Genomic DNA, 72089 nt, shown 5'->3' on the forward strand with positions numbered 1-72089 from the left:
GTATTCTGATTTGAGTGATTCCTTCTGACAGCTGTGACGTACTCTTCCAAGGCTTTTTGGCTGATTGAAATTATCTGAAGAAAGACTGTCTCAGAATGTTTCGCACAATCTGTTGTTTGCTAATGTTTAAAAGTTAAGTGGGGAAAGATGGCAGCTACACCAAACCAAAAGCAAATCCTACAAGTGGCTATGAGAGCAATTTCCAATGTTCTTTTGGCAATATTGAAAGACAGATCAATATTTGTCCTTCTCCAAGCTGTTGTTTTACATTGTAGATTTTGAGCTATAGGGAGAGACTGAATAGACTGGGCTTATTTTACCTGGAGCATCAGAAGCTGAGGGTAACTTTATAGAGGTTTGTAAAATCATGAAGGACATGGATAGCGTGAATTGTCAAGGTCTTTCCCACAGCGTAGGGGAGTCCAAAACTAGAGGGCATAGGTAAAGTGATAGGAGAAAGATTCATGAGGGACCTAAGGGGCAACTCTTTCATGCAGATAGTGGTGCGTGTGTGGAATAAGTTGCCAGAGGAAGTGAAGGAGGCTGGTACAATTACAACATTTAAATGGCATCTGGATGGGTTTATGAATAAAAAGGATTTAGAGGGATATGGGCCATAGAGAGTCATAGAGATGTACAGCATGGAAACAGACCCTTCGGTCCAATCCATCCATGCCGGCCAGATATCCCAACCCAATCTAGTCCCACCTGCCAGCACCCGGCCCATATCCCTCCAAACCCTTCCTATTCATATACCCATCCAAATGCCTCTTAAATGTTGCAATTGTACCAACCTCCTCCATTTCCTCTGGCAGCTCATTCCATACGCATACCACCTTCTGTGTTAAAAGGTTGCCCTGTAGGTCTCTTTTATATCTTTCCCCTCTCACCCTCAACCTATGCCCTCTAGTTCTGGACTCCCTTACCCCAGGGAAAAGACTTTGCCTATTTACCCTATCCATGCCCCTCATAATTTTGTAAACCTCTATAAGGTCACCCTTCAGCCTCCGACCCTCCAGGGAAAACAGCCCCAGCCTGTTCAGCCTCTTCCTATAGCTGAAATCTTCCAACCCTGGCAACATCCTTGTAAATCTTTTCTGAACCCTTTCAAGTTTCACAACATCTTTCCAATAGGAGGAGAACAGGATTGCATGCAATATTCCAATAGTGGCCTAACCAATGTCCCGTACAGCTGCAACATGACCTCCCAACTCCTGTATTCAGTACTCTGACCAAGAAAGGAAAACATACCAAATGCCTTCTTCACTATCCTATCTACCTGCGACTCCACTTTCAAGGAGCTATGAACCTGCACTCCAAGGTCTCTTTGTTCAGCAACACTCCCTAGGACCTTACCATTAAGTGTATAAGTCCTGCTAAGATTTGCTTTCCCAAAATGCAGCACCTCACATTTATCTGAATTAAACTCCATCTGCCACTTCTCAGCCCATTGGTCCATCTGGTCCAGATCCTGTTGTAATCTGAGGTAACCCTCTTCACTGTCCATGGATGAGTTGGATCAAAGGATCTATTGCAAGCTGTACATCTCTTTGACTCTATGCCTCTATGGAGGACGTAAGAGAAATTTCATTCTGCTTGGACATTTTAGAAGGAAGCAGTAAGTGTGTACCTGCTATCAACCTTCCATAGCTGAACAGATCAACAACATGGGTGTGAAAGATTCTTCTCTGCTGGCAGCTATCTCTGATATTAGAAATGCAGGATCCTGATGGTTTTGAAAGTGATGGTGAATTGACAGCACGTTCACAGATCAATGTATCTGTTACTATTCACCATTACCAAAGAGAACTGGATTATCTATATGGATACTAGAGATAAATAGCAGGATGGAAGCTGGCACTTGCAATGAGATACTCCGTCTAAGCATCTTTCAACATGTAAAGAGAATTCAGGTTAGACTCAATACTCATTTGAGTTGATTGTTCCACAGAAGTCTACAAATTTGAGAATCGCCTCGTTTGTTGAGTCTAGTACTCCATCACCAGGCTCAATTGCCACTGCCTCTATCACCAACATAGTATGGCTGTGGCATAGCTTAGTGCATAAAATCTATAGTAAATGCAGGCAAACCTCAAGGATAGTTTGATGACATCTCCCTTGCAATCTCCACGACTGAATTGAACAAGCGCAGAACAAGAGCATCCCCATCAACTGCAAGGTATCTCTCCACTTCTCACCTTCTACCAAGTCACACACCAGTTCGATACTTAGAGGATTCGGACACAGAAATGTCAAAGAAATAGCATGATTCTGAGAATACCATTAACATAAGTAAAGTCTGCAGCATTCAAGGAGAATGCCAACCACCCCCATTATTGATTCCAATGGAAATAAATGTCATCTACAAACTAGTTAATCTCAGTTGGATCTTTCCTGGCTCCATTGTGTATATTTAGAAGTGTGACTGAGAGCGGGAGTGTCATGAACCCTGAACACATTAATGTGTTATTAAACATCCCTTTACCCTTACAGGTCGATGCATTTGTCCCTAATCTAATTTTGCAGGTCATCTCATTCACAGTTGCTATGGATTTACAGTAAACGCCACTGCATGATAAATATGAAGTTCATAAATATATTGTTTTTTTCACAGTAGTGCTATGAAATCTGACCACCTTAAATGACTGGCTCAAACCTAATCATCAAATCAGCGTTATTCGTCGTGGAATGAATTATTAAAGGATGCATATGATTTTGACTCTTCTGCCATTGGTGGCCTCCATGAATTCTACATCACATTGTAATTGCTGTACCATTTGCAGTAATTGCAACTGAGTTGTTAAACAGTGTGCTGTAGGCTGCATAGAGGATAGCCATACCCTGCAGTAAGATTAAACGCAATAAGACATTAAGGACTTTATTTGCTGTCATTAAGCTTAACAGTCAATGTCATGGCTTTTCAGCATGCGTATATCCCTGAGGTGCATTGGCTCTGCATGTTTATCAGGTAACTGGAAGGTTGATGGTTCAAAACCACTTGGGGTGAAGAGCTCATTTTTTGGAGGGAGTTGTTGGCCGAATGGTAGTATTATGACACTATTAATCCAGAGATCTAGATATTGTTCTGGGGACCTGAGTTCAAATCCCACCATGGCAGGTGGTGAAGTTTGAATTCAATAAAAATCTAGAATTAAGAGTCTAATAATGATCATGAATCAATTGTCAACAGAAAAAAATCTGATTAACTAATGCCCTAAGGGAAGGAAACTGCCATAATTACCTGGTCTAAATGACACGTGACTCCAGATCCACAGCAATGTGGTTGACTCTTAACTGCTCTCGGGGCAATAAATGCTGGCCTAGTTAGCAAATAAAAAAACAAATGAACATTTACAGACATTGACTGGAATGTTACATGCCCGACAGAAGGAGGGAGATTGCTCTGTTGCCAATTGAATCTCATGTGTGTTTTACTTGCAGTAGGAAAGACATGGCTGGCCTATTGACACATGGACCTATTTGAAGCCATTTATTTAATGGCTATTTAAGCACCTCTTTCCACTAGCACTGGAATTCTACCTGTGGCGGGGAGGCTCTAACCTAGTGTTGAGCAGGATGGGGATGGGGATGGGGATGGGGAAGTTGGGTGCAGTGTGCCTAATGTTCAATTTCCTTGTGCTCCCCCCCTCCCCCAGACTAATTCCTTACCACCATTTGCCTGCACCTTACCCTGCAGTCCCACTTGCTGAGGTCTGACTGTCTAGCTTCCTATCATTAAGGAGATGGTGGCATGGTGGTAATGATTAGACTCCCTACAGTGTGGGAACAGGCCATTTGGCCCAACCAGTCCACACCGACCCTCCGAAGAGTAACCCACCCAGACCCATTCCCCTTCTGACTCATGCACCTCACACTATAGGCAATTTAGCAAGGCCAATTCACCTAACCTACACATCTTTGGACTGTGGGAGGAAACTGGAGCACCCGGAGGAAACCCACACAGACACAGGGAGAATGTGCAAACTCCACACAGACAGTCACACAAGGCTGAGATCGAACATGGACCCTGGTGCTGTGAGGCAGCAGTGCTAACCACTGAGCCATCGTGCCACCCTGGACTTGTAATCAAGAGGCTTAGGTAAGTGAGCTGGGGAAACAGGTCCCACTGCTGCAGCTTGTGAAACTCAATTTTGATTGATAAATCTTGAACATAAAGCCATTCTCAATGATGGTGTCTGCGGTTACCAGATCTGGCCCATATGTGACTCCAGACCCACTGTAATGTCATTGACTCTTAACTGTCCTTTGAAGTAGTCTCACAAAATGTTCAGTTCAAAAGCAAATAAATACTGGCCTTACCAGCAACGCAATTCCAAATAAAAGTAAATTTTTATAAAGGTTTGGTTAAAGGAGCATTGGTGGGTTGCTCTAGATGATGACACTGCTCTCTCTGGTCAGCAATGGTACGAATACTGAATGTTTAAGGTGGTTGAAAGTCAACTTGGTTACTTTGAACAAGACATCGTTGAGCTTCTTGGACCTTGTTCTCTATCACCATAGCGATGGGCTTTTTATTACAACATGCTATCAATCGTGTCAATCTGAAATACACAATAACATAGAAAATCTTAACTTATTAGCTAATTTAGTATCATTTTAATAGAAGAAAAAATGGCTCAGACAGGTTTCCTTTTTGATTAGACAACCTCATCTTCTCGTTTTCTCAACAGTAAACTCTCGATCACATTGTTTCCAGAAATAAACTTTGAACCTATTAGTCTAATTCATTCTATCAGCAATTGTCATATACGAGCTGATTAGAAATTCTGTGCCTGTGTGTCTTCTCCTCACTTCACCTGATGAAGGGGCAGCGCTCTGAAAGCTTGTGATTTTAAATAAACCTGTTGGACTGTAACCTGGTGTCATGTGACTTCTGACTTTGTAATTGTCATGTCCTTCAAAAATCGGTCATCCTTTGGATGAGAAGTTCCATCTGACCTTCATCTTACTCCAAATCCCTGACTTTCAAACTTTATTCTCTGATGTTTAAAGCTTTCACCTTGAAAGACAATTCACCAGGATCAGCTTTAAATCTTGCATAGCATACATTGAGATTTTTTGGCTTTGCAAACCTGATATCAGGATTTGGAGATGCCAGTGTTGGAGTGGGGTGTACAAAGTTAAAAATCACACAACACCAGGTTATAGTCCAACAGGTTTATTTGGAAGCTCTAGCTTTCAGAGCACTGCTCCTTCGTCAGGTGGTTGTGGAGTATAAGATTGTAAGACACAGAATTTATAGCAAAAGTTTACAGTGTGATGTAACCAAAATTCTATGTTGAAAAAGACTGGATTGTTTGTTAAGTCTCTCATCTTTTAGAATGACCAAGATGGTTTCAGTTCTTTCATATGTAAATCACCAAACTTTTTTAAAAGTTACACTCTCAAGTGAACTTCAGTTGGTGTCATGTTGACCCAGATAGTGTATTGAAGGTGTGAGCTTCCCTGTGTGAGGCTGTCTGTGCCACAATGGTCAGACTGATTCTAATCTAAAAAATGGATTTACAGAATCTTACATGGATTCATGCAGTTTTTGAGCAAAGTAAAATGTAATTCTGCAAATACAGGTTCACCCCACAAAATTATATGTGTATATGTACATGTGAGTATGTGTGTGTGTGGGTGGGGGTGAGGGGGCTATGGATGTCTGTGACAGAGCGTGTGTGTGTTTTTGAGTGTGTGTGTGTGTGTGTGTGTGTGTGTGTGTGTGTGTGTGTGTGTGTGTGTGTGTGTGTGTGTGTGTGTAGGAGTGTTTATGGGTACATGTCTGTGTGTGTGTATAGTGCAATGGGGCCACCTGTAGCGTGACATGAACCCAAGGTCCCAGTTGTGGCCATCCTCATGGGCACCGAACTTCGCTATCAGCCTCTGCTTGGCCACCTTTAGTTGTTGCCTTTCCCGAAGTCCACCCCGGAGGATGATCACCTAAAGGTCCGAGGTCAAATGTCTTGGATCGCTGAAGTGTTCTCCGACTAGGAGGGAGCCCTCCTATCTGTTGATTGTTGCGCGGTGCCCATTCATCCATTGCTGTAGCCTCTGCTTGGTTTCCCCAATGTACCATGCCTCAGGGCATCCTTGCTTGCAGCGTATGAGATAAACAACGTTGGCTGAGTCGCATGAGTACCTGCCACATACAGGGTCGGAGATGTCCCCACGCGTAATGGTGGTATCCATGTTGACATTCTGACACGTCTTGCAGCGTCTACCGTGATAAGGTTGCATGGTATCGTCCTGAGAGCCAGGCAGTTTGCTACAAACAATGATCTGTTTGAGGCTTGCCGGTTGTTTAAAGGTGAGCAGTAGAGGTGTGGGGAAGGTATTGGCGAGGTGCTCATCCTCGTTGATAATGTGTTGCAGGCTGCGTAGAACATGGCATAGTTTTTTGGCTCCTGGGAAGCACTGGACAACGAAGAGTACCCTGTCAGTTGCAACACGTGTTTGTCTTCTGAGGAGGTCATTATGGTTCCTCGCTGTGGCACATCAGAACTGGCAGTCGATGAGTTGAGCATCGTTCCCCGTTCTTACGAGGGCATCCTTGAGTGCTTTCAGGTGCCCATCATGTTCCTCCTCATTTGAACAGATCCTGTGTATGCGTAGAGCTTGTCCATAGGGGATGGCTGTTTTAATATGTTTTGGGTGGAAGCTGGAAAAGTGTAGCATTGTGAGGTTGTCTGTGGGTTTGCAGTAGAGTGAGGTGCTGAGGTGCCCATCCTTGACGGAGATGCATGTGTCCAAGAATGAGACAGATAGTAGAGAGTAGTCCATAGTGAGTTTGATGGTGGGATGAAACTCGTATTTGATAATGGGATGATATCAGTTTGATTTGATTTAATTTATTATTGTCACATGCACCTAGGCACAGTGAAAAGTTTTGTTTTGCCTGCAGTACAGGCAGCTCATATTGTACAAAGTTCCTCCGGTGATAGAACAGGAGAGGAATGCAAAGTTACTGCTGCAAAGACTGCACACAAAAAGCAATGATTTGGAGATGCCGGTGTTGGACTGGGGTGTACAAAGTTAAAAATCACACACCAGGTTGTAGTCCAACAGGTTTAATTGGAAGCACACTAGCTTTCGGAGCGACGCTCCTTCATCAGGTGATAGTGGAGGGCTCGATCGTAACACACTGACTGCCGGCTTAAAGTGGAGAGGATCTCCAAGAGGATTGCACATATCGACACAGACATCAAGTTTCTACAGGCTATAAATTCTGTGTTACGATCGAGCCCTCCACTATCACCTGATGGAGTGTCGCTCCGAAAGCTAGTGTACTTCCCATTAAACCTGTTGGACTATAACCTGGTGTTGTGTGATTTTTAACTTTGTACACAAAAAGCAAGATCAATATTACACTTGAAATTTGAAAGGTCCACTCAGAAGTCTAATAACAGCAGGGAAGAAGCCGTTCTTGAATCTATTTAAGCTTTTGCATCTTCTGCTTGATGGAAGAGGTTAGAAGAGATTATAACTGGGGTGGAAAGGGTTCTTTGATGGTGTTGGCTGCCTTTCTGAGATAGCAAGAAGTATAAATGGAGTCAATGGATGGAATGCTAGTTTGTGTGATGGACCGGGCTGTGTTCACAGCTCTCTGTAGTTTCTTACAGTCCTGGGCAGAGCCGTTGCCAAACCACACTGTGATACATCCAGATAGAATGCTTTCTATGGTGCAATTATAAAAGTTGGTGAGAGTCCTTATGGCTGTGTCTAACATCCTTAGCCTCCTAAGGAAGAAGATGTATCCATGTGTCTTCATTACTGTCACATCAGCTTAGGTAATCCAGGATAGAATGTTGGTGATTGTCACTCCTAGGAACTTGACGTTGTCAACCACATTCACCTCAGCTCCATTGATGTCGATAGGGGCATGCCCTCCTCCTTGCCTCCTGAAATCAATGACCAGTTCTTTAGATTTGATAATGAAGGAAAGATTGTTATCTGGCTGATATCATGTAGGTTTCTGCCAAAGCAACGGGAGTGCAGTGGGAGAAAACTCAAGAAAAGAGCTGATGTTTGCTTTCCCAGAACCTACAATTTGGTAAACCTGAGATTCTATTTTTCTCAAAGTGAGCTCAGCATCCTTAACTTTCCCATGTCAGTAAAACCCCTGATGCCCGGAATTATTCTCATTGCTCAGTTCTGTAGTTGCAAGTGGTGCTGCAAAGTGGAGTACATTCAGTATTCACAACAGCATGTACTTTGCAGTATAAAAGAGCACGTGGTCTGGGTTGGTTTTCCCAGGCCACTGAGCACTGATTTACTGGTGAAGCAATGATGAGGCAAAGGGTTTTGAATTTATCCACTGGCGGGCTTCAGCTAAGCTTTTAAGACTTCAGATTATGAATTTACGAGGATTTATCCTCTGATTTTGCAATTTTTTAAAAAATGAAAAGAAGTAATCAACGTCCTGAAGTAAAGGGCTCTGTACCAAAAACGTATGAATTAATCTTTGTGAATTGGCCAGGCCTTTTTTACAGTTCTAATGTGAGCACCGTGCAGTGCTTTCAACAATTTCCATTATTTCAATGGGAACTCAATGACCAGTTTTGGCACCTTTACGTGTCCTGGATATTAAAAAGACACAGTACTCAAGTACTTCCCTTGTGTACAAATAGTATCCAGTTCAGAAGATGGAAACACCAAGCTCCACATTCAGTCGTTTAAAATCACTTTCTTTTCAGCTTGTGTCAAGTAGGTAATTTACTCCAAAATTTGAAAAACATATCTTCAGAAAACAGCTAAGGACATTTCTTCCTGATATAGTTGAGTTCATGTAGAGCTTCCAGCCCTGTTATGTATTGTTTAAAAACTATCTGCTTTGTATTCAGTGATGTCTGATTTACAAACCAAAAATTCTATCTCTTTAAAGGGCAGTTCATGGCCAGGTGAAAGGAGAGATTTCAAAGCAAAATACTGCAGATACTGGGGATCTGAAAAAACAAACAGAAAGGGCTGGTAAACCTCAGCAGCTCTAGAGGATATAGATTTACTGAAATTTAAATAATTTAGTTCACTGATTCATGCTGGTCAGGTCTTCTCAAAGTTGGCTTGAATTCAATATTTTGTGTATGTTGACAGCAATATCGGGCCAGATACTAGATAAAACAGTAACTCTTAAAGAGATGAGAAGAAATTAAAGGGACTGAGCATTTAAAGGTATGTCAGCACACTGACTTTCTACAAAGACAAAATTCTGAAGGATAAGGTTAATCAACACTTGGAAAGGCAGGGAATGATCAGAGATAGTCAGCACAAATTTGTTAAAGAGAAGTCCAGTTTGAGTAATTTAACTGAGCTTCTTGAAAAGGTGGCTAAATATATTGATGAGAGTAATGCAGCTGATGTGGGTTACATGGACTTCAGTTAGGCCTTTGACAAGGTCTTACACAGAAAGTGTGTTTAAAAGGCAAGAGCCCTTGGGATCAAAGGCAAGTTGGCAAACTGGATCCAAAATGGGCTTACAAACAGGAGGCAGAGGGTGAGAGAGGAAAGTTGTTTTTATAATTGGAAGCCCATGACCAATTGGTGCTGGGACCCTTGCGATTTGTTATTTACATTGACTACTTGGATACGAATGTAGAAAGTATAATTAGTAATAATTAGCATATGACATGAAAATTGATGGTATTGTTGATATTGAGGAGGATAGTCTCGGGCTACAGTCTGATATTAATCTAATGCTAAATTGGGCAGAGCAATGGTAGATGGAATTTAAACCTGATAAGTGTAAATTGATGTATTTCGGGAGGTCCAGTCCAGGAAGGATTGAATGGCAAGTCCCTAGGGAGTACTGAGGAACGAAGAGACCTCAATTTACAAGTCAATAGATCCCTGAAGGTGTCAGCACAGGTAGACAGAGTGGTAATGAAGGCTGTCATGAGTCAGGGTGTAGAATTGATAAACAAGGAAGTTTTGTTACAACTTTATAAACATTAGCTATGCCATAGATGGAGCATCATGTGTAGTTCTGGATGCCACACTATCGGAAGGATGTGATTGCATGGAGATGGTGCAGAGGAGATTCACCAGAATGTTGCATAGGAATGGAAAGTCTCAGTTATGAGAAGAGACAAGATAGGCTGAGTTTGTTTACCTTGAAGCAGAGGAAGCTGAAGGGGATGTGATTGACATATACAAAATTATGAGGGGGATGGACAAAGTAGGTCGTAAGAATCTCTTTCCCACAGTGGATATGTCAAAGATCAGAAGGCACAAGGTAAATGAGGAGCGAGTGAGTTAGAGGAGGTCTGAAAGAAAAAACATTTACTCAGAGGGTGGTAGAAATATGGAACTACAACTGCGAGAGGGGAATGTGTCAATGCAGGACTGAGGGTGTTGTACATAAATGCACACAGTATACAAAATAAGGTAATTGAGCTTCTCCTGCTGTTTGTATTTGGTGGGTTTCACAGAGGAGGGATCAGGGCTGCCAACTAAATACCAAGTATACATATTCTATTGAAGTGACAGCACATGAACAGAGGGGATGGGGTTGCTTCATTATTAAGAAATTAAATTAAATCAACAGCAAGAACTGATATATATTCGGAAGGTGTCGAATCTGTGTGAATAGGGTTGAGGAAATGCAAAGGAGAAAAGACCCCATTCTGAGGAAGGGTCACTGGACTTTGGATGATATCTGACCTGCTGAGATTTTCCAGCAGTTTCTGTTTTGGTTTTATTGCAGAGCCTGATGTGAGTTATGTACAGGCCTCTCAGTAGTAGTCAGGATATGAGGGAGAAAATTAATCAGGAGGTAGAAAAGGTATGTGAGAAATACACTATTACAATAATCACGGGGACTCCAATTTGCAAGTGGACTGGGAAAATCAGGCCAGTAGTGTATCTCAAGAAAAGGAATTAATGGAATCTCAACAAGATGTATTTTGGAGCAGCTTGTGGTCGACCCCACTTGGGAACAGGCATTTCTGGATTTGGTATTGTGTATTGAGGGAGACTATATTAGGGAGCTTAAGGCAAAGAAATCCCGAGGGGCAGTGACCAACATATGATAGAATTTACCCTGCAGTTTAAGAGGAAGAAGCTGGAATTAGATGAACAGTATTACAATTGAGTAAAGGTAACTACAAAGGGATGAAGGGAGGTACTGGCCAGAGTTATAGAGTCATAGAGTCATAGAGATATACAACATGAAAACAGACCCTTTGGGCCAACCTGTCCATGCTGACCAGATATCCCAACCAAATCTAGTCCCACCTGCCAGCACCCGGCCCATATCCCTCCAAACCCTTCCTACTCAAATGCCTCATAAATGTTGCAATTGTACCAGCCTCCATCACTTCCTCTGGCAGCTCATTCCATACATGTACCACCCTCTGTGTAAAAAAGTTGCCCCTTAGGTCTCTTTTATATCTTTCCCCTCACACCCTAAATCTATGCCCTCTAGTTCTGGAGTAAAAAGTGAGGTCTGCAGATGCTGGAGATCAGAGCTGAAAATGTGTTGCTGGTTAAAGCACAGCAGGTCAGGCAGCATCCAAGGAACAGGAAATTCGATGTTTCGGGCCAGAGCCCTTCATCAGGAATTACGCATTCCTGATGAAGGGCTCTGGCCCAAAACGTCGAATTTCCTGTTCCTTGGATGCTGCCTGACCTGCTGTGCTTTAACCAGCAACACATTTTCGCCTCTAGTTCTGGACTCCTCCACCCCAGAGAAAAGACTTTGCCTATTTACCCTATTCATGCCCCTCATAATTTTGTAAAACCCTATAAGGTCACCCCTCAGCCTCCGATGCTCCAGGGAAAACAGCCCCAGCCTGTTCAGCCTCTCCCTATAGCTGAAATCCTCCAATTGTGGCAACATCTTTGTAAATCTTTTCTGAACCCTTTCAAGTTTCACAATATCTTTCCGATAGGAAGGAGACCAGAAATGCACGCAATATTCCAACAGTGGCCTAACCAATGTCCTGTACAGCCACAACATGACCTCCCAACTCCTGTATTCAATACTCTGACCAAGAAAGGAAAGCATACCAAACACCTTCTTCACTATCCTATCTACTGCGACTCCACTTTCAAGGAGCTATGAACCTGCACTCCAAGGTCTCTTTGTTCAGCAGCACTCCCTAGGACCTTACTATTAAGTGAATAAGTCTTGCTAAGATTTGCTTTCCCAAAATGCAGCATCTCACATTTATCTGAATTAAACTCCATCTGCCACTTCTCAGCCCATTTGCCTATCTGCTCAAGATCCTGTTGTAATCTGAGGTAACCTTTTTCGCTGTCCATGGATGGGTTGGATTAAAGGATCTATTGCAAGTTGTACATCTCTCTGACTCTATGCTCCTATGAAGGACATAAGAGAAATTTCATTCTGCTTGGACATTTTAGAAGGAAGTGTGCACCCGCTATCAACCTTCCATAGCTGAACAGCCCCAGCCTGTTCAGCCTCTCCCTATAGCTAAAATCCTCCAAGCCTGGCAACATCCTTGTAAATCTTTTCTGAACCCTTTCAAGTTTCACAACATCTTTCCGATAGGAAGGAGACCAGAATTGCATGCAATATTCCAACAGTGCCCTAACCAATGTCCTGTACAGCTGCAATATGACCTCCCATCTCCTGTACTCAATACTCTGACCAATAAAGGAAAGCATACCAAACGCCACCTTCACTATCCTATCTACCTGCAGGGAACCTGATAGGGAAGAGGGTGGAGCAACAATGGCAGGAGTTTCTGAGGGTAATTTAGGAGACACAGCAGAAATTCATCCCAAGGAAGAAGAAACATCCTGAGGGGAGGATGAGGCAACCATGGCTGACAAGGGAAGTCAGGGACAGTATACAAACAAAGAATGTGGTGATAATTAGTTGGAAATCAAAGGGGTGGGAAAGTTTAAAAAAAACAGCAGACGATAACTATAAAAGCAATATGGGGAAAAAAGACAAAAATATGACAATAAGCTAGTTACTAATATAAAAGAAGATTGCAAGAGTACTTTTAGATACATGAAAGGTAAAAAAAAAGGCAAGAGTGGACATTGGACCGCTCCAAAATGAGGCTGGAGAAATAGTAATGGGGAACAAAAAAATGGTGGTAGAAATCAATGGATAATTTGTTTTCACACCAGCAGCACACCAGAACTTCAATAGGGAACACAGATAAATGCAGTGGCTATCACAAAAGACAAGGTATTAAGGAAACTGAAAGGTCTGAAGGTGGATAAATCACCCAGACCAGATGGACTACATCCCAGCATTCTAACAGAGATAACTAAGGAGATTGTAGAGGCATCAATGATAATCTTTCAGGAATCACTCGAGTTGGGGAGGGTGTCAGAGGACTGGAAAATGGCGAATGTAATACTCCTGTTTAAGAAGGAAGAGAGGTAGAAGACAGGAAACTATAGGCCCATTAACCTGATCTCAGTCATCAGTAAGCTTTTAGAGTCCATTATTGAGAATGAGATTGTGGAATACTTGGAAGTGCATAATAAAATTGGGGCAGAGTCAGCACAACATCTTCAAGGAGAGATCATGCCTGACAAATCTGTTAAAATTGTTTGAGGAGGCAATGAGCAAGTGAGACAAAGGCGAGCCAGTGGACATGATCTATTTGGATTTCCAGAAGGTCTTTTTCTAGGTGCCGCACTGGAGGCTGCTAGGAAAGCTAAGAGTCCATGGTGTTAGGAAAAAGATACTGGCATAGACAGAGGTTTGGCTGACTGGTAGAAGGCAGAGAATAGGGACAAGGGGGCCTTTTCAGGATGGCAACTAATGACTGAGGAGTTCTGCAAGGATCTGTGTTGGGACCACAGCAATTCACATTATACATTACCGTTCTAGATGGAGTAACTGAGGGCATTGTTGCTGATGACACAGATGATGCCAGATGACACAAAGGTGGGGGGGGGAGGCACAGGTAGGGCAGGGGAAATGGGATGGTTGCAGAATGATTTGGTCAATGTCAGAAAGTGTGAGGCTACTTTGGAGGAAGAACTGAGGTATCGATGATTTTCTAAATGGGAAAAGGCTTCAGACATCTGAAGCATAAAGAGACTAGAGGGTCCAAGACTCCCTTAAGGTTAACATGCAGATTCAGTTGGCAGTTTGGAAAGCAAATGCAGACAGGCCTAGAAGATACAAACAAAAATGTACAGCTGAGGCTGTACGATCCTCTAGTCAGACTGGATTTGGAACATTGTGTATAGTTTCAGCCCTGTATCAAAGGAAGAATGTGCTGGTGTTGGAGGGGTCCAGGTAAGGTTTACGAGAATGGTTCCAGGGATGAAGGGCTTGTCATATGAGGAGTGGTTGAGGACTCTGGGTTTATACTTGATGGATATTAGAAGGATGAGGAGGGATTGGCTTAAAACTTACTCAATACTGAGAGGCCGAGGTCGAGTGAGCGTGAAGAAGATCTTGCTACAAATAGGAGAGACCAGGACCTGAGGGCACAGACTCAGAGTGAAGTGATGACCCTTTAGAACTGAGATGAGGGGAAATTTCTTCAGTCAGAGGATGAAGCTGTGGAACTTATTGCCACGGAGGGCTGTGAAGGCCAAGCCATTGAGTACATTTAAGATAGAGATAAATAGGTTCTTGCTTAGTAAGTGGATCAAGGGTTACAGGAAGAAGGCAGGGAATGGGATTGAGAAACATATCAGCCACAATCGAATGGTGGAACAGACTCAATGGGCCGAATGGCCTAATTGCTCCTGTGTCTTATGGTCTTAGGGAACTTGCTGCCTCAAAGGGTGATGGAGGCATGCACTCACAGAGATGTAGAGTTGCACAACAGGCCCTTAAGTTCAACTCATCCATGCCAACTTATCCCATTTGCCAGCATTTGAATCATAGCATCTTACCATGTGGAAACAGGCCATTCAGCCCATAAAGGCCACACTGACCCTCCAAAGAGCATCCCACCCAGATCCAGCCTATCTCTAAAACCCTGCATTTCCCATAGCTAATCCATCTAGCATGCTTATCTCTGGACACTATGGGCAATTTAGCATGGCCAATCCATTTAAACTGCACACCTTTGGACTGTGGGAGGAAACCAGAGCACCCAGAGGAAACCCACACAGATACAGGGAGAATGTGCAAACTCCACACAGACTGAGGAGTCACCCAACGGTGGAATCGAACCTAGGTCGCTGGCACTGTGAAGCAGCAGTACTGCCTCGATGAAGACCGCTTTTGTTAACTGTACCTCAGAATTGAATCTTGCGTTCAGTCAGATCATGGCTCACCAATATCTTCATTGCATTTATCCGTCTCCACTAACAAAGAGTTATCAGTCTGACATAATAAAACCTCGAATTACTCAGCATTTGCAAGGACTTTCAAGGCTCCACTAGGAAAAAGGTCAGAATTTCCCAGGGAAACTCTTCATGTGGAACCAGCAATCACTGGTTATAACAAAGACAAATGTGTTGCTGAACTTGCCCATGGATGGTATTCTGGCAGTTACATCAATATGAATCATGCTTGCTGGTGACCTCAGCTATTGATCCTGCGCACGTCATGGGCTGGTCAGCATGGGCACAGTGTTAAAGGACCCTTTTACGTGTCTGCCTGCTCCTGGAGCAACATACAGCAATGTGTAGCTTGGGGACTGAATCAAAGAGGGATAACATGGGGTTCTATACCAAAAGCAGCAGTCTGTGACCCCCAGCTGTCATGTGCGAAGGCGATCGTTTTAAATTGTGGTGCAGCCACTTCTGCAGGGGTCGATTATAGAGACTTTTTGCAGCACTGGACTTCTGACCTGGAACAAGGTAAGCAATGATCAGAAGTTGTTGCTGTTCATATGTCAATGGACCTGAATTCAGGTATGGAGAAAGAGAACTGATCTGAGGAAAAAGTAGAAGCAGCAACTTTGAGGGCTCCCTTGCAAAAATATCTGGAATTACATGTTCAACAACTGCAAGCAAGGTCCTACCTTGCAACAGTGAACAAACTTCAAAGATACTTTATATGTGATGCATATTGGGCTATTCTGAAAATCATCAAAGGTTTGTTGTAAATGCAGGTCTTTTGTTTCACTTTCCAATTTGCCAGTTCCAAATAATTCAGTAACTTCCTTACAGTCCAAAATGCAGGAAATCACAAGGACTGGCCAAATCTCCAAATTAGCTGCACAATCCCTATCAGTTTTCTGATGGCAGTGCTTATATTACATAACCTTTGCAAGGCTCTGTACTATCCTCATGTGCAGCCTGCAACTTTCCGATGCATGTACACTACATGTGAGGGCCCCTCTGTGCAGTAGGGACCCAGCTGTCCATGGCATCTGCAAAATTCAGCTCATTGAGAAATCTCCAAACCTTTGCTAGGTCAGAGATCTGTTGTTTATCATAACAGTGTCCAATGATGAGGTTTATGGTGACTACATTGGTTACAGTTACCAGCTGCAAATGTGTTGCTGGTCAAAGCACAGCAGGCCAGGCAGCATCTCAGGAATAGAGAATTCGACGTTTCGAGCATAAGCCCTTCATCAGGAATAAGAGAGAGAGAGCCAAGCAGGCTAAGATAAAAGGTAGGGAGGAGGGACTAGGGGGAGGGGCGATGGAGGTGGGATAGGTGGAAGGAGGTCAAGGTGAGGGTGATAGGCCGGAGTGGGGTGGGGGAAGAGGATTGCAGGTTAGGAGGGCGGTGCTGAGTTGAGGGAACCGACTGAGACAAGGTGGGGGGAGGGGAAATGAGGAAGCTGGAGAAATCTGAATTCATACCTTGTGGTTGGAGGGTTCCCAGGCGGAAGATGAGGCGCTCCTCCTCCAGCCGTCGTGTAGTTGTGTTCTGCCGGTGGAGGAGTCCAAGGACCTGCATGTCCTCGGTGGAGTGGGAGGGGGAGTTAAAGTGTTGAGCCACGGGGTGATTGGGTTGGTTGGTTCGGGCAGCCCGGAGGTGTTCTCTGAAGCGTTCCGCAAGTAAGCGGCCTGTCTCACCAATATAGAGGAGGCCACATCGGGTGCAGCGGATGCAATATATGATGTGTGTGGAGGTACAGGTGAACTTGTGGCGGATATGGAAGGATCCCTTGGGGCCTTGGAGGGAAGTGAGTGTGGAGGTGTGGGCGCAAGTTTTACATTTCCTGCGGTTGCAGGGGAAGGTGCCGGGGGTGGAGGTTGGGTTGGTGGGGGGTGTGGATCTGACAAGGGAGTCACAAAGGGAGTGGTCCTTGCGGAACGCTGATAGGGGAGGGGAGGGAAATATCCCTTTGTGACTCCCTTGTCAGATCCACACCCCCCACCAACCCAACCTCCACCCCCGGCACCTTCCCCTGCAACCGCAGGAAATGTAAAACTTGCGCCCACACCTCCACACTCACTTCCCTCCAAGGCCCCAAGGGATCCTTCCATATCCGCCACAAGTTCACCTGTACCTCCACACACATCATCTATTGCATCCGCTGCACCCGATGTGGCCTCCTCTGTATTGGTGAGACAGGCCGCTTACTTGCGGAACGCTTCAGAGAACACCTCCGGGCCGCCCGAACCAACCAACCCAATCACCCCGTGGCTCAACACTTTAACTCTCCCTCCCACTCCACCGAGGACATGCAGGTCCTTGGACTCCTCCACCGGCAGAACACAACTACACGACGGCTGGAGGAGGAGCGCCTCATCTTCCGCCTGGGAACCCTCCAACCACAAGGTATGAATTCAGATTTCTCCAGCTTCCTCATTTCCCCTCCCCCCACCTTGTCTCAGTCGGTTCCCTCAACTCAGCACCGCCCTCCTAACCTGCAATCCTCTTCCTGACCTCTCTACCCCCACCCCACTCCGGCCTATCACCCTCACCTTGACCTCCTTCCACCTATCCCACCTCCATCGCCCCTCCCCCTAGTCCCTCCTCCCTACCTTTTATCTTAGCCTGCTTGGCTCTCTCTCTCTTATTCCTGATGAAGGGCTTATGCTCGAAACGTCGAATTCTCTATTCCTGAGATGCTGCCTGGCCTGCTGTGCTTTGACCAGCAACACATTTGCAGCTGTGATCTCTAGCATCTGCAGACCTCATTTTTTACAGTTACCAGCTAACAAGTCTCAAGAAGTAACGAATCCCGAATATGCTGATTGATCTATGCGAAGCCAAGTCGCTATTGGACAGCCCTCTACTCAACTTTCCCTTGAGGAAATGAGACTGAATGTGGATTGCTGTATGTAGTCAGCCAGCATTTTCCCTTCAGCGACAGGAAATGTTACAAGGTTAAGCCCCACTAACAAGAGGTTTCACTGTTGGAATGGAGGGAAAGGAGATGTAAGAAAAAGGGAAAAAAATTGGATGGGAAAATAATCTCTCTTTCCTAATTGCTCATTAGGAACTGTCCCTTTGTACTTTCCCTTTAGAATCCCTTTTCATTCTGAGGGCACTAGACATTGTCATTGTGTTTGAGACAGCAAAGGAGCAGGAAGGACATAAAAAGAATCAACTTATTTAATTTAGACACCAATGAAAGCAGTTGGAATTCCCTGTTTGGTTTATTTTGACGATGAAGAACAAACATAAAGGAAGTGTAGGATCCGGTACACACCTGGGAAGAGGAAGTTAAAGCCACTGATTACTTTTGACAGACTTAAAACTCCCAACAACACTTGATGGATGTATGTTAAAGAAGTTCAAGAGGGGGAGAGTGGCATGGGTGAATTTGTTTACCACATATCCACTCATTGTCCCCATTCACATTCACATGTCAAGCTCATTAAACGGCATTCTCTTGTTGCTGCTGGCCTTCACATTTCACAAGGGTTTTAAAAAAAAATTTTAATTACCTCACCGCAACCTAAACACGGCGACGCTTCATCAAATGCAAACTCCAGCTAGTGACTGAGTCTGATTAAACTAATTAACCTGATTGGTTTGTTCAATCCCATGCTTACATTTAATTGGCCCAGCTAAAGCAGAATGGTGTAATCCGCAGCAAGTAATGTGAGAACCTGGAGACCTACATTGCTCTGGTGACACTGCTTAAGAAACCAGCCCTTTTTTCATGTTCTCAGCCAAACAGACAATATTTAATAGGGATGCCAATCTGGGCTACGGGGCTGAGGCCATTATTAAACTTGAGGTACTTGGAAGGAGCTTGAAGCGTTAATTAAAACCACTGACAGTAAAATTCTTTCAGCGCCAGACATAAGGTTCCCCTCTACATTTGACCTGGGCGATGGGGTTCTATATTATTATTGTCTCAAAGCACATTTCCATAAAGTGTTGCTAGGTGATAGGGCTGAAATAATTCGCTTAAAATGATTACTGTTTGTTATAGGTGCAACGATTCTTTTTGTCGTCTTTGAGAGTGGAGATTTTTATTGGAAGAATGATGGGGTTGGGAGCGGGGGTTCTTCGATATTGACCTTTCTAACCAAGCAGAAAACATTTAGACAGTCTTCCAGCATTCCCAATCACTGCTGCTTGAATATTCCTTATCAAGAAGTCTCAGTGTTTGTGCTCAGGTTTAGTGTTTAGTTTAGCTCATACGATCTTGCAGCATTAAAGGAGGCCATTCGGCCCGTAGTAGGTGCGCTGGCTCTTTGAAAGAGCCATCCAATTAGTCCCACTCTCCTTTTCTTTCCCCTTAGCCCTACAATTTTCCCCCACTTCAACTAGTCATTCAATTCCCTTTTGAAAGTGACTATTGTATCTGCTTCCTCCATCCTTTCAGGCAGCTCATAATAACTGACTGAGTATAAGCAAGTTCTCACCTCAGCTCCAGCTCCTTTGCCAATTACCTTAAGGCTATTTCCACTGGTTACTAACCAGGTTCAAGTCCAAAAGAGTGTGAGCTTTCTCTCAGATTGATGAATGTTGGCCTCAGTCAGTTCACTAGATATCAAATGAGCTGGCTAATGCACTCAGCTCTGATTTACCATAAGAATGTGTCGTCTTGCTTACGGGCTTTGTATGAATTTGGCACAAATATGCTGCTTTGCAATGCAGTCAGACTAATTCCTTTGTGTGCCAGTGAGAATCCCATTCATTTTCTTCACAACTGTCCACAGACATTCTGTATTGGTTTCACAGAGAATTGTAGGGTGGAAATAAAAATAAATTTAATTCCATGCATATTGAGGTAAACAATGACAGGGTTTAAAAAAATGTTATATCTGTATGAAGAGACTAGATGTGATCATTCCTAGATCAGGCATTTCATGAGTTTGAGTTTATATAATGCCTTCCATCAAATTGAGACATTCCTAAAGCATTTGCTATTCCCAGTAAAGGCATTCATATTCATAACTTTAATGTGGACCGCTTTAAACTTTGATTTTTCAGGAACAGCCTTTTCTTTTAAAAATAGACATCAAAAGGCTGCTCCGATATTTGTCAAAGCTAAGGTGACTTCTGCCATTTCTGCAATCGAGGCCATCTTACATCTTCAAGAAGTTCCAAATTGATTGACTATAGGTGCGGGCCTTCATACTGAGGCATGGACTTTAGTAAGGTGTTTGATAAGGTGTCTCACTGCAGGCTGGTACCCAAGGTAGAGTCTCGTGGAATCTGGGGTGAGTTGGCTAGATGGATGCTGAACTGATTAGGACACAGAAGACAGACAGTAGCAGCGGAAGGCTGCTTTTCAGAATGGAGATCATTAACTAGTGGTGTTCTGCAGGGATCAGTACTGGGACCTTTGGTGTTTGTACAGGTGCACAATCCTTTATCCAAAATGCTTGGAACCAGCTGGTTTTCAGAATTCAGAAATTTTTGAACTTCAGAATAAGTGACAGTTTGATGGTGACATTTTAAAATATCTTACCGAACAGCAGCCTCACTGTGAGTAACGAACCCTGAGACAGAATTGAGGTCTGCCAGTGCTGGATCACCCTCCCTACCATGTCACATCTGAGTGACACGCATCAAGTGGGTGTCAACTTGGGTTAACTGTTTGTACACCAAACAACCTTATTAATGAGATGAAAACTTCACAAACAAAACTCCAGATTTCGGAGATTTTCAGATTTTGTGATTTCAGATAAAGAGTTGCCTACCTGTAATACATATAATTGATCTAGAGGAAAATGTAGGTGATCTGATTAGTAAGTTTGCAGATGACACCAAAATTGGTGGAGTTGCAGACAGTAAGGGAGATTGTCAAAGTATCCAGCTGGATATGGATAGATTGCAGTTTTGGGTAGAATTATGACAGATAGAGTTTAATCTGGACAAATGCGAGGTGATGTATTTTATAAGGTCAAATTCAGGTGTGAGTTATATAATAAATGGCAGAACCCTTAGAAGCATTGACAAACAGAGGGATCTGCGCATACAGGTCCACAAATCCCTGAACATGGACGGTTAAGGTAGTCAAGAAGTCATATAGCACACTTGTCTTCATTGGCCGGGATATTGAATATAAAAAATGGCAAGTTATGTTACAGAGGTCTATAAAATTAGAAGAGGCATAGATAGAGTGGATAGGTCATCCATAAGAGGGCATAGGTTCAATGTGAGAGGGGAAAGATTAGGGAAGAAATGCAGGGAGCATTTTTCGCAGAGAATGCGATGGGTGCTGGGAGCGCACTGCCAGTGGAGGTGGTGGAAGCAGGCACCGTTTAAGGGATATCTTGACAGACACATGAGTGGGAGGCAAACGGAGAGATAGATACTGCTCATGGGCAATAAGTCACAGGTCTAAATAAGAAATAAAATCAGCACAGGCTTCCTGTGCTGTATTGTATTATATTGTGTAATTGCGTTGAATTATAAGACAAAAGCTGCCAATGGAATTCATATCTTCTATTGTTTGTGGACATACCAAAACTCAAAATCTATGGCACCTAGGCTTACAGTCTGTGAGCTCACAACCTAATAATATGAATTGTAGAAAAATCGTAAGTGTCACCATTCTCTGTTGCATAACAATGACTTCTAACTTTAAGAAAAAAAAGAACTGTGGATGCTGGAGATCAGAAACAGCAAAACAGAAATTGCTGGCAAAACTCAGCAGGTCTAGCAGCATCATGGGAAGAAAGCAGAGTTCATGATGTGATTCCAGTGACTCTTCATCAGAACCTAACTTTAATTCTTCTGGGTGGACAACAGACTTCTTGATATTCTGACTAAAATAAGCAGTAAAAAGCAGAGGTTATTACTCAAAGGACATGGGAAACAAATGTAAATAACAATTTCGGAGGCTGTTATAAACTGGAGACTGCAATTACCTACGGTTCTTCGTTTTCTAGTTCTCTAGTACAGAACCTTGACTCCCCAGCAAGAAGATTCCAAGTAACTTATGCTGCAAATTGTTGAAAATGTACCCCTTGGAAGGAATCCCACAATAAACATGACAACATCCTAGTCTTCAATAGTGAAAATCATTTGTCCTGAACCAACAAGCCACAGGGGCATATGATAGCCTGGGAGTTCATCCATTTTTACCTGTTTCCACTGATTCTTTTGACCTATGTAAGACTAGATTCCAAGGACGACTTACACAAGCCCTGACCATGAGGAGAGCTACTTGGACAGCACGGTGGCATTTGGGTGGCACGGTGGCACAGTGGTTACCCCTGCTGCCTCACAGCGCTAGGGACCCAGGTTCAATTCCCACCTCAGGCGACTGACTGTGTGGAGTTTGCACATCCTCCCCGTGTCTGCGTGGGTTTCCTCCGGGTGCTCCGGTTTCCTCCCACAGTCCAAAAATGTGCAGGTTAGGTGAATTGGCCATGCTAACTTGCCCGTAGTGTTAGGTGAAGGGGTAATTATAGGGGAATAGGTCTGGGTGGGTTGCGCTTCGGCGGGTCGGTGTGGACTTGTTGGGCCAAAAAGCCTGTTTCCACACTGTAAGTAATCTAATCTAACCATCCCACTCTGATGGTTATCAAATGTTCAGCACCTGAGCAGCTAGTTTACAAACGGCAGAAAACCAAGGTAAAGGCTGCATTTTACTCAGGCAGCACCAATTCCTGAGTTCCTGGCCCAATTTTCACCAGAAAGCAATCAGGTTTCAGACTAGTTAGGGTCTAAAGCCTGAATGCTCCATTCTCAATCTAGCAAGATTTCCTCACACCTGCAATTTTCATGGTTTCAGGCCAACCCTCCAAGGCACCCAGAGCTATAGCCTCTTCAATGTGCTGTTGGAATACCCTCGATGAGTGAAACTTCGGAAAATTCGGTATCCCAACCCAATCTAGTCCCACTTGCCAGCACCCGGCCCATATCCCTCCAAACCCTTCCTATTCATATACCCATCCAAATGCCTCTTAAATGTTGCAATTATACCAGCCTCCACCACTTCCTCTGGCAGCTCATTCCATACACGTACCACCCTCTGCGTGAAAAAGCTGCCCCTCTTTATATCTTTCCATTCTAACCCTAAACCTATGCCCTCTAGTTCTGGACTCCTCCCACCCCAGGGGAGTCTATTTATCTATCCATGCTCCTCATAATTTTGTAAACCTCTATAAGGTCACCCCTCAGCTTCCGTGCTCCAGGGAAAACAACCCCAGTGTGTTCAGCCTCTCCCTTTAGTTCAAATCCTCCAACCCTGACAACATCCTTGTAAATCTTTTCTGAACCCTTTCAAGTTTCACAACATCTTTCTGATAGGAAGGAGACCAGAATTGCATGCAATATTAACAGTTAGTGCCATCCTCGCACGCTGCTCCTTATAAAGACTTGATTCCATTCTCTCAGTTTCTCCATCTCCATCGTATATGTTCCGATGAGGCAAACTTCAACAAGGGAGCCTATGAAATGGTCACCTTCTTCATCAACCTGGGATTCCCCCGCACCATCATCGACAGGGCCCTCAGCTGGGTCTGACCCATTTCTTGCACTTCTGTCCTCACCGACTCTCTTCCCTTCTGCAACAGCAACAGGGTTCTCCTTGTCCTTACCTACCATCCAAATCCAGAAGATCACCAACTGTGATTTGTACCACCTCCAGTGAAATACCACCACCAGACACACATTCCCCTCTGCCTCCTTGTCCACCTTCTGCAGAGACCGTTCCCTCCGGGACACCCTCGGTCCACTCTTCTTTCATTCCCAAAACCAACCCCTCCACAGCCCCACGGCACCTTACCCTGCAACCGCTGAAGATGTAATACCTGCCCATTTATCTCCTCTCTCCTCAGTATCCAAGGCCTCAAACGTACCTTCCAGGTGAAGCAGCACTTTACCTGCACTTCTCACAAGCTAGTCTACTGCATTTGGTGCTCACAATGTGGTCTCCTCCACATTAGGGAAACAAAGCATAGACTGGGTGAATGCTTCACAGAATATCTACATTCTGCCCACAAAAAGACCCTGAGCTTCCAGTTGCCTGCCACCTTAACACACCACCCTGTTCCCTGGCCAACATCTCTGTCTCAGGTCTGCTGCAGTGCTCCAGCAAAGCTCAGCACAAACTGGAAGAACAGCACCTCATTTTCCACTTGGGGACCCTACAGCACTCTGGACTCAATATTGAGTTCAATAATTTTAGGTCCTGAACTTTTCCACATCCTGATCCTCCCCCACCCGACATACCGGGACTTGTTAGCACATAGTCTGCTATTACACACTACCACAATTAGATACTAACAATCTCCATGAACAGCTATTCACCCTCCCAGCCAGATTGTTACTCACTCTTTTGTTGTCCAACTGTTCTTCTCTCTCTTTGGGCTGTAGCCATACTTACTGTTTACTCCTTATCCTCTCCCTAACCTGAACTTCTGACATTTTCTTAGCTACCATCAGTTCTGAGGAAAGGTTACCAGACCAGAAATGCAACTCTGATTTCTCTTCACCAATGCTGTCAGACCTGCTGAGCTTTTCCGGCAACTTCTGTTTTTGTTTCTGATTTAACAGCACCTGCAGTTTTTTTTTGGTTTTTAATTAACATTTCACAATATGACCATTCTTGAGAACACCGTCAGGGTGCGGGCCATCATTACTCCTTGTTACTTGGGGAACATTTCAAGATTCCTGAAACCAGAGGTGCATCAGAGAGAAATGTTGTCATGTAGTGATGAACAATCTCCTGGTTTAAAACAAGTTGTATGGTCCCACATCACCCACAAATGGGTCCTTCATCCATACCTTCAAATCTACAAGAGGTTTGCTGGCATTGGTGGGAATATCCACCGCACTCTTGAATTTTAATCCCATTTTAACCAATGGCTCATCAACATGACACATGCAAAACTTGGGATCTTCCTCCACCCATGGTTCCACCTCTGATGCTGACGAGAATAAGCTATGTTGAGCTGATGCGTTATTTCCACAGGATGCACAATCTTATGTTCTTTATCCCAACCTTGTAACACACTTAGCATGCACCAAACAATATTCATTGCTGTGCTGCTTTGAATGGTACAATTTGAATGGTGACAGTAACCAAGGATAATAAAAGCTTGTCTCCATAATTTTGACCATTCACACAGTTAACTTTGCAATTTTCTCCATCTGTTTTCTGCCACCAATCTTTGCCCATTCTCCTGTAAACTTCAACCTACGTTCCCCATCTCTCCTACTCATGCTTCGCATCCATCCAAACTCTTCTTCTGGACATTTATCTCCACATCAGCGCCCTTGTTAAATGATATTAATTCTTTCCTTTCTGAGACACACCCATCTTTCTTTCTGAGCTACTATCATCGACTCCCAACTTAAAACATGAGACCAACCCATCTGCCCACCTTCATTGTCTTTTCATGTCATCTAGGCTTTCTTCCTCAAAATTCTCTGCTTGGATTATTCCCGTATGTCTGATGGCAGATTAAAACAGCCAAAATCGTAAGCTAGTTATTTTGAATGTGAATTCGGTCTCTCATTGATATCTAGACATTTACGAAGTGTTCAGTGTAGTCACCCATCCTCACTAAATTCTTACTTACTTTATAACTCTGCCAAGGACAGCCTCTCCAACAACTATTCCCTCCTCAACAATCTACGGTGAACCAAAAATACGAATAAAACAAAACAATGTGGTATTGGTTGTGCCGGTGGGAAGCTGGGGGAAGAGGGAACTGGTTCAAAGGTAGAAGACAGAGGGTAGTGGCGGAGGATTGTTTTCAGACTGGAGGCCTGTGACCAGTGAAGTGCCACAAGGATCAGTGCTGGGTCCACTACTTTTCATCATTTATATAAATGATTTGGATGCGATCTAAAGATGTATAGTAGTACATTTGCAGATGGCACCAAAATTGAAGGTGTAGTGAATAGGGAAGAAGGTTACCTCAGATTACAATGGAATTTTGACCAGATGGGCCAATGGACTGAGGAGCGGCAGATGGAGCTTAATTTAGATAAATGTAACATGCTGCATTTTGGGAAAGCAAATTTTAGCAGGACTTTTACACTTAATGATAGGGTCCTAGCAAGTGTTGCTGAACCAAAAGACCTTGGAGTGCAGGTTCATAGCTCCTTGAAAGTAGAGTCGCAGATAGATAGGATAGTGAAGAAAACGTTTGGTATACTTTCCTTTATTGGTCAGAGTATTGAGTACAGGAATTTGGAGGTCATGCTGTGGCTGTACAGGACATTGGTTAGGCCACTTTTGGAATGTTGCGCGCAATTCTGGTCTCCTTCCTATCAGAAGGATGTTGTGAAACTTGAAAGGGTTCAGAAAAGATTTACAAGGATGTTGCCAGGGTTGGAAGATTTGAGCTGTAGGAAGAGGTGAATAAGCTGGGGCTGTTTTCCCTGGAGCATCGGAGGCTGAGGGGTGACCTTACAGAAGTTTATAAAATCATGAGGGGCATGGATAGGATAAATAGACAAAGTTTTTTCCCTGGCGTGGGGAGTACAGAACTAGAGGGCATAGGTTTAGGGTGAGAGGGGAAAGATATAAAAGAGACCTAAGGGGCAACATTTTCACGCAGAGGATGGAACATGTATTGAATGAGCTCCTAGAGGAAGTGATGGAGGATAGTACAATTACAACATTTAAAAGGCATCTGGATGGGTATATGACTAAGAAGGGTTTGGAGGGATATGGGCTGGGTGCTGGCAGGTGGGACTAGATTGGGTGGGGATATCTGGTTGTCATGGACAAGTTGGACTGAAGGGTCTGTTTCAGTGCTCTACATCTCTATGACTCTATTAGAGGGTGAGTAAGACCATTTCCAGTGAGGCTTAGCAAAATGACATTTGGTTTTCTTCATAATTATCTTCAGTCTTAGGACTTAGCTGAGCTCTTTCTTAGCCTTGAAGGCATCAGCCTAAACCAAGCCAAGGTGGCATGTGCAACTAAAATCCTCACAACAGAAACAAGGAACAGTACTTACTTCAGGCCAAGTAAATAAATTGTTATCTCATGATCATTGGAGGAGAGCGAGAGGCAGATGCCAAGGTTTGTTTAAAATTACAAAACCTTCTGTTTCAGTCAAATAATAAATCTGTTTTCATTTCCCTCAAATAATTGTGAGACTTAATTCAATAAATTGTTAGTTGCATCATGACAATTTTTCGATGATACCTCCTAGCGAAAGACACTATAAATTACGTGTGCTGCATAATTTCCAGGTCAGCTATGGACTTGGCTTCAAGGAATCAGCTGATTTATATTGGAGTCTGCATTGTATAAAGATGAAAATCTCTGAACTTGCATCCAAGTCTGTCTCCAATTCTTGAATCAGGGCCAACATTGAGAAAGAGACAGGATTGTCTCCAGAACTGAGATATTTTGCATGAATTGTTTCTGAAACTTGTATAGGATTGAGTGGGACGTAAAGTTGCTTCTAAAGTAAAAGCAGAACACTGCAGATGCTGGCAATCTAGCATAAAAGTTAAAAGTGCATCAAAAAGTCAGCAGAGTGGAGGGAGAAACAAAGTTAACATGAAGCAAAGTCCAATTGACTCTTCGTTGGAACTTTAAACCAGGTGATCTGTGGATTACCAGGCTTATCTAAATTAATTCGCTTTTCTTGTAGCTGGATCCATATTACAAATGGTTTCTAGATACTCTTGGCAGGTGAGGACTGGAAGCCATATAAGTGCAAACCATTTGACATTTATTTGCTTTTGCACTGTTTACAGAGATATGGTTCAACAAGAGTCCATTAGAATCTTCATCCCAGCTTACTGTGATCTGATATATGAGGGTGGCACGGTGGCTCAGTGGTTAGCACCGCTATCTCACAGCACCAAGAACCTGGTGGGTTTGATTCCACCCTCAGGTGGCTGTCTGGGTGGAATTTGCAAATTCTCCCTATGTCTGTGCTGGTGTCCTCTGATGCTCAGGTTTCCTCCCACAGTCTAAAGATATACAGGTTAGATGGATCAACCATGTCAAATTATCCAGGGCACAGGCTAGTTAGGTTAGCCATGGGAAATGCAGGGTTATAGGGATTGGATGGGATGCTCTTCGGAGGGTTGGTGTGGACTGAATGGCCTGCTTCCACACTGTAGGGATTCTATGATATTTTTGATATTGCATGATTTGGATGAAGAAGCAGCGCTCTGAAAGCTCATGCTAAGCTTTTAGACTATAACCTGGTGTTATGTGATTTTTAACTTTGATATTGTAGGGTAGCTGTTAGTATAACAGCCATCAACACATAAAGCTTTACCCCCACCAGCAAATCCTCCTTCCATTCCGTTACTACTCACATGTTCATCCATTCTTTGCCCCACCTCCAAAGACTCTTTCACCAAAGGCATCAATCTCCAGCATTGTTTGCTGTTCAGTTTGAGTATCAGTATTGTAGGTGTTCTATATTATTTTCCTTTGACTACAAAACACTCGCAGACTGGGATACCAAGTTCTCACAGCAGCTGGTATCTGGGCTGTGCTGCTGAAAACAACTTGAAGACAAAAGCAGTGAAGATTCTTCAAAGAAGGAATGATTCAAAAACCAAATTTTCAGGTCCTGAATCATGAAACCCCAGTAAAGAGGAAGACGACAAACTGGAATTCTTATTCTTATGCTTTTCCTTCTCTTCCTACGACAGGGGGAAAGGTTAAAGCACTAATTTGACCAAAATAAAGCACTTTCCATTTCTCTGGAGAACTACAGAATTGCTTCATTCCCTGCTGGTGTGATGATGAAATAATTCTTCAGCACCTCATCCCGGAATTCATGTTGTAGACAAAAAGAAGAACAAAGACAATTTTGAGAACTATTCTGAAGACAAAGGAATTATGATTTCCCTACATTTAAAAGGCACTGGATGGGTATATGAACATGAATGGTTTGGAGAGATATGGGCCGGGTGCTGGCAGGTGGGTCTAGATTGGGCTGGGATATCTGGTCGGCATGGATGAATTCAACCAAAGGGTCTGTTTCCGTGCTGTACATCTCTATGATTCTATGACTCTACGACTCCTCTTTCCTTTTCCTGTGGGTCATGGTACAGCTTCCACAGTCTTATCAGCTTAAGGCTGCTGTCATTGAGATTATGACATCCCAAGCAGAAAGAAGAATTTCACCATTATCAACACTGGAATAAACTTAAGCATTTGAGATAAATACACCCTCCTGGAACCTACATCAGCATTGGAATCTAGAGGAAACTTTCTATTGTATTTTGCCATATTCTAACTTTAACATTAGCATCAGGAATTTCCTCCACTACAGCTACATCAAAGATAGAGAGGATGTCTGGTTTAGATCTTTCTTCAGATATTTGCCCTTTTATTTACATATTTCACTCATGTACTTTAATCTTACTGAATATATTTTTGCATTTGTAGTCTCCCTTACTGCAGCTTCTGTATTTAGCGTTAATTTGTGAATCCCTAATGTGTGAATCTCTCTCGGGTTGTTTGCTATCGCTGGATGACTGCTATCTCCTGTGTAGTCAAGTTCTAAAGTCGAGCACCAGATCTCTCCAGAAATCCTTTTGCTTCCTTTTCAACCGCTTGCTGCATAAACAGTTCCTCAGTGATGACCTGAAAATGAACCTAATTGACAGGAGAATATGTCCGATAAAGTATGTCTTTGATTTGTCCAGCTGAGTCATGAAGCAGCAAGTTCTGTCTTCTGATGTATCTGTTCTATTTCAACTTTCAGTGAGAGTTCTGGAGCTCATATAGGAGCAATGATACGTTGTAATTCTACATATTGCAGACCACAGGCTATTGTCAAGTCTCCAAAAATGAAATGATATTGTTACCTATTTCTTCCTTCCTCAAGTCTTTACTCAGAGAGTAGAAGGGGTGTGGAACGCACTGCCTGCAACAATATTCTGGATCAGTGGTGCTGGAAGAGCACAGCAGTTCAGACAGCACCCAAAGTGCAGCGAAATTGACGTTTCGGGCAAAAGCCCTTCAGTAGACTTGCCAACTTTAAGGGCATTTAAATGGTCATTGGACAGGCATATGCATGAGAATGGATTGGTGTAAGTTAGACAGGTTTCAGATTGGTTCCACATGTTAGTGCAATATTGAGGGCTGAAGGACCTGTAATGTGCTGCAACGTTCAATGTTCTAATCCTTGCCATTCTGTTTCAGTCATCTGTTCCTGCATTATTTTCCATAATTAAACCTGTGTATAGCTCTGTTGGCTTTCCGTTATTTATTTAATCCACTTCTCAAACATTTGCCAACCAGCTATGTTTCTGTACATATCCTTTCTTAGAAGCTTTTTTATCCTGCCTTGCTCTGGCCTTATTGTGGACATAACCTCAGCTTGCAAAGCAAGATTCTGGATCTCTTCCTGCAATTAATCTTCACCATTTGTGGTATCTTCATTCTCTTCTAGAATCGCAGACTTTTACAGTATGGAAGGAGGCCATTCGACCCACTGTGTCTGTACCGGCTCCTGAAAGACATACCCAGCTGGTCCCACTCTCCAGCTCTGTCTTTGTAGCTCTCTAACTTCATCAGCTTTGAAACCTCCTGTGGAATACTCCTCCACCACTCTCCCAGGCAGTACATACCAAATCCTAATGACTCTCTGAGTAAAGAAGTTTTGTGTCATCTCATTCCTAGCTTTCTTGCTGAGAAGCTTGAAATTGTGACCCCTGACATGCCAACTAGGGAAAACAGAATATCCTTCTTTACCCTGTTAAAGTTGTTTGTAATTCTGAACACCTCAATAAGGTCGCTTTCTAACCTTTTCTGCTCCAAAGACAACGAGCCCAATTACTCTAATCTTTTCATATCTAAAATCCCTCATTCCCGGTATCATTCTAGTAAATCTCCTTTGAACTCACTCCGGGGCTCCAACATCCTTCCTTAAATAAGGCTCCCAGAACTGAACACAATACTCTAAATGCAGTCTGATCAATGATTTGTAGAGATGAAGCATCACGTCCTTGTTTTTATACCCTAATCCTCTATCAAGCCAAGGGATTCTATAAGTCTTTTTAACAACTGTTTCAACTTGCCTGGCCACCTTCAAAGAATCATGCACGTGAACCCCAAGGTCCCTCTGTTCCTATCCTCCCCTCACAGTTGTGCCATTGAGCCAGGATTATCTCTCCATGTGTCTTCTACCAAAATGCGTTACCTCACATTTCTCGGCATTAGAGTCCATCTGTCAAGTGTCTGCCCATTTGTCCTTCTGAAGTCACTTCACCTTAGATTAGATTAGATTACTTACAGTGTGGAAACAGGCCCTTTGGCCCAACAGGTCCACACCGACCCACCGAAGCGCAACCCACCCATACCCCTACATTTACCTAACACTACGGGCAATTTAGCATGGCCAATTCACCTAACCTGCACATCTTTGGACTGTGGGAGGAAACCGGAGCACCCGGAGGAAACCCACGCAGACACAGAGAGAACGTGCAAACTCCACACAATCAGTCGCCTGAGGCGGGAATTGAACCCGGGTCTCTGGTGCTGTGAGGCAGCAGTGCTGACCACTGTGCCACCATGCTGCCCACATCATTCTCACAATTCACATTTCTCTCTTTGTATCATGTGCAAATTTAGAGATTCTACCTCAACACCCATTTCCAAATCATTTATACTAACCAGAAGAAAACAAGGCTCTCACAACGTGCCCCGCCTCCCCCACATGGGAAACATCTTTTTCAAAGCATCTCTAAGCTAAGACATGTCCATCTATGCCTACGTTCTGTTTCATATCTTTTAGCCAACAGTTTTCTGAAAGAATAAATCAAGATCTATCATGTTATGTTGATGCCAATCATCTTTATTCTTGATGAACCTCTCTTCTGCTTCAACTTGCATCTTCTCAATCTGAAATGAACAAAATATTGTATTCTCATATGGTCGTTGAAATACTTTTTCAATAAAATCTGATTCATGGCATACAGAGTCTCCTTGAATGTTTTTCATCAGTCAGAGTATAGAATATTCAAATCCAAACATGCTGAATTAACAACAATTAAATCAGCTGGCACACTTCCATAGGCAACAAACCATCACCCTCAGTATGCCTTCTGTGGACTGGTATGGCACCAGCCAATGTTGATTAACTACATATGCACACAGAGATAGAATATTTTAACCTGTTACTTCCCTGTCTACTGCATCTCAGATCTCAATCTCAAATTTAAATTTAACAATTGATCAAATAGCATCAATTGTTGGTTGTTGAAGAGGGTTTCAAATTTCGGTGACCCTTTGTCTGTGCAAGTGTTTTGTCATTTCCCTCCTGATTCTAATTCTCTGGTTTTAATGTCTATATTATTTATCCCTATTCTAGACTTGCCCAAATCATTCAGTTATTTACCTTATTATGTTTCCTTGAGCACAATAATGACTACATTTCCAAAGTATTTCCTTAACTGTAAATCACTTTGGAATGTCCCAAGATGACAAAAAAATTCTAAAAATGCAAGTCATTCATTATTGCTTTCCATCATAGTATATGTAAAATAGTTGCATGTTTATCTCTAACATAGTTACTGTAATTCAAGTAACAGGCTCTTATTAAGTAAAACTGTTCATTATTAAATTATCCAATTAATACAATGTTAATTATCGTATATCCCCTACACTTTCCCCATACAGTTGCTCTTAAGGTAGAGACTCCACATTCATTTGCAAGGAATTCATTTTCTCAGTAATTCAAATTACTGCTTGCTGAGTTTTAAAACTGATCGCTAACCCTTTTTCAGAATCTCTCTCCCTTCTTGTAGCTCATTTTACCCACTTTTGGACCCCTTTTCCCCACCTTTGCCTTCTGAACAACTTCCGTTCATTTTCAGCCTCTCTTCTCCCTTGTCCATACCAATCATCCTCACCTCTCACTCGCTGCTTCAATAGGTTCTCTTCTACTTGGCTTTGCCTCCCATCACTAAAACCCCACCTCCTCTCCCTCTTCCTCTCTGGCCTTGCTCTCCCCACTGCCTCACTCAAACCCAACATCACTCATCCCTGGTTGCATTCTCTAGCCGTTTCACCACTGCCACTATCTTCTCACTTCTCATTGTAGTTAGAAGAACAGCTCCTTACCAATTTTGTCTATTCCATGGCGGCAACTTTCCTTTGATGACTTTCCCCATGAACACTGCACTAGGATACTCTGTTACCTGGCTTCTTCTTATTCAACATTACATCAAGAACATAGAGAATAGAACATTACAGCACAGAACAGGCCCTTTGGCCCTCAATGTTGCGCCAACCTGTAAACTATTCTCAGCTTGTCCCCCTACACTATCCCATCATCATCCATGTGCTTATCTAAGGATTGTTTAAATCTCTCTAATGTGGCTGAGTTGACTACATTAGCAGGTAGGGCATTCCATGCCCTTACCACTCTCTGCCTCAATTTGTAGTTATGTCTCCTCATACAAGCTGACATCATCATCCCAGGAAAAAAGACTTTCACTGTCTACCCTATCTAATCCTCCGATCATATTGCATGTCTCTATCAAATCCCCTCTTACCCTTCTTCTTTCCAATGAGAACAGACCCAAGTCTCTCAGCCTTTCCACATAAGACCTTCCCTCCAGACCAGGCAACATCCTGATAAGTTTCCCCTGCACTTATTCCACTGCTTCCACATCCTTTCCGAAATATGGCAACTAGAACTGTACACAATATTCCAAGTGTGGTCGCACTAGCATTTTGTATAGGTGCAGCATGGTATTGCGGCTCCGGAACTCGATCCCTCTATGAATGAAACCTAACGCACCGTATGCCTTCTTAACAGCACTAACCACCTATGTGGCAACATTCAGGAATCTATGTACATGGACTCCAAGATTCCTCTGCACATCCCCACTACCAAGAATCTTTCCATTGATCCAGTACTCTGCCTTCCTGTTATTCATCCCAAAGAGTATGACCTCACATTTAGCTGCATTGAACTCCATTTACCACCTCTCTGCCCAATTCTACAGTTTATCCAAGTCCCTCTGCAAACTGTAACATTCTTCCAAACTGTCCACTACTCCACCGACTTGAGTGTCATCTGCAAATTTACTAATCCATCCAGCTAAGCCTGTGTCTAAATCATTTATAAAAATGACAAAGAGCAGTGGTCCCAAAACAGATCCTCGTGGCACACCACTAGTAACCAGACTCCAGGCTGAATATTTTCCATTAACCACCACTTGCTGCCTTCTTTCAGAAATCCAGTTTCTAATCCAACTGCTAAATCATCCCCAATTCCATGTCTCTGCATTTTCTCCAACAGCCTACCATGTGGAACCTTATCAAAGGCTTTACTGAAGTCCATGTATACCAAGTCAACTGCCCTACCCTCATCCACATGCTTGGTCACCTTCTCAAACAACCTCAATGAGGTTTGTGAGACACAACCTGCCTTGACGAAACCATGTTGACTCTCTGAAATCAAATTGTTGCTTGCTCGATGATTATAAATCTTATCTCTTATAATCCTTTCCAAAACCTTTCCTGCAACCGAAGTAAGGCTCACTGGTCTATAATTACCTGGATCATCTCTACTGCCTTTCTTGAATCAGGGCACAACATTTGCAATCCTCCAGTCCTCTGGTACTAAGCCTGTAGACAATGATGACTCAAATATCAAAGCTAAAGGCTCTGCTATATCCTTCTCTGCTATATCCTCCCTAGCTTCCCAGAGAATCCTCGGATAAATCCCATCCGACTCTAGAATTGCTAACACCTGTTCATAACTAACCTCAATCCTTTCTAGTCTAATATCTTGTACCTCATTCTGCTCCTCTACAATATTCTCCTTTTCCTGAGTGAAAACCGATGAGAAATGTTCGTTTAGCACCTCTCCAATCTCCACAGGGTCCACAGTCAACTTCCCACTTCTATCTTTGACTGGCCCTATTCCTACCCTAACCATCCTTTTATTCCTCATATAACCATATGCTATTTTAATGAGATCTGACGGTCTGTCTCTGTCGTTATCCAATTCCCTCCCCCGCCAACTGGATCTCTTAGTCCGGGTCATTTTGCTATTGGAAAAACTCGAGTTGTCCCTTGGCTAAGAAGGAAAAGAATCAAAGGAAAATGGAGCAGGATTCTCTGCTGCCTGCTCTATTATCGTGTCAGTGCACGAGATGATTCTCTGGATGAATTCAATCAATTTTTTGGATAATTGCTATTAGTGATCAATCTGCATTTTCACCTTTGGAGGTTATATTATGTCAAGGTAGAAACCAGCACCAAAACAGAATATTGAGCCTCACATGGCCTATCTCAGTGTATGTACTCCACACAGATCTCCCACCCATCTTCATTGAACTTTGTTTTGATATTCGTTTATCGTTTTTTCCTAAAGGCACTTTTTGATTTATCCTTAAATGCACTTATAACTAACTAGAAGTAACTAAGCTACACCTGCATGAATCTTAATGCAACCACTCAAGTGTTCTTGGAATGTCAGTGGCAAGTAGGATTGCAACATTTCCAAAACAAATGGTACAGGTGGAAAGAACTGTGTGGATCTGTTTTCCAAACATGAGAGCTGCAAGTGAGGATAAGTCATTATCTAGAGGAGTAGCACATAGATTTAACATAGCCATCCAAAGAACTTGGCAAGTCACTTTACATTTGGCAATCATGGATTTTAAAGTATGAAATCAGTGTGACTATTCAACGGAGGGGATTGAGAAGAGGTAACCAATTCCTGCACATAGCTTGGAAGTGTGTACTAGTACACTGCAGATCATTGCTGACATAATTGAGGTTAAGCTGAATATCGTAAGCAAAGGGTTGCATAGCCGTAATATTTAATCTGTCAGACAAAAGGGAATTTGAAGGAATATTCAGTCACAAGAATTATGTCCTAGAGCATGTAAAAGGTCAGTCACCAGCTTCTGCCACAGTTCAGAAAGAACCTTCTGTGGAATGAGAGGTTCGCGCAGCTGTTGAGGTTAGTGGAATGAATCATAATTATAACTTGATTAGCTGATCAATGATCTTATAGCTGCCAGGCCAATAAATGGATTCACAAGCTGATTTCATGGCTGTTGCTGTAACCATTTAACTGACGTGTATACTCTAGCAGACGTTGACACGGAGATCACATAAAGATGATATTCTTGGAGTGTTCTATTTATTGTCTGAATTACCAGAAGAATGTATTAGTTCAGCGATCAGTATTGACACACTGACTTGGCATTGATTTCTGGTTCTTGATGTCACTGCAACACACAGATCTCAGAGGCTTGCACATTGAGAAAATTAGAGGGAACACAAGTCAGGAGGTGAGTTACTTGCTGCTGACCTGCTCTTATTATCAAATTATTCATATGGCTAGTCCAGTTCAGTTTCTGGTCTATGGTGAGCCCCATGATGTTGATAGAAAGAGTCTGAGTAATAATAATAGCATTGAAAGTCAACAGGCGATGCTTAGATTCTCTCCTTTTGAAGTTGGGCATTACCTGTGACTTGCATAGCAAGAACGTTACTTTCTGTTTTTCAAGGCACTAGCTTAACCAGGCATTCTTGAGCTTTCAGAAAAGTGAATTTATTAGTTAACTAAATGTGCAAAAAGAAGAGAATGCAACACCCATACATTTAATCATGAGGCGTAATAGTTCAGTCCAAAGAAGGTAAACAATACACACATCAGTCTCTCTCTGGGCTGCTTGAGTGGAATGTTAATAGTTCCATTGCTTTTGCAAGTTTGCATTTTTTTAAAAACATATATTGGAATTTTAAAAATGCCCATGGTACTTTGGGTTTCTCATCTGCCATCATGCCATTAAAAAGCAACAAGGAAAACTTTAGCTGGAGTTGTCTCTAGGTTTACAAAAAGGAAGGGGATGGCACAGAATAGAAAAGGAGAGAAGCGTGTAATGAAAGTGACCTAGAAATCATGGATAACTTTAGTCTGCATATTGACTGAGCAAACCACATTCATATTGTAACAGATGAATTCCAGATGCGTGTATAAGATGGCATTTTGGACCTAAATGTTGAGGAACCAACTGAGTATTTTGCAACAAGAAGGAATTTATTAATAGTCTTGTTTTCTGGGGTGCTTAAGGAAAGACTGATCATGACATGACTGAATTCTTATCGAGGTGGAATATGAAATAGTGCAAACCAAAACTAGCATTCAAATTCTAAACGAAGGAATTCACATAGAGATGAGTTAGTCAAGAGAAATGGGTAGCTTCATTAAAAGGTATGACATTTGAGAGACAACCTCTGTGTTGCAAACTTCGATGCACTCCTTTCTGGTCACAAAAAATCTCAACAGGAGAAGTGGCCCATACCACAGATATCCAAAGAAATTAAGGATAATGCTAAATCGAAAGAGAAGTCATATAAAGTTGCTGGGAAGCATAGCGAGTTGTGGTTTGGGAACAGGTTATAATTCAACAAGGGAGGATGAAGAAAATTGTTAAAAGTGCAAAACTAAAGCAGGAGGGTAAACCTAAAAAATAGAGCATGAGTAAACTTGCAGGAAAGATAAAAGCAAACTGTAAAAGCTTCTATAATTAGGTATAAAGAGAAAGGTTAGCAAAGACAAATGTAGGCCCATCCCAGTCTGAAAGAGCATGATTGGTAAAGGAGAGAAAAGAAAATGAACAATTGAACAGGTACTTTAGTTCGGTCTTCACAGAAAAAATATAGAAATAACTTCCTAGAAATTCTAGAAAACCAAAAGATCAATGAGAAGGAGGAATTGAAGGAAATTGGCATCAGTTTAAAAAGAAGTGCAGGAGAAACAAATCAGACTGAAAGCTGATACTTCCTCAGTGTTGATAAGCAACATCCCAGAGGTGTAAAGAAGGGGGCCTTAAAAACAGTGGATACATGGTGATCATCTTCCAAAATCCTATCAATCCTGAAACAGACTGCAGAGTGGAAAATGCAACCCCACTATTTAAAACACTACTTAGGGAGAAAACAGGGAATTACAATATAGATTATCTAACATCAGTAGTAAGGAAGATGTTAGTTTATTATAATGGACCTAATAACAGGACGCTTTGAAAATTTCAACAGGACTAGATAGGGTTGACATGGATTTTGTAAAAGGGAAATCATGTTCGAGAAAACCCACTTGTCTTCAGGATGCAACAAGTAGAAAAGAAAGATGAAAACCGTGGGTTTTTGTATTGAATTTTCATTTTTGATAAAGGTCTAAATGAAAGGCTGGCTACAGAATTAAAATGCATGGGTTTTGGGGCAATACATTGGCATGGTTTAAGAACTAGTTATTAGACTGGAGAGTAGGAAGGAAGAAACAAAAACTGCTGCAAAATCTCAGCAGGTCTGGCAGCATCAATGGAGAGAAAGCAGAGTTAACATTTTGGGTCCAGAGACCCTTCTTCAGAACTGATGGCAGCTACAAAACCTTTGTTGTATATGCAGAGACAGAGTGTGGGGAGGGGGTAAGAAATAAATGATAGGTGGAGAAAGAGCCCAAAGTGAGAGAAGAACAGTTAAACAGACAAAGGAGTGGAAACAGTCAGCATAGGAGAATGAAAGCTGCTAATGGAGAGCATTAGTGGCTAACAATGGGTCATGCATAACAGCAGACCATGTGATAACAAGGCCGAGAGTGTGGGTGTGGGGTCAGGATATGGGAGAAGCTGCCTCAAGCCCTAAAATTGTTGAACTTGATATTGTGTCCAAAAGACTGGAGTCCCCAAGCAGAAAATAGGATGCTATTCTTCCAAGTTATGCTGAGCTTCTCCAGAGCACTGACGCAAGCCTAAGACTGAGATATTGATCAGGGATCAAGATAGTGTGCTGACGTAATGGGCAACTGAAAGCTCGGCATCTTTTTTGCAGGCAGAACATAGATGGTCTGCAAAGCAGTCACCCAGTCTCCACTTCGTTTCTCCAGTGTAAGGTAGACCACATTGTGAGCAGTGAATGCAGTTGACCAGATTGAGTGAAGTGCAGGTAAAGTGCTGCTTCACCTGGAAGGTGTACTTGAGCCCCATGATACTGAGGAGGTAGGAGGTAAATGGGCAGGTGTTACATCTTCTGCAGTTGCAGGGCGAGGTGCTATGGGGATGTGGGAGTGTAGTGTGGGAGTGAAGGAAGAGTGGACCAGGATGTCCTGGAGGGAATGGCTTTTGTAGAAGGTTGACAAAGGAGGGGAGGGAAATATGTGTCTAGTGGTAGCATCCTGCTGGTGGTGGCGGAAATGGCCTCTGGATATGGATGCTGGTGCGATGGTAGGTGAGGACAGAGGAGACTCTATCATTGTTGTTGTCTGGCAGACTGACCTCTACAATGCAGAGGCTGAGCACCAGCTCTCAGATCCCTCCTCTGGTCCACGTCTCCAGCATGGAACATCAGGCGACTGTGTCCACAATGGTCACTAAGCTAATTTCATCTGAGCCACTGTGCCGCCCCCTACTACAGTGCCGCTCTTTCTGTGACCTTTATCTTCAAAAATCTTGTTATCATCACCTTGTTTAGATTCACTGTGCCATTGGTGAGACAAAGTGCTGTTCAGGTGTGAGCTACTTTTTGAGGTTTGCTGTTGATTTGCAGACAACCACTGGCCAAGTGCAAATATTGCTGGGTCGGAGTTTGCACTGCCAGCTCTTAACCTCAGAGTTGGCCTAAGCTGCCAATAGGAATACTCACATTGGGCACCGGAAAATTGCCAGCTGATCTCTGCGGGTTGAGAGTATGTGCTAGGCTGGTAATCTGATTCTGCTTACTGCAGGGAATGAGTCATAACCGCCCTGAGAGTAAAACCTGGAAGACAGTGTTCACTTTGAGTCACCTTCGTCTGAGCTGAATGTTGATCTGTTTAGAAGAGCAGCATGTGCCAGAAGACTGGAGGTTGGCTAACATGGTGCCACTATTTAAGAAGGGTGGTAAGGACAAGCCAGGGAACTATAGACCACTAAGCCTGACCTCGGTGGTGGGCAAGTTGTTGGAGGGAATCCTGAGGGACAGGATGTACATGTATTTGAAAAGGCAAGGACTGATTAGGGATATTTAACATGGCTTTGTGCATGGGAAATCATGTCTCACAAACTTGATTGAGTTTTTTGAAGAAGTAACAAACAGGATTGATGAGGGGAGAGCGGTAGATGTGATCTATGTGGACTTCAGTAAGGCGTTCGATAAGGTTCCCCATGGGAGACTGATTAGCAAGATTAAATCTGACAGAATACAGGGAGAACTAGCCATTTGGATACAGAACTGGCTCAGAGGTAGAAGACAGAGGGTAGCGGTGGAGGGTTGTTTTTCAGACTGGAGGCCTGTGACCAGTGGAGTGCCACAAGGATCGGTGTTGGGTCCTCTGCTTTTCGTCATTTATATAAATGATTTGGATGCGAGCATACGAGGTAGAGTTAGTAATTTTGCAGATGACTCCAAAATTGGAGGTGTAGTGGACAGCGAAGAGGGTTACCTCAGATTACAACAGGGTCTTGACCAGATGGGACAATGGGCTGAGAAGTGCAGATGGAGTTTAATTCAGATAAATGCGAGGTGCTGCATTTTGGGAAAGCAAATCTTCACAGGACTTATGCACTTAATGGTAAGGTCCTGAGGAGTGTTGCTGAACAAAGAGACCTTGGAGTGCAGGTTCAAAGCTCCTTGAAAGTGGAGTCGCAGGTAGATAGGATAGTGAAGAAGGCGTTTGGTATGCTTTCCTTTATTGGTCAGAATATTGAGTACAGGAGTTGGGAGGTCATGTTGCGGCTATACAGGACATTGGTTAGACCACTGATGGAATATTGCATGCAATTCTGGTAACCTTCCTATTGGACTGATGTTGTGAAACTTGAATGGGTTCAGAAAAGATTGACAAGTATGTTGCCAGGGTTGGAGGAATTGAGCTATAGGGAGAGGCTGAACAGGCTGGGGCTGTTTTCTCTGGAGCGTCGGAGGCTGAGACCTTATAGAGATTTACAAAATCTGAGGAGCATGGATAGGATAAATAGACAAAGTCCTTTCCCTGGGGTGAGGGAGTCCAGAACTAGAGGGCATAACTTTAGGGTGAAAGGGGAAAGATATACAAGAGACCTACAGGGCAACTTTTTCACACAGAGGGTGGTACGTGTATGGAATGAGCTGCCAGAGGAAATGGTGGAAGCTACTACAATTGCAACATTTAAAAGGCATTTGGATGGGTGTATGAATAGGAAGGGTTTGGAGGGATATGGCCCGGGTCCTGGCAGGTGGGACTAGATTGGGTTGGGATATCTGGTCGGCATGGACAGGTTGAACCAAAGGGCCTCTTTCCATGCTGTATATCTTTATGACTCTATGACCCTATGAAGGGGGAGAATTCAAGCTGCCAAACTAATCACTGAAACATCAAAATATACTTACAGCTTGCGTATAGGATGTTTTGATGAAAATATAATGATTGTCCTGCTTCCACAAAGTCTGGAGTCTTGGAGGGATTTGAGAGTTAGCAATCCAAGCAAGGGCTACAGAAGGGAAAAAAAACCAACCCGTCAGAGACTTAATGGACATAATATTTAATGGAAATGAACTTCTGATGTCTTGAGAGATTGGACAGCAGTGTCCATGTAGTCTCTGGAAAGACCTGGAAACTGTTTGCAATACATGAAATGCCCACACACCACCCCTAAGCTCAGCATCCTTCTAACTACATAAAATAATGGTCATTCATTAAAGTCAAATTGTTTGGGGAAGCCAAACTGTAGGAGATAGGTTCTGCAAATGCCCGACATGATGTGGTTATCAGGTGTTGCTATGGTCTATGGTTTCCAGTATGGCCCCATAGTACCAAGCTGCTGCAGCCATTGACTGTCATGGTGGATATCATGACAGTGACATCACCCTCTCCCTCTGCCATCAGCCTGTATCTCCCAGCTCCAACAATGAATCTTCATACTTACAATCAATCTTGAAGGGGATCTATGGGCATTCTGCTATTTCCTAGGAGAAACTGAGGACTGCAGTTGCTGGAGATCAGAGTTGAGAGTGTAGTGCTTGAAAAACACGGCAGGTCAGGCAGCATCCAAGGAGCAGGAGAGTCAACATTTTGGGCAAAAAAGCCCTTCATCAGGAATGAGACTGTGAGCCTAGGGGGTGGTTATCTCACCACTCCCTCAGCTCCCAGTCTTATTTGGGTCGAAGGGCTTTTGCCCAAAATGTTGATTTTCCTGCTCCTCGGATGCTGCCTGACCTGCTGTGCCTTTCCAGCACCACACTCTCGATCCTGCTATTTCCACCTACCTCACCATTCAGAAAAGGGGTTTTGCTGAAAATAAGAGACATTTTGTCGAACCTGACACTCATCAGGTCAATTCACAAGAAATATCAAATTATATAAAAGAAGATTGTTGATTGATTGGAAAGTTTGCTTCAATTGATAGCAGCATTGACATAGAGAATGCACCAGTCAGTGATGACTGACAATTAACAGCAAAGCTTTGTTTGTTGTTTGTATTTTACACAAGGCAGATTACTCTGATTGATCATGGTTTTGTCCTGAGAAGTGAACCAGAGTATGGCTGTTACCTATTGTATTAAATTGAACCTGATGTAATGTGTGTATGTGTTCTTTCTGATGTCGAATAACAGGACCCCGTGCACTTATAAAAGTAGCTACCAGTACACACATCTGTACCACACTACAAACCCAATTGAAAATTCCTAAATCAGCATAATTCTTTGCACATTCAGGATTGTGTTGCAAATGCATTCTAATTGAGGAATCACACCTAATGTTAGACATTGTGCTGTGAGTTCTGTGCATTTTTTTGGTATAGTTGGTACTTAATTTAATGAAAATAGTTGTTTGCTACAATCCATCAGTCTTTGGGAAGTATAGCCTACATGCCCAGCATCACTCTGGCACTGAAACACTTACACTACGTTTTTACACAGGAGCAACAATACAGTACTTACCACTAACAGAATGCTGCAATCAAACCAAACAGACATGCAGCCCATCCCACAAATTAAGATTGTGGTACAAAATTGGAGATGCTGAAGAGGACATAGTCAGCAGTTTAGAATGACTTTAATATTATTAGTGAGAGATTGGTATGAGTGTTTTGGAGGAGGAGGACTGATATTGAAGTGTGTGAGAATCTGGCATTGCTATGAAGGTAGAAATGGGTTGACTATGTCATGACACTGAAATATAGTTAGAAATTCATCTTGGGGTCAAATACAACTCTAAAGTCACTCACAGTTTGACTCAAGCTCGTTCATATGACATGGCAAGGGATGGAGTTTGTAGCTTGAGAATTTGTGGTTTGGGCATTAGTTTCTGTCTCCATAATGCATAGTTGAAGGAAATATTTGTTCATTCATAACAGCATAAGACATAGGAGTGGAAGAAAGGCCATTCAGCCCATGGAGTCCACTCCGCCATCATGGCTGATAGGCATTTCAAGTAAAAAGTGAGGTCTGCAGATGCTGGAGATCAGAGCTGAAAATGTGTTGCTGGTTAAAGCACAGCAGGTCAGGCAGCATCCAAGGAACAGGAAATTCGACGTTTCGGGCCAGAGCCCTTCATCAGGAATCTTGGATGCTGCCTGACCTGCTGTGCTTTAACCAGCAACACATTTTCAGCTCTGATAGGCATTTCAATGCCACTTACCTGCACTCTTCCCATATCCGTTAATTCCTTGCCAGATTAAGAATTTATCCATCTCTGACTTGAAGACAGTTAACATCCCAGCCTCCACTGTGCTCTGTGGCAGTGTTGAATATTAGACAAGCAATCAATAATTTAACAATAGAGACATCAAGAGAGCACGTATAGGCAAAAATGAAACTAGAGGACTGCAGTTATTACAATGGCATCTGGATGTGGTCAGCTCAAGAACGTTGACAAATGATGCTGATGCCATTTTAGAAAGGAAACAAGATCTCCAGGTTGAAAATACAGATGCTGTGTCTGTATTTTGTGACAATACTATGACCTGATAGTCTGGCTGACATGCTAACGCAGCTCGTGTAGCTCTGTGAAGGCTATACAGTCCTGCAGCTGTACTTTGGAGAGGGCACCATTGTTAGTTGACATTGTTGGTCTTTTATTTCAGGAGTTCTTGTTTAGAAAGTCAAGGGAGTGGTGGCTTGTGTTACAGTATTGTATGTTGGGATGTTGGTCCTCTGAAGTCTGCTCAAATGACAGCAAAATCTGCATCCCATCCTCACTGGCGCTAGGGGCATGTGTGTGTGGTTGTCTGTCATCTATGCTAAAACCACAATTAAACTCAGTTATGCACATGGAATTTTAAGGAACGTGGTTTGAGAAATCTGCACCTATTACAAGTAATGAAACATTTGCTTAACAGCAGCAAGAACTTTCATTTACGTATGTCTTTAAAGTAGTAAAACATCACAAAGCATTTTACTGAATCATGTTAAAAAAGATTTGCATTGAAATTAGAAATAAATTTGAACTTATTTCATCAGAGAATTGTAGGGCTGACCACGAAAGACAACCCATGATTTAAATTATATATTTGAGAAATTGGCAAAGGAGACTGAAGTGAAATGAAGAAAACCTTTATTTCTGCAGTAAGTCATATTAATGTGGAGTGTAGTGACTAAAATGATGGAGGAAAGAGATTCAATCGCAACTTTCCAAACTGAATGAGTTAAGATCATAAGACAAAGAGGCACAAGTTGACCGTTCAGCTTGTACACTTTGTCATTCATTACTGATCTGATAATCCTCAACTCCACCTTCCTGCCTTGTCCCAATAAACCTCTACTTATTGATTGAGAATTTGTCTATCTTAACCTTGAAAATATTTTACAATACAACCTCAACAGCCCTCTGTGGTTAAGAATTCCACAGGTCAAATTCATGCTCAGAGGGAAACGAGTCCTCATCCCTGCTCTGAATGATCCCTACCCTGAGATTATGCCCTTTGTCCAAGATATTCCCACGAAGAGAAACAACCCTGTCACATCCACACAGTCAAGCCCCTGAAAATCTTGTACATTTCAATAAGATCATTTCTCATTGTTCTAAATTTCAATGAGTACAGGTCCAACCTACTAAACCTCTCCTATAGAAAATCCCTCCACGTCTGAGACCAATTGAGTAAATCTTCTCTGGACTGCTCCTAATACCAAGATAGTTTAAATTAAATTAGAGGGCCAAACTGTTGCCTAATGAATGCTTTGTACAGTTTTAGCAATCCCCTTTGAAATAAAAGCCAACATTCTTTCATTTTCCCTATTGCCTGCTGAACTTGATTTTAGCTTCTAATGATTCATGATCTAGGATTCCCGAATCTCACTGTATGGTAGCTTTCTGCAGTTTTTCTCCATTTAAATAATATTGAGCTGTTCTATTCTCCCTGCCAAAGTGTATAAACTCACATTTCTCCACATTACTTCTCACTTATCATGAGGTAAAATAGGAAAAAATGGCTAAAAAGCATAGTAGTAGAATTATGTGGATAGCTATTTTAAAGTTTGTATAAAAATCATGGGCCAAATAATCCAATTATATGCTTTTCAGAGCAAAATCTAATTGCAAGAAATAATGATGTTGGATCAAGGTTATTTTGCAAATCTTGTCATGAAACTCCAGTTTGGATCATACTGTCATGTCAATGTCCATGAGTCATCGAATCATACAGTATAGAAACAGACCCTTCAGTTCAACCAGTCCATGCCGAGCATAACCCCAAACTAAACTAGTCCCACCAGCCTGCTCCTGGCCCATATCCCTCCAAACCTTGCCTATTCATGTACTTATCTAAGTGTCTACTAAATATTGTAACTGTCCCTGCATCCACCACTTCCTCAGGAAGTTCATTCCACACTCGAATCAGCTTCTTTGTAAAACATTTGCCCCACATGTCTTTTTTAAATCTCTCTCCTTAAAAACATGCTGCCTACTCTTGAAACTCCCCCATCCTGAGGAAAAGGCACTTGGCATTAGCCCATACTGTACCGCAATAGAAGGTCACCTCTCATCAGTGAAAAGAAACTCCCAGCCTATCCAGCCTTTCTTTATAATTCAAACCTTTCATGTTTTAGCGTTTTTTTCTTATAATTCAAATGCAGTTTCAAGACATAGAGTTTTGAGGTGTACAGTGCTGAAACAGACATTTTGATCCTAAATTAATCTAGTCCCAGCATTTGGCCCATGTGCATCCAAACCCTTCCCATTCATATACCCATCCAGGTGCTTTTTAGATGTTGTATTTGTACCAGCCTCCACCCTTTCCTCCAAAAATCATTCCATACATGCAAACCCTCTGTGTGAAAAAGTCATTCCTTAGACCCTTTTTATATCTTTCCCCTCTCATCCTAAACCTATTACCTCTAATTTTGGACTCCCCTAACCTGGGATAAAGAACTTAACTATTCAAAGTATCCATGCCCTTCATGATTTTATAAACTTCTATAAGGTCACCCCCTCAGCCTCCGACACTCCAGGGAAAATAGCCCCAGCCTATTCAGCCTCTCCCTATAGCTCTGTATATCTCCAACCCTGGCAACATCCTTGTAAATCTTTTCTGACCCCTTTCAATTTTTATAACATACTTTCTACAACAGGGGTATACTTTTATCTAATGATATACTTAGATATGACATGGATCAGACAGTAAAGTTAAGCCTTTATGGCAAACATGATTAGAAATACAATGATATCCCAGAATCTTCAAGTTCATTTGCAGATCATTCAAATTAAGTTATAGACCATGAGTATCTCCAAAATCTTTAAGAAAACTCAGTTCAGCCATATGCATTTCACAGCCGTTCAAGGTATTGTGATTCGTGAATTTTGTAACCATAACATCACAAGACCACAAAGACATAGAGGAAGAATTAGTCCATTTAGCCCATCGAGTCTGCTCTGCCATTCAATCATGAAGGATATGTTTCTCAGCCCAACTCTCCCACCTTCTCCCAGTTTTCCTTGATCCCCTTATCAATCAGAAACTATCTATCTATCTCTATCTTAAATATACTGAATGACTTGGCTTCTGGAGCTCTCGTTGGCAATGCGTTTGACAGATTCACCACCCTCTGGATGAAGAAATTCCTCCTTATTCGCAATTCTAAAGGGCAGTCCCTTCACTCTGATGTAGTGTCCTTGAGTCCTAGTTTTTCCCAATAGTCAAAGTATCTTCTCCATGTCCACTCTATCCAAGCCTCTCAGTGTTCTGTCAACTTTAATCTAATCCCTCCCTCATCTTTCTAAACTTGATCAAGTACAGAAGGTATTGTGAGTGGGTCACAGATGTACCATGAAGGTTCTTAGACCTTGGCATATATCAGATATTAATGTCCATGGATGTGAGATGCATGTATTGGTGACCATGAAGTGGGCACAGAGATGTTGGCACCTGAGTCCTCCACCACTCCTCGTATCACAATTCCTTCATCCATGACATCATTGTCGTAAAGCTCCCACAGACCCCTCCAAGGCCAACACATCCTTCCTTAGATATTGGACCCAAAACTGCTCACAACATTCCAAATGTGGTCTGATCAGAGCCTTATACAGCCTCAGCAGTACATCTCTGCTCTTGTATTCTAGCTCTTTTGAAATAAATGTGAACCTTCTCAACTGCCAATTGTTAATCTTAAGAGAATCCTGATCTAGGGCTTCCAAGTCCTTACGTGCTTCAGATTTCTGAAGCCTTTCCCCACTTAGAAAATAGTTTATGCTTCTATTCTTCGTACCAAAGTGCGTAACTTCACATTTTCTCACACTGTATTCTATCTGCCACTTCTTTGATCACTCTCCCAGCCTGTCCAAGTCCTTCTGCAGCTTCCAAATCTCCTCAACACTACCTGTCCCTCTACCTATCTTTTGTCATCTACAGACTTAGCAACAATGCCCTCAGCTCCTTCATCCAGATCGTTAATGTATAATGTGAACATTTCTGCTCCCAACACTGACGGCTGCCAACTCAACTCATCACTAACTATCATCCCAAAAAAGACAAATATATTTGTACTCTGTGCCTTCTATCCATTAGCCAATCCTCTAACCTGCTTCTAACATACCTGGTCCCTAACACCATGGGCTCTTACTTAATGGCTTCCTGTGTGGCACCTCATCAAAGACCTACTGGAAGACCAAATAGATCATATCCACTGGCTCTCCTTTGTTTAATCAACTCATTATATCCTCAAAAAATTCTAACAGATTGTCAGGCACGACCTCCCCTTGTGAGGTTCTGCTGACTCTGCCCTACTGAACCAGGCAGTCCAAGTACTCCACAGTCTCCTCCGTATTACTGGACTCTAAAATCTTACCAATGACCAAGGTCAGGCCAACTAGCCTATAGTTTCCTGCCTGTGGCGCGGTGGCTCAGTGATTAGCTCTGCTGCCTCACAGTGCCAGGAACCTAGGCTCGATTCCAGCCTTGAGTGACTGTCTGTGTAGTTTGCACATTCTCCTCATTTCTGCCTGGATTTCCTCTCACAATCCAAAGAGGTGCAGGTTAGGTGAATTGACCATGCTAAATTGCCTGTCGTGTTCAGGGATGTGTAGGTTAGGTGCATTAGTCAGGGGTAAATATAGGGAAAGGATCCGGTTGGGTTACTCTTCAGAGGGTTGGTGTGGACTTGTTGGGCTGGACAGCCTGTTTCCATACTGTGGGGATTCTAATTCTAAAATAATCTTCTGCTACCCTCCCTTTTTAAACATGGATATCACATTCCTGACGATGGGCTTATGCCTGAAACATCGAATCTTCTGCTCCTCGGATGCTGCCTGACCTGCTGTACTTTTTCACTTTTTGACTCATGTTACATTAGCCATTTTTTAGTCCTCTAGGGCCTTCCCTGACTCCGGTAATTCCTGCAAGATCATCACCATTGCCTCTACAATCTCCTCAGCTATTTCCTTCAGAACTCTGGGGTGTATTCCATCCAGTCTGGATGATTTAACCACTTTAAGACCTTTCAGCTTCCCCAGCACTCTCTCCTTAGTGATGGTCACTATACTCACTTCTGTCCTCGGCTCTGTTGAAGTTCTGGTATTTCCACGGTGAAAACTGATGCAAACTACTTATTCAGTTCCTCCACCATTTACAGAGTCAAAGAGTCATAGAGATATACAGCATGGAAACAGACCCTTCAGTGCAACTCATACATGCCAACCAGATATCCCAACCCAATCTAGTCCCACCTGCCAGCACCCGGCCCATATCCCTCCAAACCCTTCCTATTCATAAACCCATCCAAATGCTTTTTAAATGTTGCAATTGTACCAGCCTCCACCACATCCTCTGGCAGCTCATTTCATAAACCCTCGATGTGAAAATGTTATCCCTTAGCTCTCTTTTATATCTTTCCCTTCTCACCCTAAAGTTATGCTCTCTACTTCTGGACTCCCCCACCCCAGGGAAAAGACTTTGTCTATTTATCCTATCCATGCCCCTCACAACTTTGTAAGGTGGGGGAGTCCAGAAGGTCACCCCTTTATAAGGTCACCCCTTAGCCTCCAGGGAAACAGCCCCAGCCTGTTCAGCCTCTCCCTATAGCTGAAATCCTCCAACCTAGCAACATACTCGTAAATCTTTTCTGAATCCTTTCAAGTTTCACAATATCTTTCCGATAGGAGGAAAACCAGAATTGCACGCAGTATTCCAATACTCTAATCAATGTCCTGTACAGCCACAACATAACCTCCAAACTCCTGTACTCAATATTCTAACCGATAAATGAAAGCATACCAAATGCCTTCTTCACTATCCTATCTACCGGTTTCTCACTTTCAAGGAATTATGAACCTGCACTCCAAGGTCTCTTTGTTCAGCAACACTCCCTAGGGCCTTGCCATTAATTGTATAAGTCCTGCAAAGATTTGCTTTCCCAAAATGCAGCACCTGACATTTATCCAAATTAAACTCCATTTGCCACTTCTCAGCCCATTGACCCATCTGTTCATATCCCGTTGTAATCTGAGATAACCTTCTTTGCTGTCCACTACACCTCCAATTTTGGTGTCATTTGCAATCTTACTAACTGTACCTCTTATGCTCACATCCAAAACATTTCTGTAAATGACAAAAAGTAGTTGTTCCAGCACCGATCCTTGTGGCACTCCACTGGTCACAGGTCTCCAGTTGGAAAAACAACCCTACACCACCACCCTCTGTCTTCTACCTTTGAGCCAGTTCTGTATCCAAACGGCTAGTTCTCCCTGTATTCCGTGCAATCTAACCTTGCTAATCAGTCTCCCATGGGGAAACTTGTCGGATGCCTTACTGAAGTCCACATAGATCACATCTACTGCTCTGCCCTCATCAATCCTTTTACTCCCCATTACTAATTCCCCAGCCTCATTTTCCAGTGGTCCAATGTCCACTTTTGTCTCTCTCTTACATTTTAGATCTCTAAAAAAACTCTTGCAATCTCCTTTTATATTGTTGGCTAGCTTACTCTTGCATTTCATCTTTCCCTCCATACAGCTTTTTTAGTTGTCTTCTGCTGGGTATTTTTAATGGCTTCCCAATCCTTTGACTTCTTACTCATCTTCACCACATGGTGTGCTTTTTGTTTTACTTTTATGCTGTCCCTAACTTCCTTTGTCAGCCACGGTAGCCTTGATCCCCCCCACTTGGTGTGTTACCTTCTCAACGAAATTCCAAGGAAGAAGTAATGAGGAAGTTAGACAAGGGAGAGCCTGTGGTCATGATCTATTTAGATTTCCAGAAGGGCTTTGACAAGGTGCAGCACAGGAAGCCATTAAATAATGGATCAGGTACGTTAGAGCCATGTTAGAGGATTGGCTGACTGATAGAATTTCTGCTGGGACTCCTAAATTATTCCCAGAAATTCCTGTCATTGCTGCTCCACCATCTTCCCTGCTGGGATCTCTTTCCAATCAACTCTGGCAACTCCTCCCTCATCCTTTTGTAGTTACCTTTGCTCAGTTGTAATTCAATTACATCTGATTCCAGCTTCTCTCTCTCTCAAACTGCAGGGTAAGTTCTAATATATTATGGTCACTGACCCCTATGGATTTGTTCACTTCAGCCCCCTAACCAAATCTGCCTAATTACATCACCAAGTCCAGAATTGCCTGTTCCCAAGTTGGCTCTACCGCAAGCTGCTCCAAAAAACCATTTTATAGATATTCCCAGATTTCTTTTCTTGAGATCTGCTACCAATCTAATTTTCCCAGTCCATCTGTATATTGAAGTCCCCATTATTATTGTAATAGTACCTTTCTTACATGCCTTTGCTATCTCTTGATTTATTTTCCTCCCCACATCCTGACTATGGGTGGCACGATGGCTCAGTGGTTAGCACTGCTGCCTCACAGCGCCAGGGGCCAAGGTTCAATTCCAGCCTTGGTCAACTATCTGTGGGGAGTTTGCACATTCTCCCTGTGTCTGCGTGGGTTTCCTCTGGGTGCTCCGGTTTCCTCCCAAAGTCCAAAGATATGCAGGTTAGGTGAGTTGGCCATGCTAAATTGCCCATAGTGTTAGGTGTAAGGGAATGGGTCTGGGTGGGTTGCTCTTCGGAGGGTCGGTGTGGACTTGTTGGGCCAAAGGGCCAGTTTTAACACTGTAGGGAATCTAATCTAATCTACTGCTAGGATGCCTGTACATAAATCCCATCAGGGTCTTTTGTCCCTTTTGGTTTGTCAGCTCTACCAACACAGATTTGACACTTTCTGACTCTATATCCCTTCTTCCTATTGATGTAATTTCATTTCTTATGAACAAGGAAACCACGCTCCTCCTCTCCATTTGCCAGTCCTTTCAATAAGAATATTTAATTCCCAGCCCTGATCCCGTTGCAGCTACATCTCTGTAATAGCCACAACATTGTACCCACCAATTTTAATGTGTGCTCCAAGCTCATTTACCTTGTTTCAAATAATGTGTGCATTTAAGTACAACACTTTCAGTCCTGAGTTGACTGCCCATCCCTTCTCATTGTTGTCTCCATATCTGCAAGCCTGAAGTTAGACTCCTGACCCTTTCTATACCCTCTGTCCTATTACTTGTTCTGGAAACATTAATAACATCTGCTGCATCTTGCCCTCCTTTAGTTTATGTTCCCTAATTTTCCATGCAATTGAACTGAATCCGTCACTATTTAGTTCAAAGCCCCATCCACAGCTCCAGTTTTGCAAATCACCAGGAGTCTGGTCCCAGCAGGATTCAGATGGAGCCCGTCCCTCCTTCCCTAGTACTGGTCCCGATCTCCCACAAATTCAAACCCATTTCTCCCACACCAGTCTGTGAGCCACACAGTTACCTCTTTAATCTTGTTGGCGCTGGGCCAATTTGCTCGTAGCTCAAGTATTAATCCGGAGATTATTCCCTTTTTGCTTCTGCTATTCAGTTTAGCCCTTAGCTGCTCATATTCCCTCAGCAGAACCTACTTCCTCTTTCTAACTATATCATTGGTCCCTACTTGGAGCACAAGAACTGGATATTTCCCTTCCCATTCCAAGTTCCTGTGCAGCCCGGATAAGATATCTTGAACCTGGACACCTGGCAGGTAACACAGCCTTTAGGACTCTTGATCGGGGCCACAGAGAAGTGTCTATTTCCCTGACTGTACTATCCACAATTACAGCTACATTTATCTTTTCTCCCCCTCTTGAATGGCTCCCTTTACTCCAGTGTGATGATCAGTTTGCCCATTTTCTTTACAGCCTTCGCTCTCATCCATACAGGGAGCAAGAATCTCAAACCTGCTAGACAAGCTCGAGGGTGGAGGCTCCTTCAGCACTACCTCCTGGATCCCTCTACCAGCCTTGCCAATATTCATACCCTTCTGTCTCTGACCACTGACCAAATTTGAAGTAGTTAGCCAAAGTGGTGTTACTGCCTCCTGAAACACAGCATCCAGGAGAGGAGAGACATTGGCCGAGTGGTATTATTGCTAGACTAATAATCTGGAGACCCAGATAGTGTTCCAGGGACTTGGATTTGGAACCCACCACATCAGATAATAGAATTTGAATTCTACAATAGTCTGGAATGAAGATTTTAATGATGACCACGAAACCATTGTTGAATGTCAGAAAAACCCAACTGGTTCACTAATGTCCTTTTGGGGAAGGGAACTGCCTTCCTTACCTTATCCAGTCTACATGTGACTCCAGACCCACCACAATGTGGTTAACTCTTAACTACCCTCCAGGCAATTAGGGATAGGCAATGAATACTTGCTGAGCCAGAGATGCCCACTTCCTGTGAATGAATGAAAAAGAAGGTAACTCTCCCCCTTCCTGATATGTCTGTGTTCAAAGCTCAGACTCCAGTGTATCTACTCTGAGCCAGAGTTCCACAAGCAACCGACACTTGCTACAGATGTGGTCACTGTGACCACAATGGGGTCCATCGGCTCCCACATTAGGCAGGCACAACACATTGCCTGACCCAGCACCTTCATTTCAATTACTTAGGGGTTCTTAATGATAAACGTACAGACCTGTATATAAAAATGATAAATTCTGATCTCTGTATGTAAATGTTTATGTATGTATGGCGTGACCAAATGTACAGACCATCAAATTATTTTATGAATAAAGTATATTTTTGAAATGTAAAAAATTCTTAAAAGTTTTGTACTTGTCTTTTAGTTTTCAATCTGTAAGTATTTCCCCCATTTATCTTCAATCTGAAAATAATCTATAATAGATAGTCAAATTAGCAGCTATTATCAACCAATTTATTCTGTATTTTTTAAAAAAACTTACTTTGAGCCAAAAAAAGCAAGTTAAAAACATCTCTTCCCCTATGTACCAAGCCCATACACTACCTCCAAATTCCAGGAACTACATACTCACTCAGTCTGTGTCTCACTCTGAATGTGATCTCTCCTTCCTGACCATGCAAAGGTTACTGAGCTGACAGTATCACTCACTTGCTAGGCAAAGTTGTTTCTCATTTGATGTTTTCACTTCATTTAATCTTTCATAATCCATCAGCTTAATTACATTTGGTTCTTGGAATCAAGAATTATAGATATTTTTCGCTGCCCCCACCGCCACCACCATAGTTTACACAGCATGGGTATTGGTTTAGGAGCCAAAAAAAAACTGAAGGTTTCCTGTTATTTCAAAATTCCACCAGACAGAAATTCCAAGTCAATCTCTGTTAAGCGTGGTTTCCAAGATTGTTGTGTGACTCCATTTTCTAATTGTTACCGTCTGCAACAGCTAGGCTTGTTTACAACAGCCAACTTTTTAACTCGCAGGCAATTGAACAATTTGTATCACTGAAACATGGTCATTGCTGCAGCAGCTAACACAGCCACCCTGTATCAGCATTGAGAGACAGACTGCATTTACAACAATTGCTGAATTTGTCAGGTGACTTCCTACGGATCTAAATCAAAACAAATTACCTGAAAATAATTGGGTGTGTGCAAGAGAAATATTGCGGGAAGGAAAAGCAGGCATGTAGTGCCCATTTTTCAGGCCTCCTAAGGCCCCAACGATGGTGCACAGGAAGTGCAGGCACTTTGCTGACCTGAAGCACACCATCAGCCATATTGGAGCAGGAGAAACAAGAGCTGTCCTTTACTCAAACATGAAGAAGATATAGAGACATTGTCATTTTATTTTCTATGTTTTTGATTGTGAACTGAAAGGAATAAAAAGGACTGTTTTAAAATCAACGATTGTGGAAGAAATTGCTGCATTTTTTAAAAGTTACTGAATCTCATTGTGAGTGGGGTTTACACTGTTGCTTTGTTCAAGCAGTGGGGGGGCTGTGTGGGGACAGATTCAGATTTTATCTAATTGCTTTGAGCACTTGTGCCCAGTTATGAATGCCAAAGGTCATCAGCACACCATCAACCTTCTGATTGGTTCCACAAGCAACCAATATTTATTACAGATGTAGTCACTGTGACCACAATGGGGTCCACCAGCTCCCACATCAGGTGGGCACAACACATTGCCTGACCCAGCACCTTCATTTCAATTACTTTGAGGTTCTTAATTTGATTTTTAAAAGTTTCGTGGTGTGGTGTTTGTCGAGGTTCGTCCGACGCTGTGACGCGGGAGTCTGTTCCCCGGGACGCACACCGAGACGAACATTAACTGTGCCTGGAGGATCATCAACTCGGTGAAGGACGCTCTCTGGGCGGTCCAAAACCTGTTGATCTTCCAGCTGAAGGAGCTGACCCTGAATGAGTATTGCAGACTGGCACATTCCAAGGTCCAGGACTACGTGTTGAGGGATGCGCTGAAGCTTGGGGCAGCTGCTGCCAAGGCGTGGTGGGGAAAGACCACCGTGTAACATCTGCCTGCCTAAGAAGAACAGGGGGCCCACCAGTCGTTTGGCTCCGCTGACACCTCAGCAGAAGAGCTGGATAGTAAATGTACAGACTTGTATATAGGAAAAATAAATTTCGATGTCTGTATGTAAAGCAATGTAATGTGTGCACAATAATGGCATGACCAATTGTATAGAGATCCAAATAATTTTATGATTAAAGTATATTTTTGAAATAAAAAGAAAATTGATTTTTAAAAGTTTCATACTCATCTTTTAGTTTGCAATTGGGTCCTGGGGAGCTAATCAGCTTGAGAGTATGAACAGTATAAGTCTCAGAGATTTGGCAATACTTTGATTAACTCATTAACTTTTGTGTCAAGCGCAGGAGATGTGGGAGTTGACAATCAGCACACTTTCCCACATGGGTCGTAATAAAGGTGTGCATATGTAAGTAATATGCAAATGTCTAATTTACCTCATTCAGGTTCCCTGCTTCGTCTCCAGGGTAGGTCAATATGCACAGGTTCTGCCGCCTCAGAGTTTGTATGTCGGGTAATAGTTATTCACTGGTGAGGGAGAGGAAGACCAGGCAAGACTCAAAGATGGCCATTCCTTATTTTAACCCTTATTCAGGTGTTATACAAAGAAAAGTCTAAAGTGTGAATTGAATTCCAAAGAAAAGAATAATTTTAAAGACGAGGATAGAATGACTTATTTCTGTGAACTTGTTGAATGCAGTTAAATAACACAATGCTCATTAGCATGATGCTTACAGTCAGATAGAGGAACGCAATCCCTACAGTGTAGCAGCAGGCTATTCAGTCTATTGAGTCCATACCGACCCTCTGAACAGCATCCCACCCAGACCCATCCTGCTACCCTATAACCCTGCACTTCCTGTAGCTAATTCACCTGCACATTATTGGCAAATTAGTATGGCCAGTCCAACTAACCTACACGTCTTTGGATTGTGGGAGGAAACCGGAGCACGCGGAGGAAACCCATGCAGACATGGAGAGTATGTGAAAGCTCCACACAGACAATTGCCCAAAGGTGGAATTGGACGTTGGTCCTTGACACTGCGAGGCACCAGTGCTAACCACTGAGCTACTGTGTCATCTTGTGGATGCCAAGTTGTGGGATTGACTGACATGTTGGAAATACACCAAGTCTGTTGGCATCTGGGAAGAGCAGAGATGGGTTACGGTATCCAAGGGGGCACTCATGTGCATTCGTTGATGAAAATGAAAAATCAAGAGAGGTGCACATTACAACAACAGATCCATTTCAGCCCATTTTTGTCTGAATTTAAAAATAGCATTTCTGTGACTCCTTCTAAATTCAACACCATGATTTTTTTGACTTTAGCTTCAGTTTCTTTTGTAGCTTAGTTTGAAAGTGGGCTCCATCTGGAAATATTGGGCAGTGAAAGTGATTTGTTGCAGCCAATGAAAAGTAGCTCAGTTGCCTGTGTCAGTCATTCTGACGAGTGACCTCTGTGTGTGGTTATACCTTTACCATTTACAGATTGGTGATTGGTGCTGTCTCCCCCAACTTTTTGATAATGTCAGTTTCCAGGTTGAATTGACATTTCAATGTCCCATTATAAAATTCTCAGTCATAAACCATGTTGCAAATCCAAGTCCAGCTGAAAGATTAGCTCTACTTCCTGGATCAAAGAAAGCAGTTATTAAACCACAACTTAATCTCTACATTTGTCAATGAGTAGTTGTGTTGATAGCACTAAGTCAGACAAATCATCAAAGTTCATTACATCCTGTGCTGTGTTTACTTGATTATCTCAACAAATACAATCGATAATGGTGGCATTGTTGCATTTGTACAATAGTGAGCCCAAAATTGGAGATTAGAAGAATGAGAGACAACCTGATTAAATCAGATATGATTCTCTGGGAGCTTAACATGGAAGATGCAAAGAGTTATTCCGCCTTGTCACAGAGTCTATGACTAGGGAGAATAATCTCAGAATAAAGGGTCACCTGATTGTGACACAGATCAGAAGGAATTTCTTCTCTCAGATGGTAGTGTAGCTATGGAACTCCTTACTGCAGAGGGCTGTTGAGGTTAGATCATTAAGGCTAACATGGACAAATTGTTAATCAGGAAGGGAATCAAGGATTGTAGAGAAAAGGAAGGAAAGTGGAGTTGAGGATTATCAGATCAGTCATGATCTTGTTGAATGGCAGAGCAGACTCAATGAGGTGAATGGCCTACATGAGCTTCTACGTCTTATGGTCTTATATTCTCTTGCTGGAGAGTGGAAGGCACAGACCAGCTGTGGTTCATAACCTTGATTCCAATTCCTCTGGAAGGTCAAAGATCAAGGAACAGTACAGCACAGGAACAGGCCCTTCAGCGCATCATGACTGTGCTAACACATGATACCTTTCCAAATTAATAATCTTTTTCTTCTACACAACCCGTATAACTTTATTCCCTGCCTACTCATAAATCCATTAAGTTGCCTCTTAACTATTGCTATTTTATCCACCTTCATCACTTCCTCAGCTCCAGCCTAATATTGTGGAAGTTAGCCATTCCCCAATTGAATTATTTCATCTGAGGACTAGTCTTGCCTTTATCCATAAGTAACTTAAAATCACAAAATTATGGTCACTATTCTCGAGATCGTCCTCCAATGAAACTTCCATTACCTGGCCAGGCTCATTCTCCAATACCAAATCTAGCATAGCTCTTGTAGCATTGGAAAAGCACAGCCGGTCAGGCAGCATCCGAGGAGCAGGAGAGTCACGCCCTTCATCAGGAATGCAACGTGAACACTCCTGATGAAAGGCGCATGTCTGAAATGTCCAGTCTCCTGCTCCTCGAATGCTGCCTGACCAGCTGTGCTTTTCCAGACCACACTCTGAGTGATCTGCAGTCCTCACTTTTCCCTAGTATGGCTCTTGCTTAGTTGAATCAGTGAACAAAAGCAGAAATTGCTGGAAAAGCTTAGCAGGTCTGGCAGCATTTGTGAAGAGAAACGCTAATTTTAATTTTCCAGCAATTTCTGTTTTTGTTTCCAAGCTGTTTATACATTTTTTTCAAAAGATAACTATCCTGGACACACCTAACAAACTCCATCCATCCACACCTGCCACCTCCTTCCACTCCAAGCCCCTGGCACTAAGCTAGTCCCAATCAATATAGGGGAAGTTAAAATCACCCACCCTTTTGTTTTCACATTTTTCCATAATTGGTCCACATATCTGTTCCTATATCTTCCACTGGCTGTTGGGAGGCTTTTATTACAACCCCATCAAAGTGATTGCACTCTTCTATTCATGAGCTGTATCCATACTGCCTCACTGGATGAGCCCTCCAAGGTGTCCTCCTTTAGTACAGCAATGATATTCCCCCTAATCAGTCATGCAGAACCCCCAACTCTTCTACATTCCTCTCTATCTCCCCTGAGACATCTAAATCCTGGAGCATTCAACTCCCCCAGTCTTGTCCCTCTTGCAACTAAGTCTCTGTAGCAGCTACAACATCATAGTTGTATGTACTAATTCAAGCTCTAAGTTCATTTGCTTTACATAGAAATGTAGAAAATAAGTGCAGGAGGGCCCTTTGGCCCTTTGAGCCTGACCCGCTGTCATATTCCTTCCATTAAAACAAATACACCTCAGAATGTCCATCCCACCCTGTTCAGTAACCTCGCCAGAGCTGTTGTTCCTCTACGTCATATTGGCCTTAATCTCTGATTCCTCCTCAGTGATTTCACTTGCTGACCTGCTGCTCTGGTTCCCATCTCTTTGCCACACTAGTTTAAACCCTCCTTAGTGACACGAGTAAATTTTCCTTCCAGGATATTGGTGCCTTTCCAGTTTAGGGTCAACGTGTATGTGTCCCACCTACTCTGGAAGTCATCCCAATGATCCACATGCTTGAAGTCCTCTCTCCTACATGAGCGCTTTAGACACATATTTAACTGTACTATCTTCCAATAATCTAGTGGTCCAGCTTTTCAACTTCATATCTAACTCCCTGAGCTCTCTTTATAAGAATCATTTGTCTTTCTGCCTGTGTTATTCGTATCAATATGGACCACGATTCTGGCTTTTCACCATCCCCCTTCAGATTGTCCTGTGCCCACTCAGAGACAGCCATGACCCGGGCACTGGGAGAAAGCACACCATTCTAGAGTCTCACTCACAGCCACTATCTGTGCCCTGGAATATAGAATTCCATTATCACTATTGTTCCTTCACACTTCGACCCTTCTTTCTGCAGAACAGTCCCAGTTCTGGTGCCACTGATCCTGCTGCTGTTTCCACTGAGAGGCCATTCCACTCCCTCAGCAATGTCCAAACAGTATACCTGTTTGAGAGAGAACTGGCCACAGGGGAATCCTGCACTACCAGCCCACGCTTACTCATCTTCCTGGTGGTCGGCCAATCTTCTCTGTCTGTGTAGTCCTTAGTGCTGGTGTGACCAGCAAACTGAATGTGCTATCCACCATATTCACAGCTTCAGGGATGCTCCATTTTGAGTCTGTCCACAGTTCCAGGTGCTCCATGCAGCAAATCTAGCTGAACACATTTCCTACATATGTGGTCACCATGGATACCAGAAGTGTCCCTGATTTCTCACACATTGCAGGAGAAACATTCCATACGGCCAAGTTGTCCTGCCATTATGAACCTTATCATCAAAAACAACCTTGTCAACTACAGACAATGATCCAAGGAATGGTTACACAACCTTACTCACTTGTCACCAAACTCATATCTCCCCTGTTCTCTATTCCTAGCTAACCACAACTGCAAAAACTGAGTACTTTATCTCTTTCCAGACACTACTCACTCACTCAGCCTGCAATCCTGCTCCCTCAGCCAAGCCTAGGTCACTTTTTGAGCTGTGATGTCCTTTTGGAGCTCCATGTTTGCTCTGACTGACATCGATATTCAGGGATCTATCCTGCTGTTCACCCCCAGGTTCACTCTGACTGACCCCACTCCTCAGGGATTTATCCTGCTGTTCACTCCCAGGTTCACTCTGACAGAACCTGATCCTCAGGGATTTATCCTGCTGTTCACCCACAGGTTCACTCCGACTGACCCCGATCCTCAAGGATTTATCCTGCTGTTCAATCCCCAGTTCACTCTGACTGACCCCAATCCTCAGGGAGTTATCCTTCTGTTCACCCCTAGGTTCACTCCGACTGACCCCACTCCTCAAGGATTTATCCTGCTGTTTACCCTCAGCTTCGCTCTCTTTCACTCTGTTGTTGCTGCTCTCATTGCTCAGACTGACCAACTCATTGTGCGGCCTCCACCCTCATTAACTGCATACACCTGCAGTCTCTGTTCACACAGGGATGTGGGGGTATCGTATCTAACTGCAGTTAGTTCCTGGCAAACCATATCTCAGCATGAAAAATAATTTAGGCAGAAATGGAAGAAAGAACAAATGAAGGGACAGTCCAACCTAGAGGAGCGAAATCATTTATAGGGTCATCAAATCATAGAGATATACAGCACGGAAAAAGACCCTTCGGTTCCACACGCCCATGCCGACCAGATATCCCAACCCAATCTAGTCCCACCTGCCAACACCTGGACCATATCCCTCCAAACCCTTCCTATTCGTATACCCATCCAAATGCCTTTTGAATGTCGCAATTGTACCAGCCTCCACCACATCCTCTGGTAGCTCATTCTATACACGTACCATCCTCTGCATGAAAACGTTGCCCCTTAGGCTTCTTTTATATCTTTCCCCTCTCACCCTCAACCTATGCCCTCTAGTTATAGACTCTCCAACCCCAGGGAAAAGACTTTGTCTATTTACTCTATCCATGCACCTCATAATTTTATAAATCTCTATGAGGTCACCCCTCACCCTCCAACGTTCCCTGCCTATTCAACCTCTCCCTGTAGCTCAAATCCTCCAACCCTGGCAACTTCCTTGTGAATCTTTTCTGAAGCTTTTCAAGTTTTACAACATCTTTCCGATAGGAAGGAGACCAGAATTGCACGCAATATTCCATCAGTGACCTAACCAATGTCCTGTACAGACACAACATGACCTCCCAACTCCTGTACTCAATACTCTGACCAATAAAGGAAAGCATACCAAACGCCTTCTTCACTATCCTATCTACCTGCGATTCCACTTTCAAGGAGCTATGAACCGGCACTCCAAGGTCTCTTTGTTCAGCAACACTCCCTCGGACCTTACCATTAAGTATATAAGTCCTGCCCTGATTTGCTTTTCCAAAATGCAGCGCATTTATCTAAATTAAACTCCAGCTGCCCCTTCTTAGCCCATTGGCCCACATGATCAAGATCCCATTTTAATCTGAAGTAACCCTCTTCTATGTCCACTACACCTCCAATTTTTGTGTCATCTGCAAACTTACTAACTATACCTCTTATGCTCACATCCAAATCATATATATCCACTTCTTGCACATGCAAATCAATCATGATGCCTGCCAGTCAGATGATCTTAAATTGGTTTCTGGTGTCTCTGCACATTTGGGATTTTTTTGGTAAATGTTGTTCAGTAGCAGAATGACATGTAGTGTTGGCAAATGGCGGCTGGTTGAGCTCAAGGAGAAATGATGACCTTATGATATTATTACTAGATTATTATCTCAGAGACCCAGATGATATTCTGGGACTCTGGGCTCAAATCCCACCATGGCAAATGGTGGAGTTTGGATTGAATAAACAAACAAAATGTGGCATTAAGAACCTAATGATGACCATGAAACTGTTGTCAGTTGCCAGAAGAATCCATCTGGTTCTCTAATGTCGTTTAGGGAAGGATAGTGGCCATCCTTACCTGGTCTGGTCTACCTGTGATTCCAGTCCTACAGCAATGTGGTTGTCTGATTAGGGATGGGCAATAAATATTGGCCGAGCCAGCGCTATCAACATCTCATCAAAGAATTAATAAAACTCACAGTTAATATGCTGTTCACTGACAACATGGACAGATTGCTTGTAACATAGGGCTTACATATCATGCATTGCTCCAGTACAGAAACACAGAGTCAGAGAGTCATAGAGAAACAGACCCTTCGGTCCAACTCGTCCATGCTGATCAGATATCCTCACCTAATCTAGTCCTATTTGCCAGCACTTGGCTCATATCACTCTAAACCCTTCCTATTCATGCACCCATCCAGATGCCTTGTAAATGTTGTAATTGTACCAGCCTCCACCACTTCCTCTGGCAGCTCATTCCATACATGCATCACCCTCTGCATGAAAATATTCCCCCTTAGGTCCCTGTAAATCCATCTTCTCTCACGCTAAACCTATGCCCTCTAGTTTAGGACTCCCCCACCCAGAGGGAAAGCCCTTGTTTATTTACTCTATTCATGCCCCTCATGATTTTATAAACCTTCATGATTGTATAAGTTCACCCCTCAGCATCTGATGCTCCGGGAAAAACAGCCCCAGCCTATTCAGCCTCTCCCTATAGATCAAACTCTCCAACCCTGGAAAAATCTTTGTAAATCTTTTCTGAACTCTTTCAAGTTTCACAACATCATTCTTATAGTAAGTTGACCAGAACTGCACACAGTACATAGAGTCATAGAGTCATAGAGACAGGCCCTTTGACCCAATCTGGTCCATGCCAAACAAAATGGCCGCCACCCATTTCCCTGCACTTGGCCCATATCCTTCTAAACCTTTTCTATCCATGTATTTGTCCAATGCCTTTTAAATGTTGTTAATGTACCCACCTCAACCACTTCCACTGTCAGCTCATTCCATATGCGTACCACTCTCTATGTAAAAAAGTTGCCCCTCAAGTTCCCTTTTATTCTTTGCCCTCTAACTTTAAACTGATGTCCTCTAGTCCTCGATTCCCCAACCCTGGGAAAAAGACTGAGTGCATTCACCCTAACCATGCCTCTCATTTTCTTATACACTTCTGTAAGATGGTCCCTCAGTCTCCTCTGCTCAAAAGAAAACGTCCTTGTTTGTCCAGCCGCTCCCCATAACTCAGACCCTTGAGTCCTGACAGCATCCTTGTAAATTTCTTCTGCACTCTTTCCTGTTTAATATCATCCTTCCTATAGCAAGGTGACTGAAACTGAACACAAAACTCTAAGTACGGCCTCATCGACTTCCTGTATAACTGCAACATAACTTCCTAACTGATTGATGAAGGCCAGTGTGTCAAAAGTCTTCTTCATCGCCCTGTCTACCTGTGACTCCACTTTCAGAGGACTGTGAACCTGAACTCCAAGGTCCCTCTGTTCCACTACACTCTTTAAGGCCCTACCATTCACCATGAAACTCCTTGATTTAACTTTCCAAAAATACAAGACCTCACACTTATCTATATTAAACTCCATTTGACATTTCTCAGCCCACTTCCCCAGCTGAACAATGTCATGCTGCAATTTCTGATAACCTTCCTCACCGTCCATGGTACCGCCTATTCTAGTGACATCAGCAAACTTACTAATCAAGCCTGGTACATTCTCATCCAAATCATTGATATAGAAAACAAACAGTAATGGGCCCAGCACCTCCTGAGGCACAGTCTTCCAGTCCAACAAGTATCCTTCCATTATTACTCTCTGCTTCCTACTATCAAGCGATTTAACCTTCCAGAGCAGCCTACCATGTGGAACCTTATCTAAGGCCTTATGAAGTCCGTAAAGACTACATCTACCACACTGCCCTCATCAACCTTGCTGATGATTCATCAAAGAACTCTAACAAATTTGTGAGGCATGATCTCCCACACACAATATTCCAAATGTGACCTAACCAATGTCCTACACAGCCTCAACGTGACCTCCCAACTCCTCTACTCAATGCACTGACCAATAAAGGCATACCAAACACTTTCTTCACTAACCTATCTACCTGTGACTGCACTCCAGGTTCTCTTTGTTTGACAACACTCCCCAGCACCTTACCGTTAAGTATATAAGTCCTGCCCTGATTTGCTTTTCCAAAACGTAGCACCTCACAATTATTGAAATTAAACTCCATCTGCCACTCGGTCCATTGGCCCATCTGATCAAGATCCCATTGTAATCTGAGGTAACCTTCTTCGTTGTCTACTACACCGCCAACTTTGGTGCCATCTGCAAATTTACAAACTATACCTCTTATATTCACATCCAAATCATTTATATAAATGACAAAAAACAGTGGACCCAGCACCGATCCTTGTGGCACACCACTGGACACAGGTCTCTCGTCTGAAAAACTGCCGTCCACTACCACCCTTTGTCTTCGACCTGTGAGCCAGTTCTGTATTGAAATAGCTAGTTCTCCCTGTATTCCATGAGATCTAATCTTGTTAAGCAGTCCACCATGCAAAACCCTGTTGATCATCTTACTGAAGACAGTGCAATCACATTCCACTGCTCTGCCCTCATCAATCTGCTTTGTTACTTCTCTAAAGAAACGTGAAGATATAGAGGTGTACTGTACCTTTAAGAAAGTTGAAAAGCTAGCAAGGACTGACAAAGCACAGAAAGTCTTGAACAAGGTAACAATATAACACTTGGTCGAAACAAACAACAGCAGCTGGGTTCCAATGAAACAAAAACAAATTCAAATTCAGCCGATCAGTTTAAATTATGCCCCAAGATACCAAAAATCCAATCAAACTTGAATTTAGTATTTTGATAATATTAAAACCAATGAAACGATCTGATGTTTTGGGGTATAAAACTGGACATTTTAAAAGTTAGAGGGAGAACTGGATGGGTATATGAATAGGAAGGGTTTGGAGGGATATGGGCCGGGTGCTGGCAGGTGGGACTAGATTGGGTTGGGATATCTGGTTGGACCGAAGGGTCTGTTTCCATGCTGTACATCTCTATGACTCTATAACTATCAAAGATCAACAAATGTAGACTGCTAGCTGAAGAGTTCTCTGAAAAGTATCTGTCTGTGCGGGAGTGCACAACAGAACATAGAGGCTGACCTGGAGAGAATCTACAAAGGAGAATTAGTGAAGCTGACTTGGTTTGAAACATGATTATTTTCTTTTTGTAGATCGTAATTGGGATTTTTATTGGACTAGTATTGTTGAATGGGAGGTAAAAGATAGGTTTAAAAGAAAGGAGTTGTAAATAAGTTGTTGGTTAATATTCTCTGTTGGAGTTAAAGCATAAAGTTGTTAATTTTTACTTTAAATAGTGACCTCTGGGATAATTCTTCACCTCTTGAATTTTAAAAGGTTACAGCACGAGGTGAATCTTTTCTGTGTGGCTGGTTTAAATTCGCAGAGGAGTTTACTTTGCTATGGGCGGCACAGTGGCACAGTGGTTAGCACTGCTGCCTCACAGCGCCAGAGACCTGTGTTCAGTTCCCGCCTGTGGAGTTTGCACATTCTCTCTGTGTCTGCGTGGGTTTCCTCCGGGTGCTCTAGTTTCCTCCCACAGTCCAAAAATGTGCAGCTTAGATGAATTGGCCACGCTAAATTGCCCATCGTGTTAGGTGTAGGGGAATGGGTCTGGGTGGGTGCGCTTTGATGGGTCGGTGTGGATTTGTTGGGCCGAAGGGCCTGTTTCCACACTGTAAGTAATCTAATCTAATCATAACAATCTGGGGGCTTTCATTCACGATTTAGACAGATTTGAATACCTTTGGGGTACGAAAAAGATTTTATTACTTGCAGGTTAGTGTCTGAGATCTTTAAATAAAATGTAGGTGAAACAATTTGTTTAATTTTGGTCACTTGTGGTTGATTAAATTAAAAGTGAGAGAAATGGCTTTTAAAATTGCTAAAGAGGGTCTGGGATTTACAATGATTCTCAAATTTTCCCAGCAAATTTAGAAGGAAAGAAATAGATCATACTCTTAGAATTAGGAAAGAAGATAGATTTGTATTTAACCAAGAATAAAAGTAATTCTGAAATTATAAGGGAATTATCCAAACATTTAGGTGTGTCAGAGAAACAGACAAGTGCAGGAGAGGTAGAAAAACTTAAATTACAATTGAGGAAAATGGAGTTAGAAGATGAACAAAGGGAGAGAGAGGAGAGAGAGAGAGAGAGGGGAGAGGGGAAAAAGAGAAAGTTCTCAGCTGAGCAAAGAGAGAAAGAAGAAAGGGAGAGAGAAAGAGAGAGAGAAAAAGAGAGAGAAGATTCTTAGCTGAGCAAAAACAGAGAGAATTTGAACTGGAGAAGTTGTGACTTAGTCAGCAAAGTCAAGTTAACAGGATGGAGATTAAAAGAGAAGGTAGTGATATATACAAATATGTCAAAACTTTGCCACATTTTGATGAGAAAGATGTTGAAGCCTTCTTTATTTCATTTGAAAAATTGGTGAGGCAAATGGAGTTGTCCAAGGATTAATGGGTAATGCTAGTTCAAACTAAACTGGTAGGCAGAGCTAGTGAGGTATTTGCCACACTGTCAGATGAGGAGTCAAGAAATTTTGAAGAGGTGAAACTGGTTAAAAAAGAAGCCCAAGAGGATGGGAAGGAGGTGAAAGGTCTCAGGTGTTACCACAGTGGAAAAGTGGGACGTGTAAAGTCACAGTGCTGGTCATCAAAGAAAAGCACTGTGGGAAAAGATGTGGTAAAAGAAGCTCAGCCAGTGGCATTAATGAAGGTAGTAAAGGAGGCCCCAAGAGGAACCAAGGAGCTGCAAGAGAGTGCACAGCCTGGACAGGGACTGGGTATGGAGTTAGTACCTGATCCCTACAAAGAATTTGCCTCTGTGGGTAAAGTTTACTCAGAAAGAACAGGGGGAGAAGGACAAGAAGTTATCATTTTGAGAGTGGCAGGAACTAACCAGTCACTTATAGTAAGAGATGAGCGAATATGTTCTCTTTCTGATCGGTTACCCGAGAATGTGGCAATTTGTTGGATAGGTGGACAGAAATTTAGCATTTCCTTATGTAAGATCAGGTTGGAGTGCCAATTCAAGACCGGGAAAATAACAGTGGGAGTGATTGACAGTGTCTGTTCCAGGAATCCAGTTTGTTCTTGGGAATGATTTGGCAGGGTCCAAGGTGGGAGTGATTCCCTTTGTTGTGGAGAAGGGATGTTAAGGAGGACCAAGAAACTGAGGAGTTAAAGCAGAAATATCCTGGTATTTTCCAAGATTTGGAGGAATCAGATCCCATGATCATAAGTCACAGCATGATGCAAAAACTAAAGAGGAAGATGAAGGAGTTGAGGTTCAGTTAGCAGATACCCTGTTTGACGTAATGGTGCAGGAAAAACCTGAATAGGCAGAGGTTCAGACAGAAGTGTTTAGTCCTGAAAGGCTAAGGGACTTGCAACAGAAAGGCAAGACAATAAAAGATATATATGTGGATGTGAACTCCGAAAAGGAGGTAAAGAATATTCCTGAGGGTTATTATCTGAAATATAGAATCCTGAGACGGAAATGGAAACCACGGCAGAGGAGAAATGGACAGAAGTGCACCAGATTGTGTTGCTGGTAGCATATAGACAGGTTGTGTTACAGGTAGAATATAGACAGGTTGTGTTGCCAGTAGTATATAGACAGGTTGTGTTGCCAGTAGTATATAGACAGGTTGTGTTGTCGGTAGCATATAGACAGGTTGTGTTACAGGTAGCACATTAACTACCTGTAGGAGGACGCCTAGGGGTACAAAAGACCTCTAGGTGTCTTTCCCAACAACAGTACAAAAAGTACAACAACAGTTTTATTAGCCTGGAATGCACAAGGATGTGGTTAACCTTTGCTGTACATGTCATTCATACCAAATGGTAGGTAAGCCACAGGCTGTAATAAAACCAGTACCTTTGTTGCCAATTCCCACATTTGAAGAACCTTTCACACGGGTTATAACTGATTGTGTAGGTCCCCTCCAGAAAACTAGAACTGGGAACCAGTACTTGTTAACCATAATGAATGTGCCTTCCAGATTTCCGGAGCAATTCCATTACGGAGTATCAAGGCAAAAAGGGTAGCTTCTTTTACATGGTATGGGCTACCCAGAGAGATTCAGTCAGACCCAGGGTCAAATTTTACTGCTAGGCTGTTAAGGAGGTTATGGATAGCTTAGGTATACAGCACTTCAAATCAAATGTGCATTACCTGAATCCCAGTGAGTTTTAGCGAGCTGGCATCAGACCTTGAAGACCATGTTGAGAGCATACTGTCAGGATTACCCGAATGATTGGGGATAAAGGTATCCCATTCATATTATTTGCCTTTACAGATGCCCCAAATGAATCTACTCAGTTCACTCTCTTTGAGTTAATATTAAGGCATGAAGTGACAGGCCATTTGAAATTAATTAAAGAAAAATTGACAGGACCAAAGTCTGAGATCTCACACTTAGATTAAGCATTGGAGGTGAGGGAGAGATTAAATTGAGTAGATGAGTTAGCAAGATAGCACCTAAAAGAGGGCACAGTGTAAAATGAAACCGGTGGCAGATAAAAGCTCTGAGATTCGGTTGTTTTCCCGAGGGGATAATGTGTTAGTCCTGTTACCAGTGATAGGAGATCACTTCAAAGCTAGGTTTATTGGTCCCTATCAAATTGAGAAAAAGTTGAGTCAGGTGAACTATCTGGCAAAGATACCAGATAGGAAAAAATGGTATCAAGTGTGTCATGTGAACATGCTGAAACCGTATTATACTAGAGAGAAAGAGCTGGAGAAACTGGTGTTAGTTATTGCCCCACAGAGTAAGAAATCAAATTCATATGATGTGGATTTTGATGTGCCTCAAAATATGCTTAAAAACTGAAGAAGTCCTTGAAGAGTGGGATTGGTTAGTAAGCTATCTGTCTCAGGATCATAGAACGCAGTTGAAAGGTCTGTTACTGTATAAGGACATGTCTAAGAATCATATGGGGAGGACCAATTCTATTGTATGTGAAGTAGACATAGGGAATGCTGCTCCAATAAAACAACTCCCCTATCGGCTTAATCCTTTCAAAGCCACACAGGTCCAGATGGATGTGGAGGCCATGCTCGATGAGGATATCAAACCAATTCAGAGCAAGTAGAGTTCGCCAATCGTCTTAGTTCCCAAACAGGATGGGATTCAACGATTCTACGTGGATTATCGGAAGGTCAATGCCGGTACAAAATCTGACTCCTATCCAATTCCGAGATTGGAGGACAGTATCGAGAAGGTTGGACAAGCCAGTTACATCATAAGTTGGACTTACTGGCAGGCACCTTTATCAGAGAAGGCAAAATAAATTTCTGCATTTGTCACCCCAAATGGGCTGTATCAATTTAAAGTGATGCCCATTGGAATGAAGAACGCACCCGCCACATTCCAAAGACTCATGAACAGAGTTGTGCCTGGCTTAGCAAACTGTGCAGTTTATTTGGATGATAAAGTGATCTTTCGTAAGTCCTGGAAAGATCACATGGTACAATTGGCAGAGCTCTTTGAACAACTACATGAAGCAAAACTGATAATAAACTTAAACATAACTGAATTCATGAAAGCAGAGGTGATTTTCTTGGCCATGGAAGGTTGACCCCATGAAACGCAAAGATGAAGGCCATTGAGAAATTTCTATGAATAACCTTGGTGAAAGAGGTGCTTCGATTCATGGGACTCAGCAGATTCCATTGGAATTTTATTCCAAACTTCAGCTGTGTCATGGCACTGTTAACTGATTTGCTGAAGAAGGACACAAAGTCTTGTTGACCAGAACAATGCCAGAAGGCATTTGAACATTTGAAAGCAATATTAACCACCACAACAGTTTTAGCTACAACAAACTTTTCAAAACCTTTTCAAGTTACCATCGCTGTTAATGACAGAGCAGTTGGAATTGTATTACAACAGGAAGATGATGATGGGATTTAACTGCCAGTTGGTTACTTTTTGAAGAAACTCAATATCCACCAGAAGAAATACTCCATGATCGAAAAGGAACTATTGAGTTTGATACCGGCCTTACGACATTTTAATGTGAATGTCACAAACAATGTGTCAGAGATGGTGGTGTACACGAATCACAATCATCTTAGATTCTTGGAACACTTTAAAGACAAGAATATACGACTATTTTGTTAGAGTCTTATGTCACAGTCTTTTACTTTACATATCATACAAGTTGCAGGTCGCATGAATTTAATCACAGATGCATTATCGTGGATTTAATTGATAAAGTATAGATTAGAAGCAACTACCATATGTTTTATATATATGTGTGGGAAGAAGTTAATATGAACTCAGATTAAAGTCATATGTATGTCATGGTATTGTGATTCAGGTACAGACACTAAAAAATGAAGCCATCTTTTCATTATGATGATTCATTTTTTCTTAAGAGTGAGCTATTATGAAGATGTACAGGTGTACTGTACCTTTAAGAGAGTTGAAAAGCTAGTAAGAACTGATAAAACACAGAGTCCTGAGCAAGATAACAATGTAACACTTGGTCGAAACAAATAGCAGATTTTGTATAAAACAAAACCAAGTTCAAATCCAGCTAATCGGTTTAAATTATGCCCCAAGATACCAAAATCCAATCAAATTTGTATTTAGTGTTTTGATAATATTAAAATCAATGGAATGATCTGATGTTTTGGAGTATAAAATTGATATTTTGAACAGTTAGGGGGAGAACTGCCAAAGATCAATAAATGTAGACTGTTAGCTGAAGAGCTCTCTGAAAGAATCTGGAGAGAATCTACAAAGGAAAATCAGCAAAGCTGACTGGTTTCAAAACTGGTCTTGAATTTTCTTTTTGTAAATTGTAATCAGAATTTTTTATTGGACTAGTATTGTAGAGTGGGAGGTAAAAGATAGGTTTAAGAGAAAGGAGTTATAAATAGTTGTTGGCTAATATTCTCTGTTGGACTTAAAGAGTAAGGTTGTTCATTTTTACTTGAAATAATGGCCTCTGGGATACTTCTTCTCTTGAATATTAACAGATCTTTTTTGTGTGGCTGTTTTAAATTAGCAGTGGGGTTTACCCCCTGTCGTAACACAATCAAGTTATCATATACCATATTACTCATTACTCATTCGTGGAGTAACAGAATGTCTTTTTAACTTGACTGCAGCATCCTGTGAGTAGAGGATGTCATTTGTATGTTTCTTGCAAATTAGCAATGTAAGACAGCAAGCTTCACCCATTGCTCAAATGTTTGAGACATTTTCCAGACCTGGGTACTTGAGGTTAACTGGGCAGTCAGGGACAACACAGAATGTCGCCCTTTCTGTGAGTTGGCATATGCTAGAAAGTTCATTTATTCACACATAGGACGATGTGTTTTGTAAGCAGAAAGTATATGTCCAACTTTTTCACTAAGGAAAGACCTATTGAGATATTCGATCCATGCTGAACAATCAGAGTTAACTTGCCTTGTTTAAATTTAGAGTCGAGAGTGTAGTGCTAGAAAAGCACAGCAGGCAAGGCAGCATCCGAGGAACAGGAGAATCGATGTTTCAGGCATAAGCCCTTCATCAGAGATTCCTACTGTGCTTTTCCAGCACCACACTCTCAACTCTGATCTTCAGCATCTGCAGTCCTCACTTTCTCATCGTTTAAATTGAGCTAACTAAATTTAACTGAATTTAAATTAAACTCAACTAACTAAAATAGTTAATGCCATGCTAACCATCATCCAACAAATTAATAGCCTCTTCTCAAGCTGCATGAATTGTTGCTTTCTCTCTCAGTTGGTTTCCTTGTTTTCTAGTTCTGATGAACGCAAGGAGAAAATGTTTTACTTCATTTAAATAACATGGTTTCAAATTTTCAGAAAAATGTTTGAAGCCTGGACTCTTCCTCTGGTCAAATGTAT

The 72089-nt window shown here is 42.5% G+C and overlaps 1 long non-coding RNA gene across 2 annotated transcripts; it reads right to left on the reverse strand.

The window, feature by feature from the left end:
* Positions 1–4331: 4331 nt before the first annotated feature.
* LOC132818089 (uncharacterized) lies at positions 4332–54004 on the reverse strand. Of its 2 annotated transcripts, none has more exons than XR_009644954.1 (3): positions 53932–54004; positions 41535–41635; positions 4332–4562 (listed from the first exon to the last, which is right to left on the reverse strand). It is a non-coding gene; the product is annotated as an uncharacterized LOC132818089 (long non-coding RNA). The 2 variants fall into 2 exon arrangements; XR_009644958.1 differs by lacking the exon at positions 4332–4562 and adding an exon at positions 32001–32060.
* Between the last annotated feature and the right edge of the window lie 18085 nt (positions 54005–72089).

The sequence above is a fragment of the Hemiscyllium ocellatum genome, chromosome 1 (genome assembly GCF_020745735.1).
Source record: "Hemiscyllium ocellatum isolate sHemOce1 chromosome 1, sHemOce1.pat.X.cur, whole genome shotgun sequence".
Taxonomy (NCBI): Eukaryota; Metazoa; Chordata; class Chondrichthyes; order Orectolobiformes; family Hemiscylliidae; genus Hemiscyllium; species Hemiscyllium ocellatum.